This window comes from Neoarius graeffei, chromosome 14, assembly GCF_027579695.1.
Source record: "Neoarius graeffei isolate fNeoGra1 chromosome 14, fNeoGra1.pri, whole genome shotgun sequence".
Classification (NCBI taxonomy): domain Eukaryota; kingdom Metazoa; phylum Chordata; class Actinopteri; order Siluriformes; family Ariidae; genus Neoarius; species Neoarius graeffei.
The window spans coordinates 45,016,115-45,088,203 of record NC_083582.1 but is presented as its reverse complement, the minus strand read 5'-3'; the positions used below and the strand labels follow the sequence as shown (position 1 = coordinate 45,088,203).

Here is a 72,089-nt window from a genome sequence, read left to right as displayed (position 1 = left end):
AAGTGTGGTGTTTGCATTTGAAACATGTTGCTGTTAATATGAAGACCAAAGAGCTATCTCTGCCAGTGAAGCAAGCTATTAGTAAGCTGGAAATAAAATCAGAGAGAATGCAAAAACATTAGGAGTGACCAAACCAACTACAATATTTGGTACATTCTTAAAAAGACATGCACTGGTGAACTCAGCAACACCAAAAGGCCAAGAAGTCCATGGAAAACAAATGGGAAAGATAACAGAAAAAATATTTTCCTGATTGAAAAAACAAACCTGTTCACAACTGTTGGCCAGATGAAGAACATCTTCCAAGGGGTAGGCACATCTATGTCAAAGTCAACATTCAAGAGAAACCTTCACCAGAGTAAATACAGAGGGTTTGCTACAAGATGTAAACCATTGGTAAGTCTCAAAAACAGGAAGATCACATGTGCCAAAAACATCTTGGGGGGGGGGGGCGAGCCTGTACAATTCTGGACAGATGAGACAAACTTGCCTAACCAGCTTTTTGTGGTGATCAGGAGTTGTCAGTAGTTGTTTGGTTAAGGACGTTAATCATAGTTAGTGTGTGAAAGGATCTAAATAAAGGTGTACTTGTACAAACTTGTACCAGAATGATGAGAAAATGAGTCTGGATGAGTCTCAAGAAGGGAAGGAACTGCACATAATCAAGCATACCACATCACCTCATCTTATGGTGTGGGCATGTATAGCTACCAATGAAACTCATTCCCTGTATTTACTGATGCAAAGACATCTGATAATGAATGGCACTTCTAATGATGAGATGAATTCAGAAGTCTTCAGGGTCATATTATCTGCTCACATTCAGCCAAATGCTTCAAAACTCATTGGGCAGCGCCTCACAGTACAGATGGACAAGGACCTGAAGCATAATGAAGGAAAAGCAACCCAAAACTTTTTATGAGGCAAAGAAGTATGCTGAAATGTAGAACATAGAACTAAGGCCCTGTCCACACGGCAACGGATTCAGGTGAATCCGATAAAATTTATCGTTTCGGCCTGGCGTCCACACGGCACCGGCGTTTTGGGTGCCCCAAAACGATATTTTTTGAGAACGGTTTCCAGAGTGGAAAAATCTGGCAACGGCACCGTTGCGAAGTCGTCTGGATGAGTAGAACGGATTTGTTTACGATGACATCACAACCACATGACTAGAACAAGCAGCACTCTCGCGTGCATCATTCGTAACAACAACAGAAGAAGGAGTTTATGCGCATGCATCCTACTTCTTCTATTGTTCTGGTGTCTCCGATGGGACCGTCTTACAGCGCACGTATGTAGAGGTGTGGCATGTGTATTGCATCGTTTTCAGCAAGCGTTGCGTTGCCATATGTACCTGATATTTTACTGATCCGTTGCCCATGTGGACGCGATTTTTTTTTACCCGCTAAAAAAAAAATCTCGTTGCCGTTGTCGTGTGGATGTAGGCTAAGATGGCAGCGCGTACACACGCAGCGGCTCCTCTCTGTCCCAACAGAATGGTGTTTTCGTGTTTTTTGTGTTTTAAAACAGTGTGTATCTGTTTGTCTTTGTCGCGTCCATGAGTCTCAAGGCGCACATACTCCCGTGAGTTTCTGCTCGACATCCGCAGAACTATATTCACAGATATAAATCCAGCAGACGCGGAAGTGCTATGTGGCTACAGTTTGCTCCGGAGGCCTGCTCAAGCACCGACCCCCACTCCTGCATCCAGCCCACAGTGGAAGCGCCACAGGCGGAACATGTGGAAGCAGAAAAGAGGCAAACGCGGCGGTATCCGGGCTAGGCTAGCGGCTAGCCCTCACCAGCCGGCTATCCCTACCATCACTCTGGCCAACTTATGCTCGCTGGACAACAAGCTGGATTATGTCCGCCTACTCCGCTCATCTTTTAAGTCTGTGAGTGAGTGCTGTGTCCTTGTGTTTGTGGAAACATGGCTTAACGACAGTGTCCCAGACTGTGCCATTCAGCTAGCTCGGCTAACATGCTACCGGTCAGACAGAGCGCTAGTCGAGGGGGGGAAGACTCGCGGCGGAGGACTCTGTGTTTACATCAGTGATGCCTGGTGCCATGATGCTGTTGTGGTCTGCAAACACTGCTCACCTCTGGTGGAGTTTATGATTATTAAGTGCTGACCATTCTGTCTGCCGAGGGAATTCACAGCCATATTGCTGGTAGCAATATACATCCCTCCCGGCTCCAATAACAACAGGAGTGAAGCACTGAATGAACTCTATCAGCACATCAGTGAGCAGCAGACAGCCCACCCAGATGCTTTCCTCATCCTGGCTGGGGATTTCAATCATGCAAACCCCAAAAGCGTGTTTCCAAAACTCTATGGACATATCAACTTTCCTACACGTGGAAACAATACTCTGGACAATGTTTACACCATGCATAAAGACGCCTACAAACCCCTACTCCTCCCCCACCTTGGGGCCTCAGATCACTCCACTGTTATGCTAATGCCAGCATACAGGCTGCTGGTTAAAGTCACCAAACCAGCTACAAAACAGATACATGTGTGGCCAGAGGGGTCCTCAGAGGCACTCCAGGACTGTTTTTCCACCACTGACTGGAACATGTTCAGACAGGCGGCCACCTACAACAACACCACAGATCTCCAGGAGTACACGGAGACCGTCACTGCTTACATGAGGAAGTGCATGGATGATGTTACGGTCACCAGAACCATCTCCATTCAGGCCAATCAGAAGCCATGGCTGACAGGGGAAGTCTATAGGCTCCTGTGGGCTCGGAACGCCACCTTCAGAGCTGGGGACGAGGTGGGCCTGAGGACAGCTAAAGCCAATCTGTCACGAGGCATCAGGGTGGCCAAGAGACAGTATTCCAGGCACATTGCTGACCATTTCAATGACAGCAGAGACACCAGGAACCTGTGGCGGGGGATTCAGACCATCACAGACTACAAGCCCTTGCCACAGACCTGTGACAACTCCACGTCTCTGCTGAATCAGTTGAACGACTTCTTCGCTCGCTTTGAGGCAGACAACAGCACCACGGCACAGAAGACCCCACCACCTCCCAGTGACCAGATGTTGACATTGTCCCCAGACAGCATGAGGAGAGCTCTCAGGACGACAAATGCATGAAAAGCCCCGGGTCCTGATAACATTCCTGGTCGTGTCCTGAGAGACTGTGCCGAGGAGCTCACAGATGTCTTTACAGACATCTTCAACATCTCGTTGAGCCAGGCTGTTGTCCCCACGTGCCTCAAAACCACCACCATCATCCCGGTCCCGAAGAAGCCATCTCCCTCCTGCTTCAATGACCACCGCCCTGTCGCATTCACTCCCATCCTCATGAAGTGCTTCGAGCGGCTAGTCATGAGGCATATCAAGTCTGCCCTCCCCCCCGCCCTGGATCCTTTCCAGTTTGCATATCAGTCCAACCGTTCGACCGATGACGCCATCTCCACTGCCCTCCACTCAGCCCTCACCCACCTGGAGACAAAAGACTCGTATGTCAGAATGCTGTTCATAGACTTTAGCTCAGCATTCAACACAATCATTCCTCAGCAGCTCATTCACAAACTGGACCAGCTGGGACTCAACACCTCCCTGTGCAACTGGCTGCTGGACTTCCTGACAGGGAGACCACAGACTGTACGGGTCGACAGCAACTCCTCCAGCACCATCACACTGAACACGGGGGCCCCCCAAGGATGTGTGCTAAGCCCCCTCCTCTTCACTCTGCTGACCCACGACTGCACACCAACATCCAGCTCAAATCTCTTCATTAAATTTGCGGATGACACGACTGTGGTGGGTCTCATCAACAATGGCGATGAGACAATCTACAGGAGTGAGGTGAGCTGCTTGGCCATGTGGTGCAAGGACAACAATCTACGTCTGAACGTGGAGAAGATGAAGGAGATTGTTGTGGACTTCAGGAGAGAGCACACCCGGCATGCTCCACTATCTATTGACGGTGCTGCAGTGGAGAGGGTGAGCAGCACCAAGTTTCTGGGTGTGCACATCTCTGAAGACCTCTCCTGGAGCAACAACACCCCATCACTGGCCAAAAAAGCCCAACAGCATCTGTACTTCCTCCGCAAACTGAGGAGAGCAAGAGCCTCGGCCCCCATCATGCACACATTCTACAGAGGCACCATCGAGAACATCCTGACCAGCTGCATCACCGTGTGGTACGGCGCCTGCACCGTGTCCTGCTGCAAGTCTCTGCAGCGCATCGTGAGAGCAGCTGAGAGGATCATTGGTGTCTCTCTCCCTTCTCTAATGGATATTTATAGCTCCCGCCTCACCCGCAAAGCCATCAGGATTGCAGGTGACCCCACCCACCCATCTCACAGCCTCTTCAGCTTGCTGCCATCAGGGAGGAGACTGCGGAGTCTCCGGGCCAAAACCAGCAGGCTCAAGAACAGTTTCTTCCACCAGGCAGTCAGGAGGCTCAACTCCCTCCCTGTTCTGCCCCTCCTCCCCCCTCTGCCCCCTGCCACAGATTCTGCTCGCACACCCCCCTTCAGCATCTGACATGTCATCCTCACAGTTCCCCCCCCCCAACACACACACACATATATACATCGCATCGTTCATTAACGCATTGAACTCAGGGACCGCACATCTCACTTTACCTTGCTCATTTGCACTATTCCGCACTACCTCATCTTACAGCTGCTAGTTTGTTTATACTGCTTATTTCATGTTTCATGTTTACCTGCTATACCTCAAGTGCCCTTGACTGTTTGGTTATTTGAACTAAATTATGTGTGTGTGTGTGTGTGTGTGTGTGTGTGTGTGTGTGTGTGTGTGTGTGTGTGTGTGTTTAGTCTACGTCTAGTTCATATCTAGAGTGTTTATACTGTTTATATTGTCTGTTTGAGTGTTTAGTCTATGTCTTGTTCTTATCTAATGTTTATACTGTTTATTTATACTGTTTATATTGTTTGAGTGTTTAGTCTATGTCTAGTTCCTATCTAGAGTGTTTATACTGTTTATATTGTTTATTTCAGTTATTCTATTTTTATTTATTGCATTGCCTGTTTGCACCATGGGTCAGAGAGGACTGATATTTCATCTGTGCTGTATGTCGAGCATGTATAGCATATTTGACAATAAAGTTGACTTGACTTGACTTGATGCTCTTCAGTCACCTGACCTGAATTCAGCTGAGCATGCCTTTCACTTGATGAAGGCAAGACTGAAGGCAAAATGCCCCAACAATAAGCAGGAACTAAAGACAGCTGAAGTAAAGGCCTGCCAGAGCTTCACCAAGGAAGAAAGCCAGGGTCTAGTGACGTTCATGGGCTCCACACTTCAAGTAGTCATTGACATCCAAGTATTAAACATGACTGTTTAATTTATGATTATCAAGTCCCTTCCCACACCATGTGGTGCAGATCTCCATTTCCGTAGCCCTCGGCCTCTCGCCTATTACATAGCTAGGGTTACAGTGAGGGGCTAGTCCTCTGGTAACTGCAAGAGTTTAACTCCCCACTCACATCTGTATTGCAGTGTGCCTTACCAGACGGCAGTAGGCACCATTTTTATAATGGTCTTTGGTATGACCCGACCGTGAGTAGAACTCACGATCTCCCAATCGAGAGGCGGACATGCTAACCACTATGCCAACTCACGGTTTAATTTATGATTACAAGTTTGTCCAATTACTTTTGGTCCCTTAAGGGGAGGGGTGTGTGTGTACATATTAAAAATACTGCAATTCCTACACCGTTCATCCGAAAATACCCTCAAAGTTCTATTCATTATTTAAGTTCAACTCCAATATACTGTGTTGTACAGTTAAAATAACAATAACAGTAACAATAATGGCACGGTGGTGTAGTGGTTAGCACTGTCACCTCACAGCAAGAAGGTTCTGGGTTCAGACCCAGTGGTTGATGGGGGCCTTTCTGTGTGGAGTTTGCATGTTCTCCCCATGTCTGCGTGGGTTTCCTCCAGGTGCTCTGGTTTCCCCCACAGTCCAAAGACATGCGGTTAGGTTAACATGGGGCAGCCATGGCCTAAAGATTGACCTGAAGTGCCCTTGCGCAAGACACCTAACCCCCAACTGCTCCCCGGGTACTGTAGCATAGCTGCCCACTGCTCTGGGTATGTGTGTGTGCTCATTGCTCACTTGTGTGTTCAGAGGAGGAATTTCACTGTGTGCTTAAGTCTGTGCTTGAATGTAGGTGTGATAAATAAAGACTTCTTGCTTCTGACCGAGGTCATTTATTCTTGCTAACCTGTGAAAACCTACCAAAAATATCAAGTAGCATTTTATTGCAATCATTTCACAAACTAACTATGATGACTGTACTTAACTAACAACTACAGAGAAATTCCGATAACTACAATAATCTTGTTATGCACATCTGAGTAATATCCTCAGTTTGTGTGTGTGCGCGTGTGTGTGTGTATAGTATGTGTAAAACCTGTGGCTTACAGAGAGGAAATGAAACCTTCTGCAACAAAGCTGATGGAAGAAAAAATGTTCCTGACTGAGGTCATTTAGAGGACACTGCTTGGTATTTCATCATATCTCATAGTGACAGCAGAATACTGATGAAATATCTATTACTGGATATGTGTGAAGGACGGATATGGTGCCATGAGCTGTTCAAATGTCTTGCTCACCCTATATCATAGCATCAGTGGCCTTTCCTAAGCCTTCTAATCTGTCCTTAATATAGAACGAGATGGACTCTGAGGTGATCTGGACATACAGCATGTACATGCGCAGTGTAGTCAATGGTATCATAATATATAATTCCCCAGTGAGAGTTGTTAAAGTGCAGATTGATAGCCCAGCCAGCAAACTGTAAGGAATTAAATTTACATTTACAACTTATCAACATTTACACTTTAAGGTTACTTTACTTTATATCATGGAAGTTCTTCGTAACTCTTTTTACCAGAGGCAAAAAAAAAAAAAAACCCAAAGGGATTTGTCCCTGTTTTGCATGTGCCTGTGTTCAGCATTGAATTTATTTGTGATGTCATACTCCACAGTATTGGTTAATGGCTCATATGAAAGTAGACACTCAGAACTTTAAGAATTTGCAGTTTTTCAAAAGTATTCTTTAACCTAACCTAATAAGGTTTAAATCTTATAATTTTATCATGGCAGTTGTATACTGTGTATTACTATCAAAAAAAAAAAAAGCTTTAGTTGTGCTGTCCGTTTTATTTCTGTAATGTTACTGTGGAGAGGTATGAATTGTTTGCCCAGCAAGGGGCTCACACGCCTCCCATTTCCAATCCCCCTGCTCACCAGCAGCTAAACACAGAGTCATGATAATTTACACACAGAAATCCAACAGTGTGTTGACTAATTGGGGTTATAAAATTATCACTTGCTGTGATTAAATAATTAATTTTTTTATACTGACTGACAATGTCCGACAAGTGTACTGAAAAAAAGGGTTAAGCAATCTCTAAATCTCATTAAATAATTAACGAAAAATACAACTTAACAGAGAAAGACATTTCAAGCCTATTAAAACCACATATACAGTACCAGTCAAAAGTTTGGACACACCGACTCATTCAGAGGTTTCTCTGTATTTTGACTATTTTCTACATTGTAGAACAATACTGAAGACATCAAAACTATAAAATAACATATGGAACAGATATGGAATGATGTGTTAAACAAAAAAGTGTTTAAAACAAACAAAATATGTTTCGTATTTTAGATTCTTCAAAGTATCCAGTGTTTACCTTGATGACACTTTGCACACTATTGGCATTATCTTAACCAGCTTCATGAGGTAGTCACCTGGAATGCTTTTCAATTAACAGTTGTGCCTCATCAAAATTTAATTAGTGCAATTTCTTGCCTTCTTAATGTGTTTGAGATCAAACAATAAATAATAAAAATACAGTAAACAGCCCTATTCCACAACTGTAGTAATCCATATTATGTCAAGAACCACTCAACTAAGTAAAGAGAAATGACATCCATCATTAAGACATGATGTGTCTTTTAATTAATAAATATAAAGAAAAAACACTGAATTAGAAGGTGTGTCCACATTTTTGACTGGTTCTGCATGCTGTTCAGTACATTATACAAGATCTGCTCTGAAGGGATCATCACCTTATCGTGGTGGAGCAGTTTGTGCGTCCCTATGACCCCTAGAGCTATGTCAGCTGGAGTCTTGAACTCCTGGTTGGGCCACCCATGCCGAACAGGTCGAAGGGTAGGGTCCTGACAAAGAGTGATCTCCTGGTCCTCCAGGTTGGGGGTTAAGCGTAGGGCTGACAACTCTACCCCATAAAAAGCATTTGTTACAGAAACTAGAAACACTTACGTTAGTCCAACCCAAACTGGAAATGCTGCTAATAAAGCTGTGATGATGTCCATGGGGCGGCACGGTGGTGTAGTGGTTAACGCTGTCGCCTCACAGCAAGAAGGTCCTGGGTTCGAGCCCCGGGGCCGGCGAGGGCCTTTCTGTGTGGAGTTTGCATGTTCTCCCCGTGTCTGCGTGGGTTTCCTCCGGGTGCTCCGGTTTCCCCCACAGTCCAAAGACATGCAGGTTAGGTTAACTGGTGACTCTAAATTGACCGCAGGTGTGAATGTGAGTGTGAATGGTTGTCTGTGTCTATGTGTCAGCCCTGTGATGACCTGGCGACTTGTCCAGGGTGTACCCCGCCTTTCGCCCGTAGTCAGCTGGGATAGGCTCCAGCTTGCCTGCGACCCTGTAGAACAGGATAAAGCGGCTACAGATAATGAGATGAGATGAGATGATGTCCATGAGCCAAAGCCGAAAGGAACCCCATAGACCGATAGGCTCTATAATAGCACCCAAAAAGCAGACCATTATTGGATGCTGGAATGTTAGATCAATGGCAGAGATAACAAAGACAACACAAGTAGGCCAAGAAATGAGAGGAAATTGAATCAAAATATTAGGAATAAGCGAGACCAGATGGAAGTGGATGGGAGAAGTGAGACTGCAGAGTGGTGAAACAATGATATACGTAGGCGACAATGAGGTACACCAGGGAGGAGTTGCGATAATGATGAATGAAATGGCAAAGAGAACAATGTTAGAATGGTCACCAATTAGCAGAAGAATACTTAAAGCATGGTTTTATTCAAGACAAAAAAACCTGACAATAATACAGGCTTATTCTCTGACCTATGACGCAGTAGATGATGACAAAGACAAATTCGACAATCAAGCACAGGACACACAGCAGGCTGCAACAAGCATGACATGATAGTGGTGATGGGAGATCTGAATGCAAAGGTGGGAGTCAACAATACAAACAGGGAAGAAGTGACGGGGAAACATGGAGCTGGAATCATGAATGACAGTGGAGAGTGATTATGTAATTTCTGTAGTGTAAATGGGCTAGTTATAAGTGGAACACTATTTCCCCACAAGGAGATATACAAGTTGACCTGGAGATCTTCAGACGGGAGGATGATAAATCAGAACAATCACATCCTTGTAAACAGAAGCATGAGAACATCAGTATTAGACACAAGAGTTATGAGGAGAGCGGATGTATATAGTAACCACTACTTCATAAGAATTAGAATAAGATTGAAACTGACAAGGATAAAAAGAGAGCAGAAAGGAAGAATGAAATTTGACGTACACAAATTGCAAATTGAAGACATCTCATCTCATCTCATCTCATCTCATTATCTCTAGCCACTTTATCCTGTTCTACAGGGTCGCAGGCAAGCTGGATTCCATCCCAGCTGACTACAGGCGAAAGGCGAGGTACACTCTGGACAAGTCGCCAGGTCATCACAGGGCTGACACATAGACACAGACAACCATTCACACTCACACCTATGGTCAATTTAGCATCACCAGTTAACCTAACCTGCATGTCTTTGGACTGGGGGGGAAACTGGAGCACCCGGAGGAAACCCATGCAGACACAGGGAGAACATGCAAACTCCGCACAGAAAGGCCCTCGCCGGCCATGGGGCTTGAACCCGGACCTTCTTGCTGTGAGGCGACAGCGCTAACCACTACACCACCGTGCCACCCATTTTTTATTATTATTATTATTATTATTATTATCATCTCATCCGGCCAACAAGGGATGAGTTTATGCTATCACGTGTTGTCTGTTGTCCATCCGTCGTCATCCACGTTTCACGAAAATCGCATCCTCTCTCTCAATTCTTCACCGATTTTTATTCTTTTTGGCAGGAAGGTAGGTCTGCCTGGTGTGCATATAGCTTCTACCCAGATTTGCATAATTGCAATTAATAATGAAGATATGGAGTAATTAAGGCCTAATGAGCAGTTTCCACACAAATTGCTTCTTCTCCCTCAATTCTTCACTGATTTTGATGCTTCTGGCATGAAGGTAGGGGTACCTATGGTGCATATAACTTCTACCCAGATTTGCTTAATTACAATTATTAATGAAGTTATGGACTAATTAAGCCTTAATAAGCAGTTCAACAAAAATCGCTTCTTCTCGGTCAATTCCTTGCCGTTTTGGATTCTTTCTGGCAAATAGGTCAGCATTCCTAGGGTGTATATCGTTTCTATATATACAACCCCAATTCCAAAAAAGTTGGGACAAAGTACAAATTGTAAATAAAAATAAAATGCAATGACGTGGAAGTTTCAAAATTCCATATTTTATTCAGAATAGAACATAGATGACATATCAAATGTTTAAACTGAGAAAATGTATCATTTAAAGAGAAAAATTAGGTGATTTTAAATTTCATGACAACAACACATCTCAAAAAAGTTGGGACAAGGCCATGTTTACCACTGTGAGACATCCCCTTTTCTCTTTACAACAGTCTGTAAACGTCTGGGGACTGAGGAGACAAGTTGCTCAAGTTTAGGGATAGGAATGTTAACCCATTCTTGTCTAATGTAGGATTCTAGTTGCTCAACTGTCTTAGGTCTTTTTTGTTGTATCTTCCGTTTTATGATGCACCAAATGTTTTCTATGGGTGAAAGATCTGGACTGCAGGCTGGCCAGTTCAGTACCCAGACCCTTCTTCTACGCAGCCATAATGCTGTAATTGATGCAGTATGTGGTTTGGCATTGTCATGTTGGAAAATGCAAGGTTTTCCCTGAAAGAGACGTCATCTGGATGGGAGCATATGTTGCTCTAGAACCTTTCAGCATTGATGGTGTTTTCCAGATGTGTAAGCTGCCCATGCCATACGCACTAATGCAACCCCATACCATCAGAGATGCAGGCTTCTGAACTGAGCACTGATAACAACTTGGGTCGTCCTTCTCCTCTTTAGTCCGAATGACACGGCGTCCCTGATTTCCATAAAGAACTTCAAATTTTGATTCGTCTGACCACAGAACAGTTTTCCACTTTGCCACAGTCCATTTTAAATGAGCCTTGGCCCAGAGAAGACGTCTGCGCTTCTGGATCATGTTTAGATACGGCTTCTTCTTTGAACTATAGAGTTTTAGCTGGCAACAGCGGATGGCACGGTGAATTGTGTTCACAGATAATGTTCTCTGGAAATATTCCTGAGCCCATTTTGTGATTTCCAATACAGACGCATGCCTGTATGTGATGCAGTGCCGTCTAAGGGCCCAAAGATCACGGGTACCCAGTATGGTTTTCCGGCCTTGACCCTTACACACAGAGATTCTTCCAGATTCTCTGAATCTTTTGATGATATTATGCACTGTTGATGATGATATGCTCAAACTCTTTGCAATTTTACACTGTCAAACTCCTTTCTGATATTGCTCCACTATTTGTCAGTGCAGAATTAGGGGGATTGGTGATCCTCTTCCCATCTTTACTTCTGAGAGCTGCTGCCACTCCAAGATGCTCTTTTTATACCCAGTCATGTTAATGACCTATTGCCAATTGACCTAATGAGTTGCAATTTGGTCCTCCAGCTGTTCCTTTTTTGTACCTTTAACTTTTCCAGCCTCTTATTGCCCCTGTCCCAACTTTTTTGAGATGTGTTGCTGTCAATAAATTTCAAATGAGCCAATATTTGGCATGAAATTTCAAAATGTCTCACTTTCCACATTTGATATGTTGTCTATGTTCTATTGTGAATACAATATCAGTTTTTGAGATTTGTAAATTATTGCATCCCATTTTTATTTACAATTTGTACTTTGTCCCAACTTTTTTGGAATCGGGGTTGTAGCTTGTATATAGTGTATATAGCTTGCAACATTTATTGCACAAAGTGGCCCACTTTAGATCATTCCTTCTGGACTAGATAGGGTCAGAGTGAGCTACGCCGTCATTGATGGTTTCGTTATTAGTGATGCAATGCTATGCATTGCAAACTATTGACTCCCATATAGGGAGTCAATAGTTTGCAGTGCAAAGCACAGCAAACTTGTTCTTCTGTTTTTCATCTTCCGTACAAATTTCGATTTTTAATAGTATTCTACGATATCACGCAAAATTTCCCATTCATTTTCTATGGAATTAATTGAAAAAATCGCACATTTTCAATGTTTTTCAAACATCCGCTGCTCTGGCATGCTTTCACCTAGAGACATGATTCAAACTTTAAAATGGAGACAAACTTCTCCTGTGTGGATCTGGCATTCAACTTTTTTGCTAGGTTGTATACTTTTTGATCAGTCACAAATCAAACACCATGATCAATTCTGGAGAAATTCAGACTTTATAATGAGTGTCTATGGCGTTACACTTCAGTGGAGGTGATTAACTTAGAGTGGCGAGAGCTTGAAAAAATCACTCAAAATTTCTCATTTAAACTGTGTTTTCAGCCACATACTTCACTCTACACACATAATTTTCTCAAAAGTTGGAGTCACACTTGTCTTGATTCACACAATGTGTCTACCTAAATGATAGGATTTACAGTTTTTGAATGAGAAGCCTGAAAGTAACAAGAGGACAGGCGAGCTGCCCAATTGACTCCCATTATAATCCTGACAGTGATTTTACTACAAAATCAGAAATGTCACTTGTTTTCAACTCGCTCTATTGTCCACATTTCTTACACTAGGGACAAAAACATTACATCAGTGTGTTCATGAGAGCCTTGTAGCGCTCAATGTGAAAGAATTTTATGAATAGCTCCTTTTGTTTTCGAGTAAATCGTCATTGTTCGAGGCCTGTTCCTGAGCAAAAATCAGCAAAAAACTGACAAGCTTTTGTGTGACTCAGTGCACCTGTTCAGGACCGTCACCATGCCAACTGGGAGCAGTGAGGGAGCAGAGAGGGGAGGGGCTGCTGTCTCAAACACACACATAATCACAGCATTGTAGCATCATAGCAAGTCACACATTCACAGCTAGCTAACATGAGTGACCAAACTGAGTGACCAAACTTCAAGAGACTTCATATGATGCCTCAGGGCAAGTCCCCACACATATCCGTCCCCTCATCTGAGACCTGCACTCGTCTTTTTCTTGGTTTTCACACATCCTATTTTCCGTCCATGGGCTTCCATTGATTTTTGGCCCCATTCAAATGAATGGAGTGTTAGTACGCAAGCTGTTAGCATGCTAGCATGCTCGCTAGCTGTTAGCATGTTAGCATGCTCACTAGCTGTTAGCATGTTAGCATGCTAGCTAGCTGTTAGCATGCTCGCTAGCTGTTAGCATGTTAGCTAGCTGTTAGCATGTTAGCTAATTATTAGCATGTTAACATGCTAGCTAATTATTAGCATGTTAGCTTGTTAGCATGCTAGCTAGCTGTTAGCATGTTAGCATGCTAGCTAGCTGTTGGCATGTTAGCATGCTAGCTAGCTGTTAGCATGTTAGGCTGCCAGCTAGTTATTAGCATGTTAGCATGCCAGCTAGCTGTTAGCATGTTAGCTAGCTGTTAGCATGCTAGCTGTTAGCATGTTAGCATGCTAGCTAGCTGTTAGCATGTTAGCATGCTAGCTAGCATGTTAGCATGCTAGCTAGCTGTTAGCATGTTAGCATGCTAGCTAGCTGTTAGCATGTTAGCTAGCTGTTAGCATCACAGCCTCATAGCAAGTCACACATTCACACAGTACAGTACAACTCCTGCGATAGCGACTGCTACGCCCACTGCATCACTCTCACGATTTCCCACAGGGGAATTGTTGTCTCTAGTTATTATTATTATTATTAAGATGTAGCCATCTAATGACAATAAAATTCAGTGCTAATTTTCATCTGATGTTAGCCAGAATATTCACTTTTTTTCAGGGCTTAAGACTTCCTAATATGCTAATGTTTACCCACTGTGAGTACAGCAGACCTGTACTGTGCCTGTTTTGTACAACTCATGGAACATATGCAGGACATGTACAGTTAATAATGACACAAATCTGTGTAATCTTTTGTGTCAGAATCATGCTGATTGCCCGAGTTCATCTATGTTGCATCCTGGACGATGGTTATCTATAAAACTCAGCTTTTTTCAGCAAATAAAGTATCCCCAGTGATATTTATGTGCTTAATTTATCTGTGAACAAAATGCTAGATCAAATCTTATAATACTGAGTTTACAAAATGTATAACTAGAGCACTATTATGTGCTGAAGCTAGTATATTAAATTCTTAAGTCAAAAGCCATACATTTGTCTTTTATTATTAATTTTACAATTAGCTGTAATCAAGATAATTTTGCAAACATTAAAATGAGGATTTATAATCATACACACAGTACATACTGTATACCGTACTCAGTAGCATAAAGTGCTTCATTTTGTTTCCCCCAGTTTTCACAATGCTTACTAATCTGAGATAAGGTCTGACAAACATCTATTATATGATTATATAAGCTTCTACATCTGAAAGGTTGCTAAGTCAGTGAGTTGCTTCCACACACCCAGCTAACTGACTCACAGACCACTAGCAGGATAAAGTCACTGGGTTCTGCCAGGTAGAAAGAATCAGGCCATTCAGCAGGGAATTCTGGACTGTTGAACGACCCCTGTGCACTGCTGAGTCCACAACAACCTCAAACAGTTAAAAGGCAATGGATATCTAAAGCAGGGAGCCAGCAATAACAGCTTCATGTCAAAAATGTTGTTTTAATATAACTTGTGTTATGCTCATTGTGATCTGAAGTAACTCCAGTACACTGACTATTTTTGATTTCGACGATAAGGTTAAAACTGCTCTGGCTAGTGTATGATTAATATTTCACCATAGGCAATGAGTGACCTAGACCTTTATAGAGCTGTCTAAGCTCCCCCTAAATATAGATCCTGAGGGAATATGGAATGACCTGTCTGCTATGGAAGCACACATCATGGTAAAGGGTATAACTCACAAACACACTTCATAATTATCCAGCGAGAGCTGTCGGGACACTTTGTGATTGATGTCTGGTTATTTTCATTTCTTTGTGAAATGCATAGCTACTTTGGAGGGTTCCTACACATTTTAACCAAAATAAAAATACATACATCAATAAACATTACGTTTTCCACAATCTTGCAAATAGAAGATGTTTTTATAGTAGAGGCACTGGGTTCATTCTTCTACCATTCTGCATTTTTGTCCTACAAATCAATGGGCTTATATTTTAAATATTGAAACCAGACAGCTGCTTTAAAGTGTGAGGATAATATTGGAGCAAATGAAAATTTCCATGGCTTTTTTTTTTTTTAAATTGAGTGGATATTTTTCACTTTGCTTTTCAGCTCACCATATTTATAAAAAGTGATTATTTGAGTTACTGTAGCTTTCTTTCTTTCTGACCTCTCTCAATGACAAGGACAAGGCATTTCTGTTTGTGAAACTGGTACTCACTGGATTCTTTTTGTTTTCCACACTATGCTTTATAAACTCTAGAGACTGTTTTGTGTGAAAGTCTCAGGAGATCAGCAATTTCTGAAATACTCAAATCAACTCTTCTGGCACCAACATCTACTGTATGCCATAGTCAAATCCCTTGAGATCACATTTACCCCATTTTTTGTTTGATGTTAACATGAACTGAAGCTCTTGGACTCTATCTGCAAAAAAGTTGGGACACTGTGTAAACTGCAATTAAAAACAGAATGCGATAATTTGCAAATCATGGAAGCCCTATATTTCATTGAAAATTGTACAAAGACAACATATCAAAAGTTGAAATTGAGAAATGTTATTGGTTTTTTTTTTTTTGAAAAATATATGCTCATTTTGAACTTGATGTCAGCAACACCTTTCAAAAAAGTTGGGACAGGGGCATGTTTACCACTGTGTTGCATCACCTCTACTTTTAACAACACTCTGTAAACGTTTGGGAACTAAGGAGATAATTGCTGTAGTTTTGGAAGAGAAATGTTGTCCCATTCTTGCCTAATATACAGTTTCGGTTGTTCAACAGTTCGGGGTATCCTTTGTCATAATTTGCACTTGATAATGCGCCAAATGTTTTAAATGGGAGACAGGTCTGGACTGCAGGCAGGCCAGTTTAGCACCTGGACTCTTTTACAACAGAGCTATGCAGTTTTAATATGTGCAGAAAGCGGTTTGGCATTGTCTTGCTGAAAGAAGGAAGACCTTCCCTGAAAAAGATTTTGTCTGGATGGCAGCATATTGTTCTGAAACGTGTATATATCATTCAGCATTAATGATGCTTTCCCAGATGTACAAGCTACCCATGTCATGTGCACTAATGCACCCTCATACCATCACAGATGCTGGCTTTTGAACTGTGCACTGATAACAAGCCGGATGGTTCCTCTCCTCTTTAGTCTGGAGGACATGGTGTCCATGATTTCTAAAAATAATTTCTACTTTTGATTCGTCAGACCTCAGGACAATTTTCCACTTCGCCTCAGTCCATCATAAAAGAGTCTGGGCCCAGAGAAGGTGCCAGTGTTTCTGGATATTGTTTATATCCGGTTTTAACTTGCATTTGCAGTTACAGTAATGAACTGTTTTCACAGATGATGGTTTTCTGAAGTGTTCCTGAGCCCATACAGTGATTTCCACTACAGACACGTGTCTGCTTTTAATGCAGTGTTACCTGAGAGCCTGAAGGTCACCAGCATCCAATGTCAGTTTTCAGCCTTGTCTCTTGCATACAGAGATTTCTCCAGATTCTCTGAATCCTTTAATGATATTATGTACCATAGATAATGTGATCCTCAAATTCTTTGCAATTTTACATTGAGGAACGCTATTCTTAAATTGTTGCACTGTTTGCTGATGCAGTCTTTCACAGAGCGGTGAACCCCTCCCCATCTTTACTTCTGAGAGACTCCACCTCTCTGGGATGCTCTTTTTATACCCAATCATATTACTGACCTGTTGCCAATTAACCTAATTAGTTTTTTTAGCATTACACAACTTTTTCAGTCTTTTGTTGCCTCTGTCCCAACTTTTCTGAAACATGTTCCTGACATGAAATTCCATATGAGTGTATATTTTTCAAAAAATAGTAAAATTTCTCAGTTTCAACATTTGATATGTTGTCTTTGTACTGTTTACAATTAAATATAGGGTTTCCATGATTTGCAAATCTTCACATTCTGTTTTTACCTCACCCAGGACGGAGTCCACCAGGGGGCGAGGTATTGTTTTCAGTGGGATTTCTTCGTTTGTTTGTTTTTTTAAAATAATATTATGGGAAAACGGCTGGATCAATCTTCATGAAACTTTCAGGATAGATGGCCATTGGTCTCATATAGAACCTCCAACATTTTGAGGGTCATCCAGTCAAGGTTAAAGTGCATATTCTGGACCAATTTCATGTTTTTTTTTATATGAAAGTATGTCCCTTTACACACTCATCCAGAAGGATAATTTTGCACAAGGCCATCTGTCTACAGCAGAAAAAAAACAAAAAAACAAAATGCATCTGGAAAAATCCCAAGGGAGTCTGGAGCCAGATTCATGACGTTATCTGTGGAAGTGTGAGCAGGCTGCACGAGCTTTGCACGGTTTCAGTGCACAGCCTGTGTCGACCAAGCGCTCCCATTTCTCTCTCATTGTCCGGTCTTTTGGATAACGATGAGTACTAATCCCATCAAGATTGGTGTTGCTACACCCTCCTACAATACATCTGTTAACCATTTTAATAATTACGTGATAACATTGAAGAAATTTTCAGAAAACCACCAGGTCGTATTCTCATAAACAAACCAACGCTGATGTAGGATTCAGAGGGAGGCGTCCCGCAGATGACGTCACGAAAATCAATGTTTCCCGGGAAATCCAAATGCCAAGTTTTTTCAGAGGCGGACCAATTCGCCTCAAATGGCTTGATTTCAACTGAATTTTTCTGGTATTGCACAAGGTAAAAAAAATTGCAGAGAATGCAGAATGTTACAGATATTTGGCCAAAGTATAATATAAAATAAGAGAATTACATTGATCTTGCTCCTGAATTTACCTGCGATATGCACTTTAAGGTCAAGGTCACCAAAAAGGTCAAAGTCATTTTTTCACGATATCTTCCTTCATATTCATCGTAAGTGCTACCAGACGAGGTTTGTTTTGTCTGGCAGCACTTGTTATTTATGTTTTACACAGTGTCCCAACTTTTTTGGAATTGGGGTTGCATATAGTTTGATACATCGTATATATTTTGTCATACACATGCAGTGCCTTGCGTAAGTGTACTAGCAGGGTGCTCTGAAGCTGGGCATTAAAAAAAAGCTTCCATTCATAGAACAAACTCACAAAATATTCACACTCATTGGAGTATGTAGCTGAAGTATGTTCTTGAACATGATGAATAGAAGTACATATACTGTGACTAGCTGCCCTGATGATTGAGAACTGGATGTTTTCCCATAAAATAAACCTTGACCCATTGTTGAGGCCTACATAGAGCAGCTGTTGAACAAGCTTATACCCTGAACACCCCCTCAAAGTCCTTCACCATGCTGTTTCAGCACAGCTGAAATCCATCCATCTCTCCAGACTGGCTCAGCTCCAGCTGTACACAGCCCTCTACACGTGTCTGAAGTGACAGCATGCCACCGGGCCCGGCGCGATGGGCGGGCCTTTGGGGGCCGGGCCCGCCCTAGTGTGGGCCCGCCCGCCTGCCCTGTCATAGGCTAGGGCCAACAGCTTAACACAATATTTTAAATAAATAAATAAATAAATAAATTGCAGGCTACTACAATTAAACGCTTTTCTTTTTTTTTTTTAAAGGGCATAATATTAAAGAAAAAGTCCTTAATTTAAAATGTGTATACATGACACACTGTTTTCTTAATGTTTTGGCCTACGCCCATCTCGTCAGCCATGCACTGTCATGCACTTGGCATCTGATTTGCAAACTAAGCACTGGAGGTAAGAAACTGGTTTTGACGTTTCAGTTAACCTACAAAACACATCTGTATTAAAGATTAATGTTGTCATGCTTCACAAAACTAGATTTGAGACATAAAACTTTTAATGCGCATGGTTTCACTTAGAAGGGATTCAGTGACTGCAGTTAGGCTTTGTGCAGGGAGGATAAGTGTGATGTAATCTTCTGTTGTGCACTCTTAATTGTAAATATCAATCTTAATTTGCTGTCAACATTGATCACAATCATCCGTTTGCGCATTCAGTGTTGGGTATTCGGAACAAGTTTACAACATGACTTGTGTGCAAACGGAATACTGCCAATATTCCGTATGAAACGGAATATTCCCTGCAAATGCGCTCAGTGACGGACAATATATAGCAGCAGAACAGGGTGTCTGAAGAGCTCAAAATACACCATTTTAGAGTGTTTTTTTCAAAAATTTCTTCCGGGGGAAGAAATTTTGTCTTCCCGGACCCCCCTAGTAAAATTGGGTTCGCCAATGCGTGCCCACCCCCAGCCAGTGCAATGCCCGGCTACTAGACTGCTTCTGCCACCGGGTCTGCATGCCATCTTCCCATTATTCATGCTTAATATGAAACTTTCTATCTGCAGATGGTTCAAATACAATGGTGCTTGAAAGTTTGTGAACCATTTAGAATTTTCTATATTTCTGCATAAATATGACCTAAAACATCATCAGATTTTCACATAAGTCCTAAAAGTAGATAAAGAGAACCCAGTTAAACAAATGAGACAAAAATATTATACTTGGTCATTTATTTATTGAGGACAATGATCCAATATTACATATCTGTGAGTGTCAAAAGTATGTGAACCTTTGCTTTCAGTATCTGGTGTGACCCCCTTGTGCAGCAATAACTGCAACTAAACATTTCTGGTAACTGTTGATCAGTCCTGCACACCGGCTTGGAGGAATTTTAGCCCGTTCCTCCGTACAGAACAGCTTCAACTCTGGGATGTTGGTGGGTTTCCTCACATGAACTGCTCACTTCAGGTCCTTCCACAACATTTCAATTGGATTAAGGTCAGGACTTTGACTTGGCCATTCCAAAACATTAACTTTATTCTTCTTTAGCCATTCTTTGGTAGAATGACTTGTGTGCTTAGGGTCGTTGTCTTGCTGCATGATCCACCTTCTCTTGAGATTCAGTTCATGGACAGATGTCCTGACATTTTCTTTTACAATTTACTGGTATGATTCAGAATTCATTGTTCCATCAATGATGGCAAGCCGTCCTGGCCCAGATGCAGCAAAACAGGCCCAAACCATGATACTATCACCATGTTTCACAGATGGGATAAGGTTCTTATGCTGGAATGCAGTGTTTTCCTTTCTCCAAACATAATGCTTCTCATTTAAACCAAAAAGTTCTATTTTGGTCTCATCTGTCCACAAAACATTTTTCCAATAGCCTTCTGGCTTGTCCATGTGATCTTTAGCAAACTGCAGATGAGCAGCAATGTTATTTTTGGAGAGCAGTGGCTTTCTCCTTGCAACCCTGCCATGCACACCATTGTTGTTCAGTGTTCTCCTGATGGTGGACTTATGAATATTAACATTAGCCAATGTGAGAGAGGCCTTCAGTTGCTTAGAAGTTACCCTGGGGTCCTTTGTGACCTTGCCGACTATTACACGCCTTGCTCTTGGAGTGATCTTTATTGGTCGACCACTCCTGGGGAGGGTAACAGTGGTCTTGAATTTCCTCCATAAATTTTGTACACAATCTGTCTGACTGTGGATTGGTGGAGTCCAAACTCTTTAGAGATGGTTTTGTCACCTTTTCCAGCCTGATGAGCATCAACAACGCTTTTTCTGAGGTCCTCAGAAATCTCCTTTGTTCGTGCCATGATACACTTCCATAAACATGTGTTGTGAAGATCAGACTTTGATAGATCCCTGTTCTTTAAATAAAACAGGGTGCCCACTCACACCTGATTGTCATCCCACTGACTGAAAATACCTGACTCTAATTTCACCTTCAAATTAACTGCTAATCCTAGAGGTTCACATACTTTTGCCACTCACAGATATGTAATATTGGATCATTGTCCTCAATAAATAAATGGCCAAGTATAATATTTTGTCTCATTTGTTTAACTGGGTTCTCTTTATTTACTTGTAGGACTTGTGTGAAAATCTGATGATATTTTAGGTCATATTTATGCAGAAATATAGAAAATTCTAAAGGGTTCACAAACTTTCAAGCACCACTGTATAACCAATTAATGTGGCCACAAAGAAATGTCACTGGTGACTGTTATTTCTTCTGGACTTTGGTTCACTCTAAGGTGAAGACAGGGTGTTACAAGAGGGTTACATTGTTTCACATTGCTGTGAAGGTCATTGTGATTACAGTGAAGCCCAGTACTGCTGATCTATCCCTCTGAATGAGTCATGTCCCAAAAAAGGCTCCAAGCTTCATTTAAATATAGCTGTAGTCAGGATGGCCTGTACATTGCTCTTCATGTTTAGAGACAAGTATAAAATCTTCCATTGAGGCCTCTACAGAGATGCTTTGAATAGTAGTAAGAACAGGAGCAAACAAACTGGTTAACACAGCATGTGATAGAGATGTGCACAATTTCACACAGGCAAGCCATGAACTCAATAGTAGAGAACTGAAGAAATCTTACATATATGTTTTTACCATTTCAGACCTGACATTAGGACCCGACGTTGACCTGACAATGGAAATGCTCCACAACCCTAACAGACAATAACACAGGCTGTAATTTTTATACAGTGACTTCCATCCATCTATCCATTATCTGTAACCATTTATCCTGTGCAGGGTCACGGGCAAACTGGAGTCTCTCCCAGCTGACTATAGGCGAGAGGCAGGGTACACCCTGGACAAGTCGCCAGGTCATCGCAGGGCTGACACATAGAGAAAAACAACCATTCAGTCAATTTAGAGCCACCAATTAGCCTATCCTGCATGTCTTTGGACTGGGGGGGGGGGACCAGAGCACTAGGAGGAAACCCACCCATACATGGGGAGAACATGAAAACTCCACAGAGAAAGGCCCCTGTTGGCCACTGGGCTCGAACCCAGAACCTTCTTGCTGTGTGGTGACAGTGCTAACCACTACATCACCGTGCTGCCTTATACAGTGACTTGCCCCTCATATTTATGAGTTTATTCACATATTCTAAATGACACTTCCCAAATTCAAATCATGCCCATATAAGAGCATAATGAACTGTTGGGATATATGTACCTCCATAATAAGGTTGCCATCCAATAGTCTATTTGTTTCCTTGGCAGTGTGAACAGAGAACACAAATGCCACGTGCAGGCATTTAATGTTAGCAGTCTGTGTGTGTATTATTCTTATATGCACAATTATAAAAAGGCAGGTCCCTAGAACAAATAGTACACAACCTTTTGAATCAAGCTTCTCTGACCTTCGAATTCCAGCGCACCGTGTACTTGAGGTGAGTGCTGGTAACAAAAGCTCTGAAGATGCTCAACTAGTCCAAATAAACAAGAAACTAGGCTAAAAAGTGCAAGAATAATTCAGACAACAATGTTGCTGTATAACTTTAATCATTAAGAATGAGCAAAGTTAAAATAAATACATGGCAAATACATTTGTATTCAGTCATACAACAGAATAAACAATAAAGTGAACACTTGCAAGATTCGAGCTGAGAGTTAATCTAATGTCTGTGGTGGCCAAAACCAGATGAGAGATTTCAATCGAGTGAGTGGGACATAATTTTATCAGTAAAACCACTATTTTCATCAGGTGTATGACTGAGGAGTTAAAAAACAAAACAAAACAGTGGGACAGTTGCAAAATAAATTAATCTCAATGGTCTCCTGTTGACGTTATCCGATGTGCCCGCATTCCATTCAAGAACAGCCAGTAATAACTACCAGAAAAGACTTCTATTACAGACACACACTATCGTGTTTCATAGCTGGTCACTGAGACAGGCATAAAAACTTAAATTTACACAGCTCCTTTCCTTTCACAAAGAACATGAAAGGGTCGTTGACACTTTCAGAATTATATACAGAACAAGACCATCTCTGAGCATGAAAACAATCATCAGATTCAGTTACCGAATATTTAACAGCTATAACAGTCCAACACTGGACCTGAACTGGAGGAAATGCTGGAATCAATTACACTCTAACATAGCCTTGGTTAATACCAGGGAGTCAGTGAGACATGGCACTGTCACTTTAAACACTCAGACCAGAAGTATTCTCAGTGGCAGAATGTTTGCCAAGCTATTTTATGGCCCAAGCTTCTATTTGGCTTCTTTTCAGCCCTCCTCCCTGCATAACCGCAGAATATTACATCAGATCCCTGCTAGTCAAACAGAATCAAACTTGTAAAGTTGCCAAGTTTAAGTCTGAAATGGTAATTTCATTTAAATAGTTTGCCACCTTGAATAATGTAGCTATCCTGCTGATTTAGTTGGATATATCATGAATATATCACATCACATGCTGATATTTTGTCAAAGCTACAAAACAAAAAATATTCTATTAAAACAGACAGTTTGGTCCTTGATATACAGAACACAATGCAAAATTTGAACACTTCTAGGCATACAGTACAGTTTAACTGGATTCTTTCTTGAATCCTGGTTCATGACAGAATTTAACTCTTACCATTTACACACACACACACACACACACACACACACACACACACACACACAGTGCCTTGCAAAAGTATTCATACCCCTTGAACTTTTTCACATTTTTCCACCTTACAACCACGAACTTAAGTGTTTTATTGAGATTTTATGTGATAGACCAACACAGAGTAGCACATAATTGTGAAGTGAAACGAAAATGATGAATGGTCTTCAAAATTTTAAACAAATAAAAATCTGAAAAATGTGGCGTGCATTAGTATTCAGCCCCCTGTACTCGGATACCTCTAAATACAATCCAGTGCAATCAACTGCCTTCAGAAGTCATCTAATTAGTTAATAGAGTCCTACTGTGTGTAATTTACTCTCAGCATAAATGCACTTATTCTGTGAAGGCCTCAGTGGTTTGTTAGAGAACACTGAAGAAGAACAAACAGCATCATGAAGACCAAAGAACTCACCAGACAGGTCAGGGATAAAGTTCTGGAGAAGTTTAAAGCAGGGTTAGGTTATAAAAAAAAAATATCCCAAGCTCTGAACATCTCAAGAAGCACTGTTCAAGCCATCATTCAAAAATGGAAAAAAGTATGGCACAACTGCAAACCTACCAAGACATGGCCGTCCACCTAAACTGACAGAGCAAGCAAGGAGAGCACTGGTCAGAGAAGCAGCCAAGAGGCCCATGATCACTCTGGAGGAGCTGCAGAAACCCACAGCTCAGGTGGGAGAATCTGTGCACAGGACAACTATAAGTCATACACTCCACAAATCTGGCCTTTTTGGAAGAGTGGCAAGAAGAAAGCCATTGTTGAAAGACAAGCATAAGAAGCCATGTAGGGGACACAGCAAACATGTGGAAGAAGGTACTTTGGTCAGATGAGACCAAAGTTGAACTTTTTGGCCTAAATGCAAAGCGCTATGTGTGGCAGAAAACTAACACTGCTCATCACCCTGCACACACCATCCCCACTGTGAAACATGGTGGTGGCAGCATCATGCAATGGGGATGCTTTTCTTCAGCAGGGACAGGGAAGCTGGTCAGAGTTGATGGGAAGATGGATGGAGCTAAATACAGGGCAATCCTGGAAGAAAACCTGTTGGAGGCTGCAAAAGACTTGAGACTAGAAAGGAGATTCACCATCCAGCAAGATAATGACCCTAAACATACAGCCAGAGCTACAATGGAATGGTTTAGATCAAAGAATATTCATGTGTTAGAATGGCCCAGTCAAAGTCCAGACCTAAATCCCATTGAGCATCTGTGGCAAGACTTGAAAATTGCTGTTCACAGACGCTCTCCATCCAATCTGGCTGAGCTTGAGCTATTTTGCAAAGAAGAATGGGCAAAAATTTCAGTGTCTAGATGTGCAAAGCTGGTAGAGACATACCACAAAAGACTTGCAGCTGTAATTGCAGCAAAAGGTGGCTCTACAAAGTATTGACGCAGGGGGCTGAATACTAATGCACATCACATTTTTCTGATTTTTATTTGTTTAAAATTTTGAAGACCATTTATAATTTTCATTTCACTTCACAATTATGTGCTACTCTGTGTTGGTCTATCACATAAAATCTCAATAAAAAACTTTTAAGTTTGTGGTTGTAAGGTGGAAAAATGTGAAAAAGTTCAAGGGGTATGAATACTTTTGCAAGGCACTGTATATAGCACAACACAATCACAGCCATATCAAATGGCCAAATACTATTGAATCTTCATATGTAGCTTTAAGGACAGTTACAGTGCGTAAATCATTTACTACTGGGGCCAAATATGCAACCACTAAACAAAAAACAACAGGAATAAAAGTATGATGTTGAGTATTCCTTTTCCTTTAGGCCGTCAAACTACTCCAAGCCAAAACCTTCAGCATTGGAAATGGCAATGGTTAGCTTTAGCCGTAGTTCTTTCTTGCTCTTGTAGGGTGGCAGGCAGATCTGGTTGAAGCATGTGTGCGAAACGGGTAACCTGAAGAAAGTCAATGACACTTATCTTACTCTCCCATCTTGTGAGAACCTTTCATTGACATGTACCTAAATCTAGACCTAACCTTTCAAGGGACATATTTAAAAAAAACAAACAAACAAACAAAAAAAAAAACCCTTCACTTTTTCAGTGCTTGTGCACATACATTTAGGTATCTGGAGCCTGCCAAGTCACAAACTCTGAAATTAGACACCCAGTCAGTTTCTTTTGGGCAGTCTATTTCAGAAAACATGTGCTTTAACAAGCTCTTCAGATTTGGCTCCCTTTTCTATTGCTGGGTTTCAGTCATGTGACTTTTCTTAGCGGTTTTACCGGAAGCGAAATAGCTGGTGGTCTAAACATCTGCCGTAGTGCAAACAACTAGCAATAACTTATCAGAGTATGCTCGTAATCTAGAAGCCACTGCTCGCTTTAGATATATTCAGAAGATTGCTATGTGCAATGGAATCGACCCCTACAGTCTGGGAAATAAGGATTTGTCATACGATCTTGAAAACTACCCTTCAGTCGAGTTCCCCGACATCTCGAACTATCTGGTGTCACAGACGTCCTTCTACACTGCAAAACAGATGAAAGCGTGGAAGAGTATGGAGGCTTACAACTTGTTTGTATGTGGCTGGGTAAAGGACCTCGCTATCAAGTTGCTGCCGAATGAATCCTGTATTGATTTTGTCCGTGTAAGTATGGTTTTTTTAAGCTTTTCGTTCACATCTACAACGAAGCGCTGCAAGTTGAAGTGTAAACAAACAACAGATTGCTTGATTCTCACTTGTGTTGGCTCTTCTCTCAGGTAAATCATTCACCAAGATCATCAGAAACCCCTTTAAAGACCTGGATCTTGGTTAAACAAGACAGAGAAGTGATCACGGCACATTGTAACTGTCTGTAAGAATTTTGTCGTGACCTTCATGCATATGGACTTTGTGAGGAGTAAACAAAGAAACAGCTGGGGACTTTAGCACTTCGTGACTAAAAAAAAAAAAGTACCATAAAATAACGACACATAGCAAGAAAAGTACTTGGAAAACACAAACGACATAGCTGAAAGGAATATACAAACCTTTCACCAAGTGATCACTGCAAACTTGAGCATGCTTCGACTCGGCTCTCTTTGATTTCAGTGAGAGGTTCAAAAGCCACCGTTCTCGACGTCTTTTTGTGAAATCCTGTGTTTGTTCGCCCTTTTTTATTAGTTCACAGGGAACCCTGAAAAAACTTTTATCAGTTTCACAGTTTAATCGATTCAAACAACCTAAAACACCACAAGCGTAAGGCATTTTTCATGTGAGCAATGCACCTTCTTTGTACAAACACTGTCCACTGAGCTTTGGTAGCCCACCAGCTAAAGTTTTGAATAACTAATGAGGCGGATGTGACGTCACGTGAAACCCAGCAATGTCAAAAGGAGCTCATTAGAATTATGCCATCCCCCAACTGAGTATCTCCACTCATGGCTTGAGAAGTGTCTTTGCAAATAAATATTTGCAAAAGGAAAGTGCTACCTGATTGGCCAGTGGAAGAGGGGGTGGGGTTGGTGAGTAATGGCTTATTATCATTTAAAAGGAATAGGCACTCAAACCAGCTGTTTTAAACAGTGCTGTTTAGACAGGGTGAGAAGGGAGCTGTGGTGCTTTATCCTTAGGGTATTTTGACCAAAGCATGTCAGACATTTTATTAAAACCTCAGGGAACTGAGTCAACTTGTGGAAAAAGGCTATAATATGTTAACATTAACCTCAGTAACCAAAATGTTTTTAACTCTTTTAGTTTTGCCATTCTGTCAGATTATTATATACAGTGATGCAGCTCTTCATGCTTACCAGTCTGTGGAAACATCAATCTTAGAGATCTTGAAGTTGAGGTCTGCCATCCCTCCCACAGGAACACGGTCACTTCCTGTTGTGAAGTGAAGAAGCCTCTTTTGCAGATCCAGAGGGAAAGCTAGAACCACATCCCAAAATGCACTGCATTGACAAAAAAACAAAACAAAGATTTACAACACTATTAAAGCTGTATGATTCCATGCAAAAATAAAAAAATAGAAATCACTGAAAATCTATACACACAAAGCATTTTTCCCCACACATGCATATGAAAAAGATTAATTCTATAAATGTTCTCTATAAGAAGCAAAAACATGTTTTGCATAAAAATATAACTTGAATAGTTTGTAAAGGATGGTTATTTTATTTGCAGCTAGATAATAAGTACAGTGATGCTTGAAGGTCAGCGTTACCGTATAGTAAGGTCTGTCTTGCTGTAGCCCTCATACTGCGCCACCCTCTGCAGAGAGCTCATGTCCAGATTGGGACTCCCACATACCAAGATCTCAACTTCTTCTGGCCTCAGCAACTACAGTAAAAGGAATTGCAATAATGTTCATGGCACTGAAGCAGACAAGCACTGAATGCAATAATGTAATTACATCATCTGATTTTTTCTTCTCTTCTGCTTTTGCCTTGTGCCATTTCATACTGCCCGAGGTGTATGTGACTACGAAGTCTTTTGGTACTTGACTAGCCGTAACATCTTGTCAAAATTTTTAAAGATACTGCCACATCCTGGAGGTTTGCACATCTGTATCCCACTCCTTTAACTCTAGCAAAAGTCAAGGATGGTTATTATGAAAGTGACCTGCCAAAAAAGTGCAATCTGATCTGACAAGTCCACACCTCCTCTCCTAACACCAGAGAGTGAGTTATTACCATCCTTCTGTCTCAGATGTAAGAATTTTGAGATCTGGGATTTTATGTAGTCAGCCTTTCTTTCCCAGCATGACACTGTGCACTGCCTCTAACACAACCTCCACAACTGATAATACTACAGAGGAACACTGACTCAGTCAGAAAGATCCAAGAAGGGCCAGGATATTTCTTAACTTACTCTGAACTGCACAGTTAGTTATTTCTCTCTCTCTCTCTCTCTCTCTCTCTCTCTCTCTCTCTCTCTCTCTTTCCCTCATCAGCTGTATGCTCAGAAGAGCAAGCCTGGAGCAGACACTCCCTACCATATTAGGAAGTGCAATTTTCAATCTGAGTACTGCCAAGATAAACACATGCAATTTTAGCTTTCCAAGGCTCATACAAGCAAAGAGCACCCTTCAGCTACAGGTTATTTTCACATCAGTTAACATCATACTAGGCCATGTCCATTTTAACAAACAAGAAACAACTATGCATCAAGAGCTGCACGAGTCAAAACGCTATTGAAAATCTGCATGAAAAAGGCTGTTTTGTAAAGCCTCTGATTGAAATGCAAGGCAGGGTTTTGGGGTTGTCGTTTTCTTTGCATAGCCATGTATTAATTCGACAGAGTTCACTGGCATATTCTTTCCCTGTTGGCCTGGATACAGCTTAGAAGCAGAGCACATAACACTCCAATTCTTTGGAGTATGGCCAAGGGAGGGGGTGGGGAGACTGACTGAGCTTTGCCTTCACACACACACACACACACACACACACACACACACGACAGCATTCACATTCACTCCCATTTACTGTCTCGAAATCAGCTGGTGGAACTTTCTGTATTAACCAGCAGCCGGCTTTGCACTTGCCAGCGGAAGCACTTTACTAACATAAGGCCTCAACGCGCCCTCACTTCTGACTATATTCTTTTGAAAATGCAGCTTGGCCTAGGGTAGGAGTGCCAAAAATATCATGATACTTGAAGGCATATGATACATAATATACATCATGGTGATGCATGGCTCCATCACGGTCATGCATAGCTTTAAGCCTGAGTTACTGTCTGTATGGAGTTTCAAATCTTCTGCCTGTGTCCACATGGGTTTCTGCCAGGTTCTCCAGTTTCCTTCCAGCTCCCAAAACCATGCTGATTGGCTACTCTAAACAGGTGTGAATAAGTGTGTGCATGGTGTCCTGCGAGCGACAGGGGTGCTATGCAGTGTGTATTCCTGTTTCACGCTCAGTGGTTCTGGAACAGGCATTGGCTCCACCGCAGCCCTGACCAGGAAAAAGTGCTTACTGAGGATGAATGAAAGATGTTCATCATGATATTCAAACATTGGAATTATAAAGTTGTATCTGACTTTCTAGCAAAATATAAATAAAATAAAATGAAAAAAAAAGTGATTTACATATCACTAAAGTTGTTTGAGTTTTATCCCAAAATATTGAATTTAAAAAAATTAAGTTGAAAATCATCTAGTTTTACCCCAAGGTCAAAACTTTACTCAGTAAAAATTACAGGATTGTCAGCTGGAGTTTTTTTCTCCTTTGATTTCACCCATTTTCTCCCAGGCTCTAGCCAGCTCTCTCCTATCACACGACAGCCACCAACAGGGTAGGGTGTGGGCAAACACGTGCTTGCTCCAAGACACGTGTAGCTAGCCAGGGTGTATTTTTAACTGCAGCTCAATACTGCATCACAGGCCAGCAAACTACACTCAGAGAAACACACCATGTATCTTCTTCCTTATACATGTGCTGACAGACACCTGTAATTGGAGAGAGACAATGCCATCCCTCCCAGCCAGATATGATGGAAAATTTTGCTCTCTAGACTCCCAGAGTTTTTTAATTTCACAGTTTTAATAAGTACTTTGCTGAACTGCTAACAAAGTGACTGGAAAAGTGAAACAATATTTTGAGAAATCCTAATTTCAGAGAGGCTTTATTAATAAAATGTATTTACTGAGCAAATAAGAGAAACAACTCGGTACTCTAAGTAACAGTTATGTAGTTATAGAAATACACAAACACTGAAATAAAGTTCAACTCACCATCAAAGCATTAGAAGCACATACACTGTGAAAGCCATGGTAGAAGGCGGCAAACTGTCTGTAGATGAACTTATTCAGCAGGAAATCGATGTACAGCTGGACGTACTCTGCACAGGGATGAATGAATAAATGATACAGCATAGGCGATCAGAAAATTGCTGACAATATTGGGTGAAGTTTGTTTGAGCTTTAGTGGAGACTGGACTCACCTTTTCGGTTTTGGTTAGTCACAGGGATTTTATCTCCACCTGGTTTCAGGTTATAGGACTTGACAACTCCAAGTTCTTCTTGGAAAACCTGAAAAGACAAACACAAGCACTGATATCTGCTCATTTGACCATATTTAAACCTTATCAACACTACAGTACAATCTGGGGCACCCTGAATATCTTAAACAGCCATACAGTCCATAACTATTCTCAGTGACCTGCGCCTGCACAGAGGCATGTCTGTGTGTGAACCAGACACCTGAAAGGTCGTATAGAAGTCCTCTTCAACATTTCCTTCATAGCTGAGCAGCTCTGAGAAGCCATGTGCAAGATCCTAAAACAGAAAGGCTACATATCAATTTACAATACAGAGGCACCACACACACACACACACACACACACACACACACACACACACACACACACACACACACAGCATGACATTAGAAATGGTTCTACTTTCAGTATAAAACATTTACATCAGTTAATCTGTGGATTTCATATTAAAACAATACAGGAAACAATACGGGTTCATTTTGCATTAATTATTTAGAAAATTGATATATTTAAATGAAATAAACAGTTAATGGTTAGGTTTTTCTCTGTTTTACAATATAAAATTAGTGAATCGGGTTGTTATCCAGAACCGCATGAAGCATTTCATACAAAACAGAGTAATTTTAATTCACATCTCTGTGTGACGAACAAAATTAATTAAGCACTGAATGGAGAAAATGAAAGGCATGATGCAATGTTTGTTGTCAGCTGTGGCAATATCTATATTCTCACTTTCTCTTGTTAAATAACCTTCAGTTCTTTTAGTGGCATCCAGCTACACACACTTGAAGAAAAAAAAAGTTTAGCAGGAGAGAGCAAACAACACCCAGAGGCACTCTGTTATATAAGTATGCATGAGGCCAAAGGCTTTCAAATGGAACATCTGGCTCACTTAAGCCTGACTCAGCAAAAAAAAAACCACTGGACATGAAGAAGAAATATCAACTGTGTAAAAATTTCCATCTAAAAAGTGACGAGTAAATACGTAGCATTCTTCAAACATAATAGGGGATTGGTGCAGTTAGAGCAAGGCAGAAATACAGTTAATCTTAGGGCTCCCTCTAGTGGACTTCAATGGAAGTGATTACATTTCATCAGAATTTAAGAACATTATTAAACTGAAGGGTTTTTTTTAATATTAGAGTTTTCATGTAATTTATAAGAGCTCGTGCATGACAGCGTTCAGGTTTATCAGGCGCAGTAAACGTTCAGTCAGTATCAGTGTTGTCATAATGGCTGTAGAAACAATGCACCATCTGGAGGCAACACATTATCAACAGAGAGGAAACACCCTCCTTCTGCCTAGTGACAGTAGCACACAGAGCGAGCCACAACAATACCACAGATGCCATTTTAAAATTACACAAGGCCATTTTACGAGTCAAATCCAATAACTCTGTGTACTACCCCACACATATATACACTCTGTGCGTATTAAACGCTTTTATATGACAGTAATATATAAAATTATTTTGCATGATTTTACTGCACTGTAGGAGAACTGCTTCAAGCTGGCAGGCAATTTTGGACCCAAGCACAAGACAACCAGAAATTAAAAGTGAAAAAAAAAAAAAAAAAACACAACTGTACTCATATTCCTGATCACAATTCATTAATAGTCAATTTGAGGAAAAAAAATCTTCCTCCAATTTATTATGTCTGAACTTGTTTCATTCCAAAATAGATCACCTTAGAGAATTAAAATGATTTGTTTCACATAGCCCTTAACCTTGTCTTATAATCCCATGACATATTGGTGGATCCAGACTTGCATTCCTTATGCGTATAATAACACAATCTGTCATATTAATTTCAATGTAGTTACTGAGTAATATACTTGAAGTTGAGTAACTGAATAGAAATCTAGGATCTTAAGGCATTAAAAGAATATTTCAACCAAAAATTTAATTTCCTTATCCCAAAAACAGAATTATTCAAGTCAGGTTTGGTGTCTGAGGTTTACATGTATAGTTTTGCAGTGGAGCTACAAGGCTAAAATAGTTAACAAGTATTGTGTAAACTGCATATCTACAAACCCCATTTCCAGATATGTTTGTGTATTTTCCAAAATGCAATAAAAACAAAAATCCATGATTTGTTAATTCACATGAACTTAACCAACAGAAGTACAAAGAAAAGATTTTCAGTAGTTTTACTGACCAACTTAAGTGTATTTTGTAAATATAAACAAAGTTAGAATTTGATGCCTGCAACACACTCACAGTTGGGACAGAGGCAAAATAAGACTGAAACGTTTATAGGATATTCAAGTAACACTATTTTGGAAAATTCCACAATAAGCAGGTTAATTGGTAACAGGTAAGGGGATCATGACTAGGTATAAAAGGAGCAGCACCAAAGGCTCAGTCTTTGCAAGCAAGGATGGGTCGTGGCTCAGTCCTTTGTGCCAAAATTTGTGAGAGAATTCTTAGTCAATTCAAAAAGAACATTTCTCAACACAAGATTTTAGGTCTTTCAAAATCTACAGTACCTAATATTGTGAAAAGATTCAGGGAATTCGGAAACATCTCAGTGTATAATGGGTAAGGTCAGAAACCACTGTTGAATCTGTGAGACCTTTGAGCCCTCAGGCGGCACTGCCTGAGAAACCGTCATGCTAATGTGACAAATATAGCCACATGGACTGAGGAGCACTTCAGAAAACCGCTGTCACTTAACACAGTCCACCACTGCATCCAGAAATACAACCTGAAACTGTATTATGCAAGGAGGAAGCCATTCATCAGTTCTATGCAGAAACACTGCTGATTACTCTGCACCCAAGCTCAACTCAGATGAACTGAAAGACAGTGGAACCGTGTGCTGTGGTCAGATGAGTTCACATTTCAGCTTGTTTTCAGGAAAACTGAACGTCAAGTTCTCTGTGCCAAAGATGAACATGACCATCCAGTTTGTTATCAGAGAAAGGTGCAAAAGCCAGCATCTGTGATGGTATGGGGCCATCAGTGCCCATAGCATGGGTGAGTTGCACATGTGTGAAGGTACCATTGATGTGGAGGCATATATCGCGATTTTAAAGACACACATGTTGCCATCAAGGCCACATCTCTTCCTGGGAAGTCCATGCTTATTTGAGGACAATGACAGGCCTCATTCTGCACAGGCTATAACTGCGTGGCTTCGTAAAACACAGAGTCCGTGTGCTTGACTGGCCTGCTACGAGTCCAGATCTGTCTCCTATTGAGAATGTATGGCACACCATGAAGAGGAGAATCAGACACCGGCGACCACAGACTGTTGAGCAGCTGAAGTCTTGTATCAATCAAGAACGGACAAAAATTCCAATTGCAAAACTGCAACAATTAGTACCCTCAGATCCCATATGATTAAAGTGTTATTAAAAGGAAAGGTGATGTAATAATGCCTCTGTCCCAACTTTTTTTGAGTGTATTCCAGGCATCAAATTCTAACTTCATTTATATTTCCAAAATACATGATATATAATAGGTCAGTAAAACTATTGAAAACCTTTTCTTTGTAGTTTTGTCAGTTAAATAAAGGTTCACGTGAACTAACAATCATATATTTTTATTGCATTCTGAAAAATATCCCAGCTTTTCTGGAAATGGGGTTTGTAATTTATCACACAACTACCTCAACCCTTGTCTTGGAGGAAGCATGTTAGTCCTCCTGAGACTGCTAGCTATCTTGTGATGGGGCAGAAATAGCTAGTGGTGGGAATTGGCAAAAACTCAATTTCTGCAGAAGAAAGGACAAGAAGTCAGTTTAATATCTGAAAAGAGCACAGCAGGAAACCTGTAAAATCACATACAGTTCTTATTTTGTAACACTATGCAAGCATGAAGTGCAGATTTTGAAGACTGATTTGTATGTTAGAATAGATGATTGAACAGTTATTTCAGAAGTGAAGAAGAGCAGTAAGAAGTTAACAAAAACACTGAATGTCACAGCTTGTGTACATACAGGCATGATTTGCTGCAAGTCGTCCAGGGTGAGGGATGCCATGCCAACAGGGGCATCAAGGTCACATGGCACAATGGGAGGAGTCAGCAGCTTCTTGTAGACGCAGGGTGGGAATCTGATGTCCAGGGTGATGCTGTTGTACACGGCTAGGCCCATGAGCTGAACGCAAGGGGTTAAGAGTGAACAGCTGAGGAACCGAGCTGAGTCTATACGCACAAGCTTATACACATATCCAGTCTTGTAAGCCTTTCTTTAGAGTGGGCAAATCGCTCCTGTTCCCATTAAATTTATAACAAGTGTACATAGTTTTAGATATCTTCTAGTGCACTGGCCTTATGATATAGCCTGGTCAGATGTCTGGAAAGAACGTCCAACAGGTGTATTATACATTTAGAAGAGAATGTGAAGAGGCTGCTCCTTAAGTGCTTACAGCTGCAGCTGACGGCACTCCTCCATGTGCTCGCCATATGCACAGAGAGAGAGAGAGAGAGAGAGAGAGAGAGAGAGAGAGAGAGAGAGAGAGAGCAGTGGAAAAAGAGAAAAGAGAGGGAGGGGGAAGAAAAAGGCTGCCTTTTAGCAGACGGAGGGAAAATTTTTCGTAATGGCTCAAGCATCGAGACAACACAAAAGCCAGCCCCGGGGTCGTTCCAAACGAGACAAAACCAAAGAAACCTTTCATTCATTATCCTTGGCTAATATGACACAGCATTTACTGGGTGTACTTAAACTTACAAATTTCTACAGTGGGCAAGCTCAGAGGAAATTTCCTCACACACACACACACACACACACACACACACACACACACACACACACACACCCTGAGCCAGACGGAACAATTATACCAAGCTACCATCTCCTTTCCTACCTTATATTGAGCAAGGTGTGGACAGCGCTGCCATTTCATTCCAGTCCACACACATTAGTGTACAAGGCTGTGATCAGTTGATAAGTCAGAAAAGCATTACATATTGTGCCTCCTCAGCAGTGATTCAAACTGACGACTAATGCTGAAAATAAGTATTTGTCCCACCCTATGCTGAAAGGGAAACTTTTTACAAGTTCCACGAATAAAAGGTGGATGCTTCCTCTAAGTGGAAGCAGGCTGTATGTTTATGGGTTATTTAAGTGTCCCAGCACCCAGACACAGCTACCTATGCAGCAAATGAAAGGATACAGCTCCAACCAGTCTGTACTCTGAGCAGTTGTCACACTTCCAGTTGCTGAACCAGTGACACTGAGATTCCTTCACATATGTGAACATGCCTGTGAAAACATAGACAGCAGCAGTGTCTTCAAAAATCCTCAAAGCTGAAAACAGAAACCTAGTTTAAAAAAAAAAAATCCAAATCCAAAAAGCAAGGAACAAATACTTTTCACTTTTCCTGCAGTAAAAACTCTTCATATTAGTGTGACATAAATATCACAGGTAGGTAATCACTTTAAATCACAGTGGAGATGATTTGCAGCATGTACATTTCCATTGTATTTACACCAACATCAAATCTGGACATAGCCATTTCTCGTTATACATTACATTACATTCATACATCATGTTTTTTTTTTTTAATAAAATTGACCCTCTTTCCCCTCTCTTCTGAATTAGAAATATTCTAGAGCAGGCGTTCTCAAAATTTGCAGCCAGGGACTGTTTAACTGTAAAATCAATTTCATTCGATTCATTATTCAAAAGTGTACAGTAATATTCTGACTATTTATTGCAGCCATAGAGCTTTTTATTCCTGAACTTTCCACTGACACAACACATTAAGTAGGTGCAAGTAGACATTATTTTCCGGCTTTTTGTTTTGGGGCTACTGAGGTTTGCATTGAAGCCTTTCAATTCAAGGGAGCAGTCAAACAAGCTATAACAACCCAATGATAAATACAACAACTCTGATAATAATGGGTTATAATTTCCAGCACTGTACCAAGACAAAAAAATAATAATAAATTATAAATCACACACACACACACACACACACACACACACACACACACACACACACACCCCTACCGTATACTTCACTGACCCCATTTTGGAAACCACTGCTGTACAGACTACTTAAAGCTTCCTACCATTAAATAAAATTGATTCATAAAAACACCAGTTAAGTCATGCCTGTTTAAACGTCATTTTGTTTTCATTCAGTAAAACAATTGCTGTTCAGGTCATTAAGTTGAGTCATGTGTCATGTACACTTCTGGAGAACACATTCCCTAGCAAGTACAGAATGAGTAAATGCTATAGGAAATCCCCTTTGGTTTTATAGCTGTACAGAGTAGAGTGAGTAATATCAGTGCATCAGTGAGAGTGAACTAACATCTAATCACAGGTCAGCATATGCACCCTGTTTGTCTGGAGCATCTCACCATAGTCAGTGTGAAAAATCTGTCGAATCAGGAGAAGAAACCATTCCTTTGTGAGTCCTCCCATGTCCAAGCCTGCTTCCCCAACAAATGTCACTTTAAGCTTTTTCTTCAAGTCTGCTCTCTTTCTTGAAAGCTATTAAAACACACACACACACACACACACACACACACACACACACACACACACACACACACACACACACACACACACACACACACTTATGGTGGGGCCATTTTTCCAAATTAAGCCCTAGCCAGACTTAGAACTTTCCAGACCAGACTATACTTTCTCTTGGCCAAAAGTACCCTCTCTCAGTCTCGGAAAATAAAAATGTTGAATACGGTGCTACTTTGAGCAAAAATATATAATGCATACAAAACCACTACATTATTCTTACAGTTCTGTAAATATTTCTTGACGGTTCAGAGTTAGTGGTAAAAACTGAAGTAGACAGGCGCTGTCCATGTTTTGTGAGCGAGCGCTATTACCTCATCCAGTGAGTCACTGACCAGCTGCAGCCGTCTTACTTTAATGTTGAGAAAAAGCAGACTCATATCCACCCTCTGTCTGCGAGAGACCTTGTCCACCAGGGTTTGCTGCAGCCGAAATAGAAAGCCATGCATTTAATCATTCGACATTCCCATGCTGGAAACCTGTTTACATACTGATGCTCACTGGCACAATCTGTCTAAGTGATTTATCTTTAAGCTTTTGAGAAATGTTGGTGATATTTCTGTCTGTGTTAACTTCCTGAATGCTTTAGTGAAGCTGCTATTTTGTCCTAATGATGAGGACATAGTGTACGTTTCCTTGCTGCGTACACTCCTGCAAGACTGTCTTTAATCTGACAGCCACGAGTCTGTTTAGCCTACGCTCTGGTCACATATGTTTGGGAGGGAGCTTGTGAGGATTCCACCCAAAAAAAGAACATCTCTGCCCCACCCTGCACAAGACTATCACAAAACTTTCCTTATAGTAAAATGAATCCTGCTTGACTTTGAAAGGAAGCTTTTCACATAGTAGATGAACTCGTGTAATTAATGGATGAAGACTGCCTTCGTTACTTTTTCAGAGCAGAGGGAAAAACTTTCAATTAAAAAAAAAAATCGCTGGACTTCACTGGGAAACCTCCAATACAGACAGCTTAGATAAATAGTCTTAAGTATGGACGGCCATAGAGCAAGCATCAAGTCCCATGAGACCCTTAGGACCAAACAGTCTAAATCCTTTGTTTCCACAGTAACGTTCTCTGCATGTTCTGGCAGCTCGGCTGTGAAGAGGACTGCAGAGGAAATGATGGTGATGTGCAAACTCTTACCCTGGCCATACTGATCATCTGTTGCTCAGAGTCTCTTTGGATAATGGCCTTCTTCACCACCGTAGACAGGATAAACGGATACTGGCAGAACGTGAACCTGTGTGAATTGTAATGCATCAGATTCAAAGTAGTGACGTTCCTCTCCAATATAATTTGGGCAAAAACAATCAATAAATAATGCATGGCTTTGTATCATGCTGTTAGAGCAATTACAAAAGTTATATCGCTCCAGTAGATGCAAACAGTGCTCCAGAAGGTAATGAAAGAATGAAAACTTAACTTTTTTTTAGCTATTAAACTAAAGACTACAAAAAACAGCTCTAATGGAAAGAGTTTCAGCGCGTGTGTGCTTAAAGGAAAGCGGAGAGAATGGCATTTGGCCGGAATTATATTTTTGTGCCACACCTGTTGGAATTTCCATGAGCTTGCCACGTCTGGTAGTCCTCCATGAAGTCAATGTGGTCCAGTGTGAGATTGTAAAACTCAGAGAAGGGGATGATGGGAGAAGGAGAAATGCTGTTTGCAGCATCTGAATACAGAGAAATAAGACACGGGACTGGTTTGTTTTTGTCCCAGCAAAAATGTGTAACAATTTCCTCAGTCTGGCACTGGGTTTCGTACTCACTGAGCAGGGAGAGAACCTTGGTGGCTGATGGGATCCACCATGAGCACTTGGACATGGGCGGTAGCTCCTCTGGTTTGGCAGGGAACAGCCGTGTGGTGATGAAGAGCTGTAGGCGTTCCACCAGCTGCTTAAAACGCTTCTGAGATAGCCTGAGAAATGACACGCTGTCCTGCTCAAACGCTCACAATGCAGCTTTCTAACTCTGAGCTTCTTGCTTCTTGCTATAGTGATTCAAAACTCTTTAAATCAAACACTTGAAAATCTTGTTCTCTCACCTACAAATCTATACATTTTAAAATTAAAGTCCCTCATCTGAAGGTTTTACCAGGAATTAATTTTTTTTATTTTGTTAATACTTGTTTAGCCTTTCGTACCTATTTATTTTGTGAATGGATTCCTTAAGCAGCCTAGACTGCAAAAGGCAGTGACACAAGGAAACAATTCAGACTCACTTCTTAAACCAGTGCATCAGGAAATGGTGATCTGCTTCAGGCAGCGTGGCTATTTGCCGCAGTAAGTGAGCATAGATGACATATGTGGCTGTGCTTGTGTACTGAGGGTTCTGCAACAAAGAAGAGCCTTTTCAGAGCACTTCAAAAAGGAAATATAACTTTTCACTCGGGAGCAGCAGAAGAAGGTCTGGCTCTTTAATAAAGAGTGGCGTTTCAGCAGAAACCAATGATCCCCTCTCCAGCATGACCTCATCGGTTCCTCCAGCATGGTCAAAGACAAATCATACCACAGGCTGACTCACATTAGCGGCAGACAGATCAGCTTAATAATTGTTCTTGTCTTTCAATTTCACAGTCTTCAAGAGATATGTCGGCCAGGACATTATATCATAGCCTGAGGCTGACTAAAAGCTAATTTTTTTGGGACAAGAGATAAATAGTGGACTCCAGTCTCCATAAATAAACAAATATTTTTCTTCAAACCGAAGCAAAAATGAATTTTTTTTTTTACTTTCTCTCCATGCCTTTCCCCTGTGCACCCCCCTCTCTCTCTGATATTATCCAGTGGCTATGGCCTTATTTGGTCAACCCAGAACCAGTCTATGCTGGTCATGTGTGAAGTAAACACTTAGTTCACAATATATATGCAGCCTAGCTCAGTCTGACTGTAGCTACGGCTGGAGTCAATGGGCCATGTGGTGAGAGATGAGATCAAGTGTTTCCTGTCATGCCTCACACTTCGACATGGCCACCAACACAACACAAGGCCAAGTTTGAGCCAGATTAGGTTGACTGTGTTTCACATACAATACATGCCTATACATGTGTGCAGATAACGGTCTTGATTTAGGGCAGCAAATTACAGCTATTACTGAAAAGTACCACATGCGTCTGGATTATATAATGAAGGTAGTTTTCTATTAATAGTTCACTTTTACACAATGACAAGCTCAGTATGGGAAACTCCACTGGACTATTTCTTTATTGGGAACTTAAACACTTGTAATTTACAGTTTATAATGTATAAATAAGCATGACATTAGCAAGTATTTATCACCTGCACAAGTATGAAATAAGCCCTCAGGTCATCCTTGGTCCGTGGTCTAAAAAGACAAAGTAGCAGCTCAAGTCTTCACCATAACAACACAACACTCAGTAGGTTTTAAAGGTTCAGGGAGTGAAAACAAAAACAACACTCACCCTTTCCATTCCCTTAATAAGCTATTAATGATTCCCTTCAGGACTGATTTCTGGGTATCAGGGGGCTGTGAATAAGGAAGTCTGAAATTACACATCTGCATTCTTGAGGAAACAAACAACTAAATAATGATTTTTTTTTTAAACAGCACACACACAATAGCTCTTTGTGTAGTATAAAACCAAGAACGTGAGTGTTTTCTTGTAAGAGCTTCTGTTTACTTGGGTTTGGTACACACCGTGTGAAGCAAAGCATCATAAACAGCATTGACAAATTTGGTGTTTATTCCTGAGTCTTCAATAGTGTTGAATGGAGCATTTGCTTCTCTCTGGCGAAAAAAAGGAAAAATCTATCACTAAAAATGACAAATAGTTTTTACTTTAAATCTAATATGGAAAAAACGCAACAAGACTAACAACTAAGAAACTACAGAGCCCCTAAAGGGACACAGAACAAACTACCTGAGTGAAGCCCGAAAGCCATAAATATGGTGAAGTGTTTCTGACAGGAAATTGGCTGTACAGAGGGATATATTTGCTTTCTCAAGAACACGAACTGTACCAGAAGATATACAGATACTTTCTTGTCCACAACGGAAACTTTCTCGTATGCACCAGATTATTATTTTTTTTTAATACACATGTCCCTTTAGAGCCTCTGTATTAAACAAACAAAAAAACCCACTAATGCTGTAGGGGTGTACCAGTTTTTCTTAATTACTATAACTTTTATAAGATCCTATGTTATGACTGATATTATGAGTGATCAAATGTACGGTAAGAAAGCCACCTGTAATAAGATCAACACTCTGTATAAAATCCATATGCAGGCGTTCTCTGTTCTTCCTCTCTGAATGAGCTCATTTATTCATATGGAGCCCTAACAGTAACGTTTGTTTTTTCCCTCTCTCCTGTTTTTACTCTTACTGTTTCACATGCGTCAGAATTTTAGCAGCTCTCAGTAAAAACACTGGCACAATTCAAAGGGAACATACTGGATTTGACTGGTTTAACACTTTCCATTCTGTTAAGCCAATACAGTTCTTCTGTGTAAGCTATTCGTTTATACTGCACAATTAATATAGGCCTACATACATTCATATTTATTTAGTACAAATAACATGCACGTGAAGAACTTTTTAGCAGTTGTGAAACAAATTTAATTAGACATTAATCTTGCAAAATTCATAAACAAACAACTAGGGGAATAGAAGCTGAACAAGAACAAGCAAACCTTAAAAGCAGCATTGAGTTCCAAGAAGGACTCGAACGTGGTCATGTAGAAATCATGGACATGCTTCCAATCACCTGAGATAGTTGCCTTTTCAACGTCTTCTCTGGATTTAAACAAACACTGTTAAATGTGGTCTAGTGCAAACAAGTTATAAGAAGAATAAGAAAAGCCATAATGAAAAAGTGTAATAGACAGTGAGTCCATACTGAAACTCTTTGGCAGTTTTAGTCCGGATGGGAATGATGGGATCTGAGACAAAGCGGGCTTTAACTTCTGGAGGCAAAACATCTATAGAGATTCGCTGCTTCTGTCTCACGTCTGGATAGATTGGGGGAAGCTCTCTCACTGTAGACAAAAAACAAAACAAAACATGCAGGTGTACATATTTATCAAATGATATAAACACACACACACAGTATATGATGATCCTAGACACCGACAAAATCTCTCAACTTCAGCGCATAAATGGAAATGCTATGGCTTTGACACAAAATAGGTTCACATATCCCTTGATCTCCTGGTACTAATGAAGTGTTTTCCCAGTGCACTAAACAATATGGCTAATTAAGCAGAAGCTCATCACGCTCCCCTTGAGGATACTCCAAAACTAGACACGCCACTTTGTTTAGACCCAAAGGACATCACCTCATACCAATCAGCCATAGTGACGTGACTCCTGTAAAAATGGTTGATGGGATTCTGGATTAGGCAGATAATTTACATTCATCCGACAAGAGATGAACTGGTGAATACCACTTTTTTTTGCTAATTCCATTTAAAATGACAGGAATTTGTTCATATTACAGAAATTATTGTGCTATTGAATTTTCGATATTAGAGTCTGACTGTTCATAAAAAACATGGCCAATTTTTCAAAATATAAACCATGACCTTGATAATATTTTTTTTTATCTGTGAGTGAATTCTAAAGATATTCTATACACAAATCCAGAATTATTGGCACCTTGTAAGAGAATGGGGAAAAGTGTTTGTACACAAACAACTTGAGAAACTTTTGACTTTGAACAAAAATAATTCTCATAAGAACACATTCAAAAAAAATTTTCAACTGTACTTTATTTAATAGCTACAAAAGATATTAATTTATATTTATGACATTAAAAAATAAAGGAGAAAAAAAATCAGAATCTGTAACAGAGAATAATGTGGAAAAAATATATATTCTGTGAGCACAGAATCAGGCTCTGTAGGAATTCTACAGTCTGTCATGTGTTTTTCTTCAATCTGATGTTTGATGTGAACAATACCTGAAGGACTTAACCTGTATGCGCAGGATTATAGAGTACAGCATCGTACTGTTGACACATGCCTGACTGATTAGATAACTACATGAATGTGCAGGTCTAAAAGGTGTTCCAACAGGGAGTTTACGCGGCAAAATTTCTGATATTTACAAAATGCAAACAAAATGCCATCCGTGGAAAAAAAATAATTATTTCTTTAAAAAAAAATAAAAAATCTGTCAATCTCCTATAATCTGTCCGATAAAGTTCTTGTTCCCTGGTGTATAAATAAGTGAGATTGCACACATGTGAATCCCTCACAACCAGATCTTACCCCCCAAATGGTTTGGGGACTGCAAATGAAAAAACAAGCACACACTATACTCAGTATGAAATATGATGGATCATTTATGGTTTGGGGCTATAGTGGGATATCTTTACCCGAAATCTGGTTGCCTACATCAGGAGATTTGGCTGTACATACATCAAGATAAATTTATTCTGATTTCAACCATTTCTTTTTCCGGATGCAGTTGAAGACAAAAAGTCTTAGAGTCAACCCTGCCAGTGTATTTTTCTGCTGTGCCTGTACAAACCAAGGCAATCTTTACCACATTTCATGCAGCAGTTTGTCTCAGTGATGACAGGCGCTGAAAGGTAAGCAGTAAACGGGATCAAATTGGAGTTTGATTAAACTTTAATTACAGCTGTGAGGCACAAAATCCAAAGCATGACACTCACTCACTCTCACTCTCTCTCGGAAAACAGTGGATTAGCCAGTGATTTTATCTCACATCATCTGTCTGCAGTTAACCGACTGTGTGGCAGCACACTAAGGACTCAGTTAACTTGGCTAGTTTCTATACTCTGCAAGTTAAACATTGGCAGACTCTTCTAAAATGAAGTGTCACATTTTGTCGACATGTGGTTCATTTGAATTTTCAAATATAATTTGAATACGCTCTCAAAACATGATACTAACAGGTAATGACCTAACACACATTTACAAATCAGAAATGATTAAGGAGATAGTCCACAAAGAGCTTAAAATGTTCTGTATGAATGGTATGGACCAAGCTTCCCATTACAAGCGTCTTCAAACTTATTAGATATCACAAGAAGAGCCTCAATGCTGTTAATTTTTAATGATCGGGATACCAACAGAGGCAGCACGGTGGTGTAGTGGTTAGCACTGTCACTTCATAGCAAGAAGGTTCTGGGTTTGAGCCCAGTGGCCAACGGGGGCCTTTCTGTGCAGAGTTTGCATGTTCTCCCCGTGTCCGCGTGGGTTTCCTCCGGGTGCTCCGGTTTCCCCCACAGTCCAAAGACATGCAGGTTAGGTTAACTGGTGACTCTAAATTGACCGTAGGTGTGAATGTGAGTGTGAATGGTTGTTTGTCTCTGTGTATCAGCCCTGTGATGACCTGGCGACTTGTCCAGGGTGTACCCCGCCTCTCGCCCATAGTCAGCTGGGATAGATTCCAGCTTGCCTGTTACCCTGTAGGACAGGATAAGCGGCTACAGATAATGGATGGATATTTGTAAATATAGTTACTAAATAAAATAATAAAAGCATCCTCATATAATAAATTTTTCTCTTGTTGCATTTTATATCTTTAATTTTGTTCATTTTTTAAAGACTGCAAATAAATCTGGATTTTGCAGATGACTCTATGGCTGACGACAACATACCAGACAGTTAAGCAACTGAAGATGAGAGGGAGTGTGTTACTGAGAATTGATTTGGCTGCCAAAAGTGGTGTGTTGCTATGCAACCTCGTAAAATACAAACACTGATAGAATTTTGTATTTAGCGTATAAGTTACTTATATACAAATAACATACTTTCTATCGGTTCAATCTGGCGGTAAAGCGGCAAGTTATCACTGCATTACAAGGTCTTCTCAAATGCATCCATTTTTCTATTTCTGTATTATATGAGATACAGATATGTAATGAAGAATATGGTTAAACTGTTGCTGTGAAGAGCTACTAAGGGTTCAGACTGTAAGCATGATGAAGGTACAATAGGTGAAATATGTTTTTTTGTTTTTCCCCAGAATATACAGTATAACGCAGGTACAACACTTTTCAACAGATCAAATAGCGTGGTCTGGTATAGAGGGCTACCGCATGACGTCACCGCGCCGCGAGATTTTGTTAGGCGCCATATTGGAAGACAAAGTACATGCACTCACAATATAAAACAAAGTACGAGCGAGAGTAAAGTGACACGATGGATGATAATTCTGGTTATGTGAGTACATTACCAGCTGCAGAAAGGGCACGGTATGTGGAGAAACTGGCTGTGATTGATGGGTTTGACCCATATGAGAAGACTCGGGGCAAGGGAGAATGGAAACATAAGGAGGACCTGACACCAATTCTGCCATCTGCTTGCTACCCAGACATTGTAAACTATTTGTTGTTTACACCCAGTGCCTACACTGCTGATGACTTGAAGGCCTACAAAGGGCTACAGGCTTACAATTATGTTGTTAGTGGCTTGGTTTGTGATATTACAGCTGTTATTAAGAATAACCTATACATAGTTATGGCCAAGGTAATCTTGTTGATATTTATCTTTTAATAATATATATTTTCAGTTGAAAAATTAATACTTTTTGTTACTATTAAGGTATCCATAATTTAGGTTAATTTATCCAAATTATACATATGTATTTATGATATATGCCTACACAACAACTATGCTTTATTTATATAATAGGAGGGAGAGCAAGCCCCAAACCATCCTAAATTATTATTATTATTATTATTATTATTATTATTATTATTATTATTAAATTGTAGAAGTCTGGGAGGCTTGCTCCTCATCCAGTTATCAACTTGGGGCCAATTTAGCATGTTTTAAATCTGAATTTCTTGCGTTTGCTTACCTCAAAGTGTCCACAGATCATGCACAGACTTCCATTATATCCACAGTTTTTTGCCAAGTCTGACACAGGTTTCTTTCAAGTCTACTGTTGGGCCAATAAATCATAAATAAAACAGCTCAGATTTGTTTGTTTAAGTCGTTTGCCACTGCATTTTATTCTCGTGGGTTCACATACCGCTGCCGTTATTTCCCCCTAATCACGAGTTTGTTGGTCTTCCAAAATGGCGCAGGGTCTGTTTACTTCCGGTTCCGGGTGACGTCAGTGAAATCCCTCTATATAAATCCCTAACACTTTAAGCTCACAAAAAGATGCCATTATAGAAAATTGTTTCTGGGGGGAACCCCCCCCCCCCCCCCCAAAAAAAAACATACTGAATATAGTGCACATTTTCATCACTATGACTCAAATAACTGCCCTCTTCACTCAGGAGAAACTACCAACTACCAGCCAGCACTAAGTGCTGTGATTAAGAGACAGCAGAAATTACAGCTATTAGAAGTGCTCTCAGTTGCTCTGCCGGACAGGATAGACCCTCAGAGACACACTGATGTCTCCGTTCATCAAAAGATAATATGCAGACTACTCAAGCAGAAATGACCAGCAATGATTCAACCAAAAAGCTCTTCTTTTTGAAGAACTATACATTTAGACCACCTCAGAGTCCAGCCTCTACATCAGCTACGCAGTCTGATTAGCCCTCTGTGTCATGAACTGATCCTCAAGTCTCCTAAAACATCTTTGATCTCAAGGAGGGGAAAAAAAAAAAACACATCTGTGTGCAGTATTGAACTGTTCATTAATTCATAGCAGCTAAAGAGAACTCTTTGAAATGCAATTAGTATTTTGTCCTGTGTCTAAGCATTATCTTTAAACCACGTTTGCATATCATTTAATACCACGCTGACCTTTGGATGAGTGTTTCCGTGACGTGCATAAAACACAGACTATCAAAGCACTGAATCTGTGGCCACTTCAACCTTTTCAATGTAGTGCTGAGGAGCTTAAAAGCCCAAGCTTATTCTATCCCAAATCTTGTGTCCAATACAGTGACGTAGCCTGGAAATCACTTCAGGGGGATGATGAGATATATGAAATAAGATCATGTGATCTGTACAACTTTAAGGTGGTTATATACAGAATCATAATGATGATTTCTTAATCTGTTATTATTGCCCATTTACTACGCAAAACAATGTTATTTGGCACAGAGACACATGGGAAGTGCTGTAGGGCAAAGATGCCTTCAAAAATAATGAAATTAAATGTTTCTACAGTTAAAAATTACTATAAAGAGAATTAAACAGTAATAAATGAAACAAAATTAATATTTAGTAAGATGACTGCTTTAAAAAAAATAGTAGTCTCAGGTACAGTGAGTGCAGTTTTATAAGGAAATGAGCTGTAGGTTTTACTGAACATCTGACAGAACCAGCCACAGCTCTTCTGGACACTTTGACTGTCACACTTGTTTCTGAATGTTCATGCAAAACACAGCCTTCATAATGTTTTTTTGTCTGAAAAGTGTCTCTTACATCATATGCTGTTTTCTTTACTGACTCAATAATGTTGAAGTTATAAAATAAAAATCCATAGCAAGGTCTGTACTAAAAAATAAAACTGACTCTTGCACACTTCATACACACACACACGTGAAAATGACACTTCATGTCGTTTCTCTTTTTTTTAAAAGCAGTCATCTTACTAAATATTAACTTTGTTTCATATATATATATATATATATATATATATATATATATATATATATATATATATATATATAAAAAGCAGCTACAGATAATGGATGGATGTGTTTTATATAAACACACACACACAGTCAAAGGTTTGGACACACCTAATTCAATGTTTGGACACTTCATGTCTTAAAGTAATGATGGATATCGTTTCTCGTTACTTAGTTGAGCAGTTTCTTGACAATATAGATTACTACAGTTGTGGAATAGGACTATTTACTGTATTTTTATTATTTACTATTTACTGTTTGATCTCAAACACATTAAGACGGCAATAAATTGCACTAATTAACTTTTAATGAGGTACACTTGTTAATTGAAAAGTATTCCAGGTGACTGCCTCATGAAGCTGGTTAAGATAATGCCAATAGTGTACAAAGCATCATCAAGTAAACGCTGGCTACTCTGAAGAATCTAAAATATAAAATGTATTTACTTTTTTTAAAACACTTTTTTGTTTACCATGTTCCATATATTATTTGGTAGTTTTGATATCTTCAGTATTGTTCTACAATGTAGAAAAAAAATAGAAAACTTTTGACTGGTACTGTGGAGATGTATGAAAGTGTATGTACACACACACACACACACACACACTTCTAAAGCAGCATCAAGTGATGTGTGGGCTGACCTTGTCGGACGGCAGGTAAGAGGAGCTGTGTGGACAGGCTGTGACTGCCTGACTCTCTCTTGTGGTTCAGAGTGGAGATGAAACTCCCATAGGAGGAGAAAGGTAGCTTAGGTCCACGATCCAAACTCTGTCAAGGGAACGAAGGAGGCATAAATCCCATTTGAATTGTGACCAAACATCTGTGTCACAAATTAGTATGTAATCTCCCATAAACATTACAATTAGGTCGAAAGCACCAATTTACGTTCAGCACAGAAGGAGCTCAAAGTCTGAAAATGGTGTGTTGCTGTGTGCAGGATGTGAAAATTAGTGGTTTAATCCGTTTCAACAGCCTGTAATCTCATTTCAGCATCACCATTCCATGCTTCAAGTAAATGGAGCAAAGAACAGCGCAAGATATGGAAAAGGAAAACCAAAGCCAATAGAAAAAAAAAGAAATGAAACGCTCTTCCTCTTATTTGATCTTATCAGAAGCACATATCTGGATGCTTTCTTAAAGAACAGAAGAAATCAAGTGTTGGCCAGATGGTTGCACCAATGTGCTGAAATCACTAACATGAGTTTGACACATCAGAGTGAATGGGTGATGCTTCGGGTTAGATATTTGGGGTTGATGTATTGCGGAAACACACACACACACAGTACCAGTCAAACGTTTGGAAACACCTTCAAATTTGATGTTTTTATTTTTTTCCTACATTGTAGAACAATACTGAACTCATCAAAACTATGAAATAACATATGGAACATATGGAATTATATGGTAAACAAAAAAAGTGTTAAAAAACAACATGTTTCATCTTTTAGATTCTTCAAAGTTGTCACTATTTACCTTGCTAACAGCTTTGCACACTATTGGCATTAACTGAACCAGCTTCAACCTGGAATGCTTCTCAATTAACAGGTGTGTCTTGTCAAAAATGGAATTTCTTGCCTTCTTAATGCATTTGACACCATCAGCCAGTAAAGAGTAAATAATAAAAATGCAGTAAATAGCCCTGTTCGACAACTGTAGTAATCCATATTATGTCAAGAACCACTCAACTAAGTAAAGAGAAATAACATGAAGTGTCTTTTAGTTAATTAAAATAAAGAAAAAACATCGAATTTTAAGGCGTTTCCAAACTTTTGACTGGTGTATATATATATTTTTTTAAATGTGCAGGAAAAAAACATCATGCGTGTGTGTGTGAATCTGAATTCAAAGTAACCTGATTGTTTAAACAGTTGATTCCAGTGTTGTTTTTGCTCTTTTTCTCTGTCCATTAAGATGTAAATGTTCTGTCAAAGTCCCAAATCCACCATTTTCCCAGTGTGGGGAATTTCCACCAGCTTTGGGTTTCCCTCAGTTCAACTGCTCAGATAACAACTAACTCCTCATCATGACAGACTTAAACTGTTCTGGTTTTTTTTTTTTTTTTTTTTAGCTGAAAACAGAACTTTAAGTGCAAGTTGTGAATTTCTAGTGAGAAACAGAAGAAGAGAGACTTACAGGGTTTATGATGGGAGGAAGTCTGTCTCTGTCTCTATCTTCTAGCGGATAATTATTTTCACTCATATTTAGATGCATGTCCTCCAAACAGGATCACATGGCTTGTTTTGTTTAGAAAAAAAAAATTAACTTTTAAAGCGACGGTGTAGCCGTGTTGCTCGGAGCTGGAGTGTAAACACAGCGGCGCTGCTGCAGTTCCTGGCGCTCTCACTCGGGACGCGCTGTTCCTGACGGCAGGCAGGTGACTTCAGAAGTTGTCACGATAACCGAAAAAAAAAAAAAGATGCTTTTCTGCTCTTCAAAGTCGAGTATCAAACTCCAGGTCCTTATATATACAAAATAAGACAATGACAAACTAAATGTCTGCGAAGCTGCGTGAGTTCACACGGCTGTGTGAGCTGAGTTAAGTTAGTGAAGCTGAGCCGAGGCGCACCGCTGCTGCTGCTGCGCTCCAGCTGCTGCTGCACTCCGCCGCCATGTTGGTGAGGATGAAGCTCGTGAGGAGCAACTTGGTAACGGTCGCTAACGCTACGTCACACTGAGGGCGGGGCTGTGAGTGCTGAGTCAGATTTATAATAGATTGCGTACTCGGCTCAGGGTTCAATATGAAATCACACACGCTACCATCATTTTAGAAGTGAGGGGGACAAATTGTTCAGAGGTCTATTGAGTGATTTATCATCCTCTCGCATTCAATTGCACCTCTCCTTAGCAGCTAAAGAACCACATAACCACAAACAGCACAGCACCAGGGAACCGACTTTAGTTCTTTAAAATGATATACTATCAAAATCTAAAGTCAAAATCTGTAAATCTATAAAGTAAAATTTATAAATAGAATTAAGGATAGTAGTAGTGGCATAGCTAGTTATATTCTCTTCTCACCTGTGACCCTGCATAATCATCCCTGTTGGCCTCTGGTCCACTGTCTCCTCTCTCACCCTGCTCTTCCTATTGTGGCAATAAAGATTAAAAAATATGTGGAAAGCAACATTTTGAAATAGAATTAGGAATACAGTAATAATAATCAGCAAATTAATGTACTTTAAACTTTAACTACCACAAAAATTAATTAAATCTTTACAAAAATAACAGTCAAAGGAACACAAATACATTTATATTCTTATTTTCTACCCAGAAGTGAGTAATCTTAGAGTAGCCAAAATAGTAACATTACTCAAGTAAGAGTATTGTTACTTAATATTACTCAAGTAAAAGTAAAACGTGTTTTGCAACAAAACAACTCTTAAGAGTACAATTTATCCAAAAAGTTACTCAAGTAAATGTAACGGAGTAAATGTAACTAGTTACTACGGCCTCTAAGTTAGCTAGCTAGCTTAACTAACTAAACTGATATCTATTTGTCATCTTTTTGCTAAACATTATCTACATTCAACAGCATTACTCAACTTACACGGTTTGTTTGAAAAAAAAAATGTCTAAAGTCTTTAGCCTCTTGGCTGGTTTGCTGAACATACAGAAGCACTGCCCAGATCTGAATCACACCAAAGATACTCATACAATATTTTCTAAAGCGTCTCTGATCACACACGACAGCGGTGTTTATTGTTTGCCGCCTGAGCTCCGCCTGCTCATGATGCATTTAGAGGCGGCTCAGAAAAACGCGTTTCCACATGTTAAAAATGAATTGAGTGGTTGTAATGGCTGTAAAAAAAAAAGTGCGGAGGACAGAAGGCACAAATACGGGAAGTGCGGGGGACATGTCCCCCGCATACCCCGCGTCTGCTACACCCATGCACACTACCCTGCCAAAACAAAATCGCCCTCTAATATTTTTTGACCCCCTTTAGCGTTGATTACAGCATGTTTTCACCATGGCATTGTTTCGATAAACTTATGCATAATGTCCCAACATTTATTTCAGTCCAGAGTTGTCTAATTTTTTTTCACTGAGATCTTGTGTTGGCAATGGAAGAGTTGAACCACTGTGTAAAGTCTTCTCCAACACATCTCAAAGATTCTCAACGGGGTTAAGGTCAGGACTTTGTGGTAGTGGTTAATTCATGTGCGAAAATGATTCCTCATGCTTCCTGAGCCACTCTTTCACAATCTGAGCTCTAATTTTATGTCCATGTCATTAGGGAAGAAAAAAATCCATTGATATTATAATAACCTGGTCATTCAGAACATTCAGGTTGTCAGCTGACTTCATTTTATTGCCCTATAACGTTGTTGAGCATCGACCTGACAAGCTGAAGCAATCCCAGATCATAACACTGCCTCCAGAGGCTTGTACAGTGCATGATGGGTGCATCATTTCATGTGCTTCCTTTCTTACCCTGACACACCCATCTTGCTCTGGAATAGAGTAAATCTGGACTTATCAAACTACACAACATTTATTTCAGTCCAGAGTTGTATAATTTTTTTCACTGAGATCTTGTGTTGACAATGGAAGAGTTGAACCACTGCGTAAAGTCTTCTCCAACACACCCCAAAGATTCTCAATGGGGTTAAGGTCAGGATTCTGTGGTGGTTAATTCATGTGCAAAAATGATTCCTCATGCTTCCTGAACCACTCTTTCACAATCTGAGCTCTAATTTTATGCCTGTGTCATGAGGGAAGAAAAAAAAATCCATTGATGTTATAATAACCTGGTCATTCAGAACATTCAGGTCGTCAGCTGACTTCATTTTATTGCCCTATAACGTTTTTGAGCCTCAACCTGACCAGCTGAAGCATCCCCAGATCATAACACTGCCTCCAGAGGCTTGTACAGAGGCCACTGTGCATGATGGGTGCATCATTTCATGTGCTTCCCTTCTTACTCTGACACACCCATCTTGCTCTGGAATTGAGTAAATCTGGACTTATCAAACTACTACCATTGCTCCAGAGTCCAATCTTTATGCTTTCTCGCAAATTGAAGCCTTTTTTCCTGATCACTAACAACTGCTTTTCTTATGGCTGCCCAGCTGTTTAGTACCAATCCTGTGAGTTCTCTCACTATTATTATCCTGTGAATACTTTCACTATTAAACATAGCCATGAGTTCTCATCTCATCTCATCTCATCTCATCTCATCTCATCTCATCTCATCTCATTATCTCTAGCCGCTTTATCCTGTTCTACAGGGTCGCAGGCAAGCTGGAGCCTATCCCAGTTGACTACAGGCGAAAGGTGGGGCACACCCTGGACAAGTCGCCAGGTCATCACAGGGCTGACACATAGACACAGACAACCGTTCACACTCACATTCACACCTACGGTCAATTTAGAGTCGCCAGTTAGCCTAACCTGCATGTCTTTGGGGGAAACCGGAGCACCCAGAGGAAGCCCACACGGACATGGGGAGAACATGCAAACTCCGCACAGAAAGGCCCTCGCCGGCCACGGGGCTCGAACCCGGACCTTCTTGCTGTGAGGCGACAGCGCTAACCACTACACCACCGTGCTGCCCGCCATGAGTTCTATTGTTGATTTTTTTTATGATTCGACTTCACCAAGCATTTAAGTGATCTCTGATCATGGTCAGTCAGGATCTTTTTCCAACCATGTTTTTTCCATGAAGTTGATGGTTCACCACTATTCTTCCAGGTTGGACAGTTCTTAACCCAATTCCAGTCATTTCCGCAATCTCCTTAGTTGTTTTCTTTGCTTGATGCAGGCCAATCATTTGACCCTTTTGAAACATAGTAACATCTTTTCCATGAGCACAGGATACGTCTTCCAATATGTTTGTTTAAAATGCTAGTCTTACAAAAATGACATCACCCCTGGAAATTATACCTTATAAAGCTAGACATGTTAAATAGTTTACTGTCTAAATTATATTTTAATAAGAGACGAGGAACATGTTCTATTTAGCCGGTAAAGTTTGCCTCTTTGAGTCCACCATTACATGAATGCATTCCTGGTAAGTTATTGTTAATTCAAAGGAACTGAAATCATATGTGCAGCACTTGAAAATTTGCAGCATTTCTGGCTTCATCTGCTTTGCAAAGTGTAGCATGTTTTTAATGATTTTTTTTGTATTCCTAAACAAAACTAAAACTAAAGCATGCCTTCTAAGAGGTGTGTCATTCAAGGCTGTTCAAGTGTAGCCAATAAAAAAAAGTAGAGTTTTGATCCATTATAGCCCAAAGTTGGCAGGACACTTACAGAATGAATGAGTTCGATTTGTGTGGACAGGACGGTTTGATGTCTGCTCCAAACATTTTGAAATAGATAAATTTGTAAGGCAGCACTGTCGCCTCACAGCAAGAAGGTCCTGGATTCGAGCCCAGCGGCCGGCAAGGGCCTTTCTTGTGGAGTTTGCTTGTTCTCCCCGTGTCTGCGTGGGTTTCCTCTGGGTGCTCCAGTTTCCCCCACAGTAAGACATGCAGGTTAGGTTAATTGGTGGCTCTAAATTGACCATAGGTGTGAATGTGAGTGTGAATGGTTGTTTGTCTCTGTGTCAGCCCTGCGATAACCTGGCAACTTGTCCAGGGTGTACCCCGCCTCTTGCCCATAGTCAGCTGGGATAGGCTCCAGCTTGCCTGCAGCCCTGTAGAACAGGATAAGCGGCTACAGATAATGGATGGATGAATGGAAATTTCTGAGGCAAATTCACATAGAAGGACTTGAACGACACCTGGTATGCGGAGCAGTTCCTACGATCTGGAAACAAAAGTCAGAAGCATCATCCCAAAGAGCCCACTGCACAGCAAGTGTCAAACTTGTGTTAGGCACTTTCAATTTCAGCACTTGAGCCAGCAGAAGCGGGTGCCGCGTTGTGCCATGCCTTGTGTGCAGTGAGCGCACAGCAGCCAGGAATTTGTTAGGGTTATGCCTCAGTCCCACAACACTGATAACTTTACTATATCTATACCGGAATTTAGTTCCAGTCTGGAGCAGTCACACCACAACTATAATCCCGACTATCGCTTATTGGTTTTCACGGGAAAACGTAGTGGTTGTATGCTGTTTGTGTGCACACCCAGTGCACTCAGCAGCACACAGTGGCTGACAGTGACAGCGAGGAAGAGCTGCTTTTGATGCTCATTTTGCACAGAAGGCAAAGCCGAAAAAAGAAGAAAAGGAGAATCTGGGTGCATGAGATGCTGCAGCACATACGTGTAGATGACTGCTAATCTCAGACTCCTGGCACTCCCGCATGTAACAGACCCACTTGGACAGTCAGTAGCATGACACACACAGCTATACACTGTACGTACATAAGACACATGCCTGTGTGTTTTGCTTTGAGAGTGCTAATAAATGAACCTTTAACACAAACAGATAGCCTAAAGTGTGGCTGACATTTTATCTTGTTTACAGTGGGTGTTCCCATTGCAAAAGAGAAACCAGTCGAAACCGAAAGAGTGAAAATGATTATCACACCATTACCAAGTAAATATTCTTTTGTGAATGTGTAAGTGGGCACTCAGCATTCTGACTCAGGTGTGAAAAAGGTGACAAGTTTTATGTTTCATCTAATTTAGGTAATTAAAAAATATAATATTATTTGGCAGTGGGCACATAGGAAAGTATATCAGGCATGAAATCTCACGCTGAAAAATCTTTTTACAGCGTGCAATTACTGTTGTTGATTTTTAATAAACTCACCATATCTCTGCAACCGTGAAAAAGAAGCTACTCATTGCATCAGTTAGGGGTAAAGGAATTGTTGCCAGCTGAAACACATTAATTACTGCAGTAATTATCCGATTACATGCTCTTGTGTATTTGTTTATTTAAAATCAAATGGCAACTTTTTTTTGGGGGGCCAGGCAGTGTAGTGTGTTAGGTATAATAATGAGAACATATCTCAGACTAATGACATTGGACTGTATCTCATAATATATCTCATAATGACTTGCAATTTCATAATAATGAGAACATTTTCTCAACATTATGACTTAATATCTCATTATTATGAGAACTTAAGTCCCATCCATCCATCCATCCATTATCCATAACCGCTTATCCTGTGCAGAGTCGTGGGCAAGCTGGAGCCCATCCCAGCTGACTATGGGCGAGAGGCAGGGTACACCCTGGACAAGTCACCAGATCATCACAGGGCTGACACATAGAGACAAACAACCATTCATACTCACATTCACACCTACGGTCAATTGAGAGCCACCAATTAGCTTAACCTGCATGTCTTTGGACTGTGGGGGAAACCGGAGCACCCGGAGGAAACCCACACAGACAACATGCAAACTCCACACAGAAAGGCCCTCGTCGGCCATTGGGCTCGAACCCAGGATCTTCTTGCTGTGAGGCAACAGTGCTAACCACTACACCACCGTGCCACCAGAGCTTAAGTCATAATTATGAAATACTAAGTCATTATTATGAGATTGAAAATCATAATGAGATAGAATCTCATTACTATGAGATAGAAAGTCATAATTATGAGAAACATTCTTCTTATTAAAGGTAGACTGCCTTTCAGATTTTTCAAGTGTAGATCATAAAAAAAATTCTCCCTGACACCCAATTATTTTTGTTTAGTGGCCCGAAAGCTATTGAATTTGAATCACAGGCTTTCAATTTTACTATTTTTTAAATAGAACAATTAATGAATTTAGGGCCACGTGGCTTTAAATTCTCCGCTATTTTTTCCTGCTTCACCATGACCCAAATACTACATCATGCATCACGTGGTGGGCTCTCCCTGTTTGCGTAAGGCATTGTGGGATACAAATTTGAAACAAGAGAGGAAAATGGAGGACGCGAATGAAACATCAAAGACAGACTACAGTAACAGAAAGCGAGAAGAAAAGACATTATGTTGCGAAGGAAAGGAAACGCAGGACCAAACTAATAAATATCGGCGGTCAGCGAGCACTTCAGTGTGATCAGCTGTTCGTTTAGCAACAGAACGATGTAACTGTCAGTGCACGGTCAAGGTAAAACTGTAGATGGCAATAATGCAACACTGTGGATGCCAGCTGCTGTAAAACCCAAAAGAAGAAAAGAAGAAGGTAAATCTGTGCATGCACACATGGACTTCCTCTGTCTGCTTGACTACGCAAAGCGAGCGATTTCATGCACATTATTTGTTAGGGAATCCCCTCAAATTAAATAACTTCCCAGCCATAGAATGGTCTGGGTTATTTTTTTTTTTTTAGATATTGCAGAAATAAACATATATCACAATGACCAAATTTCAGAGGGAACTAAATTTCACCAATTTCACCTCGCGTCGTATTGCGTCCACATTTCGTAAGCCTACTGAGCGTTATTATTCTGATTGTATTCCTGTGTATGACCCTTTTTTGCCTTCCGGTTTTCTCCCATTTTGCCTAGCCCTTGTGTTTGTTTGCTCGTTTCTCTTGCTTCCAGGTTTCTTGATCCTCGCCTGTTTTCCGACCACGATTTGTCTAGCCCTCGTTACTGTTTTGGACCTCTCGGCATTGACCTGGCCTGGCTGTTGTACATTGTCTTTTTCCATTGTGCTCATTAAAGCTTTGAGTTCATTCATAATAACGAGCATCTAGTTTGTTACAGCCGCGTTACAGAATACTGTGCCATCATGCAGACGGCGGATTACACGGAGCTACAGGTAGCGCTTAGCAGCCAAGGACAGATGTTTGGACAACATCTCCAGCATTTTGACTCCGTGACTCAGTCCATCCAGAACCTTACGCAGCAGCAAGGTGAGCAGCAAAAACAGTCAATGCAAATTGTTGAAAGCATGAAAGAAATCACCACCCAACTCCAACAACTCAGCTTCTCCGGCGCTTCTATGGTTATTAACCAAGCTGCTCCCTCCACGGTTGATACCAGTCCATTTGTTGTCAGTAAACCAGATAAATTTGATGGCTCACCTAATCATTGTAAAGGGTTTTTGTTACAATGTTCAATATTTTTTGCGAATTCCCCTCTGAGCTCTGACAAGGCTTGTATTTCTTTTATGATTTCTCACCTTACGGGCAAGGCCTTAGATTGGGCTACCGCAGTTTGGCCCATAGTCCCGTCCGACATTTACGACAGTTTTGTTAAAGAATTTAAAGCAGTTTTCGATCACGCCAATGAGGGCCGCTCTCAAGGGGAATTACTCACCCGTTTACGTCAGGGTAATCATTCAGTTTCTGACTATGCTTTGGAATTTCACACTCTTGCGGCTGGGAGTGGTTGGAATGAGCTGGTTTTACTAGTGACATTTCGCAATACTAGCGGAAATGGCATGTAAGGACGACGGTCTTTCACTAGAGAAGCTGATTTTGTTAGCCATTCACCTAGACCAACTGAAGCACGGGAGAGGTCTTCGTAAATCCCCTACGGTTCCAGCTGCTGCACTGACTCCTTGCCACCTGTATCCACCTCTGACCTGGACTCATGAGGATCCAGAATCCCTAGAACCCATGCAGTGTGACTCATTCCATTTGTCTGCAGAGGAGAAGCAACAATGTCTCCATGATAGGCTGTGTCTCTATTGCGGAACTGCAGGTCACATTCTATGTGACTGTCAAGTCCACTGATGCAGTACTTTGGCACCGACCCTGGCTCCACACGCTAATGTGGTGAGTGCACCCACTAAGGGGTTGGTCTCCAAGTCCTTCCTCTTACCTGTGACAGTTAACTGCCCTCAGTCTGTCTTTGTGTTCTCAGCATTAATTGATTCTGGAGCTGAAGGGGACTTTATCCACGCCGAGCTGTTGGAGCAACTCCAGATTTTTGTGGAGCCACTGGAGGAGCTGCTGAGTTTGACTGCTGTCGATGGGGATCCCGAGGGAGAAGGACTTGTTAACCAGGTCACGAAACCCATTAATATGACTGTCAGTGCTTTACATTCTGAAGAGATTCGATTTTTTTTATTGAATTCTTGTGAGTATGCTATTATTTTAGGTTTGCCCTGGCTTAGAAAACATAACCCCGTCATATCCTGGTCCAATAAAGAAATACTCTCATGGTCCAGTTACTGCTACGACCATTGTCTAACACTTCCCACAGTTTTGGTATCATCAATGACTATAGAAAGCCCTCATGCCAATGTCGTAGTTTCCGTGCCCCCCGAATACAGTGACTTGTTAGAAGTATTTAACAAGAAAAGTGCTACCAAACTTCCCCCTCACAGAGAATATGACTGTTCCATTGAACTAATAGATGATACTATTCCACCTAAGTCTAGAATTTATCCACTCACTCAGGTGGAGGAGAGAGCTATGGAGGAGTATATTCAGGAGGCTTTAGAACAGGGTTTCATCTGTCCTTCTACCTCTCCCACATCTGCAGGGTTCTTTTTCATCAACAAGAAAGATGGGGGACTTAGGCCCTGCATTGACTATCGTGGGTTAAATCAGATCACTAAACCCTATTCTTACCTGCTGCCTTTAGTCCCCGTAGCGCTAGAACAACTTTGTGGAGCATTTATATTTACAAAACTTGACTTAAGAAGTGCATACAATTTAGTCCGTATAAAGGAAGGTGACAAATGGAAAACAGAATTTCTTACCACTAGGGGGCACTATGAGTATTTAGTAATGCCCTTCGGGTTGCGTAATGCCCCGTCCATATGTCACACATTTGTAAATGATGTCCTCAGGGATCTCATCTCATCTCATTATCTCTAGCCGCTTTATCCTGTTCTACAGGGTCGCAGGCAAGCTGGAGCCTATCCCAGCTGACTACGGGCGAAAGGCAGGGTACACCCTGGACAAGTCGCCAGGTCATCACAGGGCATCCTCAGGGATATGTTTGGCAAATATGTTATTGCCTACATCGACATTTTGATCTACTCCCATAATCTTGAAACTCATATTCGTCATGTCTGTTCCATCCTTACGTGTCTGCTTGAGAATCAGCTGTATGTTAAAGGAGAGAAATGTGAGTTTCATCTCCCTTCTACTTCCTTCCTAGGTTATGTCATCAGTCCAGAAGGTGTCGTTATGGATGATCAAAAAGTGAAAGCCATAACAAATTTGCCTGTCCCTACGTCCATAAAGGAGCTCCAACGATTTCTTGGGTTTGCTAATTTCTACCATCATTTCACTTGCAATTTCAGTAGTCTAGCAGCTCTCCTTACCACCTTATTGAAAGGACCAGCCAAGAGACTCTGGTGGAACCCCTGGGCGCAGGAGGCATTTGAATCCCTCAAGGTAGTCTTCACCTTTGCCCCCATTCTGAAACATCCAGACCCCACTCACTCTTTCGTGGTGGAGGTGGACGCCTCTGAGGTAGGCACCGGATCTGTGCTGTCCCAGCGTGTGGGTGACCCCTGCAAATTACATCCGATAGCCTTCTACTCCCATAAACTGACCCCTGCCGAATGTAATTACAGTATTGGAGATAGAAAATTGCTGGCCATGAAACTAGCTTTCGAAGAATGCCGCCATTGGCTAAAGGGAGCTATGCATCCCTTCCTCGTGTTAACGGATCATAAAAACCTTGAATATTTATTGTCAGCTAAATGGCTCAATCCCTGTCAGGCTCAGTGGTCTCTATTCTTTTCCCGATTTGATATTTCCATCTCTTATCATTCCAGTTCCCGTAATACTAAAGCAGATGCCCTGTCTTGTATATATCCCAGTCCTGAATCCTCCCCTGAGGTAGTTAATGTACTACCCCCGTCAGTTGTGGTCACCCCCATTAGATGGGAAATAGACGAAGAGATCGACCAAGAACTATCTGTCACTCCTGCCCCTGAATCTTGCCCCATATGAAGGAAATATGTACCCACTCAATGCAGGGACAAGTTAATTATGTGGGCCCACTCCTCTTTGTCTTCTGGCCATCCGGGAGAGACACATACACACCAGTTACTGTCTGGCAGATATTGGTGGGAAAATATGCTATCAGATATCCATAGGTTTGTCTCCTCATGCACCACCTGTTCAAAATGCAAAACACCCAAAACTCTCCCTGCTGGTAAACTCATGCCCTTGCCTGTCCCTTCTCGTCCATGGTCACATTTAGCGGTAGACTTTGTTACTGACTTGCCCCCCTCACAGAACTACACGGTCATTCTGACCATTGTTGATAGGTTCTCACGAGGAGTTAGATTTATTCCCTTCGTTAGCCTACCTACCGCCTTTCAGACGGCTGAAACTCTTTTTAACTATGTGTTCCATATATTTGGTATTCCAGAAGATATAGTGTCTGATCGAGGGCCTCAATTCACCTCGCATGTATGGTCAGCTTTCTTTGAGAGACTGGGAGTTAACGTCAGTCTCACCTCTGGTTACCATCCCCAGTCTAATGGTCAATGTGAAAGGGTAAACCAAGAACTGGGAAAGTTTTTGAGACTGTACTGTCACGAAAACCAAGCCGACTGGTCCAACTACTTGCCCTGGGCCAAAATGGTCCAAAACTCGTTAATTAGCTCTGCTACGAGTCTCACACCCTTTCAATGTATGCTGGGTTACCAACCCCCCCTTAATGCCATGGTCTGCCACGCCCTCTGACAACCCGGCTGTTGACAGTTGGACGCAACAGAGCGAGCAGGTCTGGGAACAGACCCACCAGCGGCTCAAGAACATCCTCCACCAACACAAGAGGCTGGCGGATCATCATAGAGGTGACACACCTACCTACCTCCTTGGGGACCGAGTGTGGCTGTTGACCCAAGACTTCAGGTTTCCTGAGGGAGGTAGAAAATTATTACTCAAATACCTAGGTCTGTTTAAAATTCTCCAGCGAATTAATGAAGTTACTTACAAACTAGATCTGCCTGTGCATTACCGTGTTTCTAACTCATTTCATGTATTTCTCTTGAAACCTGTTGTCTCAGGTCTGTTGGACAAGGCCACACCCGATGTCATGCCCCCACCTCCGGTGTACGTAAAAGGTACCCCGGTGTATGCTGTCCACCAGTTGCTGGACTCCAGAAGGAGAGGAGGGACTCTGCAGTATCTTGTGGACTGGGAGGGCGATGGGCCCAAGGAGCATAGCTGGGTTCTCGCACGAGATATCCTGGATCTGGGGTTGGTGGAGAAGTTCCATCAGTGTCATCCAGAGAAGCCTGCGCCTCAACCTAGGGGCCGTCCCAGGCGCCATGGGTCCAACCCTCCCAGCAGTCTGCGCAGCAGTGGTCCCAGAGGTCGTCCGTGGCGACGGCTCTCTGTCCAGCACCACGGCAGTTCTGATGGCTCACTCAGGAGTGTTCCCGGCAGTGTGGGTGGCGGTCATCGTGGTCACCCTCATCCCTCGGCCTCCTTGGACTCCTTGGATGGGGGGTACTGTCATGCTCCCAGGCTCACCTAACACTCAGGACTCCACTTCCCACAATCCCCCTCACACACCCATCACTACCACATGCACTCCATCTGCCAACCCAGAGCCACTTCCTAGGAGTGGCTCCCCCGAGTTCTAATTACCATCACCTGTACCTTTTTGTTTCCATTTGTATTTATACCCCTTTGTTTGTTTTGTTCCTCACACAGTATTGCCTCCACATTTCGTGAGTCTACTGAGCATTACTATTCTGATTGTATTCCTGTGTATGACCCTTTTTTGCCTTCTGGTTTTCTCCCATTTTGCCTAGCCCTTGTGCTTGTTTGCTCGTTTCTCTTCCCGGTTTCTTGATCCTTGCCCTGTTTACTGACCACGATTTGTCTCACCCTCATTACTGTTTTGGATCTCTTGGCATTGACCTGGCCTGGCTGTTATACATTGTCTTTTTCCATTGTGCTCATTAAAGCCTTGAGTTCATTCATAATCCGTGAGCATCTGGTTTGTACAGCCGCGTTACAGAGACTATAAGGTCTACGGTGTTTATTCATTCATCTTAGTAATTGCCTGGTCAGGGTCATGGTGCTTTCAATCAGGCCACTAGCTTTTTTATTTTTTGGGAAGTAGAACAAACTAAATTGCTCTGGAGTTATCATAGGCAGGTACAAACACAAATAACTGCACAAAAAGGAATTTTAAAAAAGTTTGTGGACACATGACCATCACACCTATATGTGGTCCTTCTCCAAGCTGTTGCCACAAAGTTTGAAACACACAGTTGTCTCGGATGCCTTTGGATGCTGTAGCATTAAGAATTCCTCATTACTGGACCTAATTGGCCCAAACCTGTTACAACATGACCATACCCCTGTGCACAAAGCGAGGTCCATGAAGACATGGTCTGCCAAGGTTGGAGTGGAAGAACTTGAGTATCCTGCACAGAGTCTTGACCGCAAACTCACTGAACACTTTTGGGATGAACTGGAATGCTGACTGCACACCAGGCCTCCTCTTCTGACATCAGTGCCTGACCTCACTTGTGGCTGAAAGGCAAATCCTCACAGTCATGCTCTATAATCTAGTGGAAAACCTTCCCAGAAGAGCCGTGGATATTGTAACAGCAAAGTGGGACTAAATCTGGAATGTTCAAAAAGTACATATGGGTGTGATTATCAGGTGTCCACAAACTTTTGGCCTTATAGTGTATCTCTAATTCAGATGAATTGTGTTCTCTAGTGATGTAGCTGAGGTTGAGGAACTAGTAGAGAATTCACCCACTATTCTGACAATGCAATTAATAATAATAAATAAATAAATAAATAAATAATAATAAACAAAATGAAAGAAAGAGAAAAAAATGTTCAGGCCACACCCACCTTGGGTTTAAATACAGAGTGTCACTGTTACACCCCCGTTATAATTTTTTACACCCCACAAATGTGGAAAATGTCCAGAAAATCAGTTTTAATCTTTCTACTGACTGTCCTTTTATCTCTACGTTTTGGTTAGAGTTTTGGATTTTCAGCCGCAACCCAGAAACTTCTTGCTGTGAAGCAAAAGTGCTAACCACTGCACCACAATGCGGTCCCAAAAAATGTATCATGCTTTTATGAATATCACAGATTTTTGTGATTATATAAATCTTTCTGGATTCTCTGTTGTCCTTGTTGCCTTTTTTGCTATTTGGAATGTGTCGTCTTTTTGTAAACTGATTTATGTTGCATAAAAATAAAAATTAAAAAAAGTATTGTGGTGGTAGAAAGTGAGAAAATCAAACCCACAGGGTCATATGTCACTGTGAATCAATGCAAAGTTATTCTGGCTGGCTTCCTTTATCCTATGGTGAAATGTCCTGATGTCCTGATGGGAATGGTCTTTTCAGGATGATAATCTCCCGATACACAGGACACGAGGGTTCAATAAATGGTCGAGGATGAAAATGAGTTGTTGAGGAATGAGGATGAAAATGAGGTTAAAGCTAGATGGCCTTTCGATTTCATAAAATCGGTGAAATTTAGTTCCCTCTGAAATTTGGTCATTGAGGTATATGTTTATTTCTGTAATATCTCACAAAATACCAGGCCATTCTGTGTCTGGTAACTTATTTAATTTGAAGGGATTCCCTAGCAAATAATGTACATTAAATCGCTCGCGCAGTCAAGCAGACAGAGGAAGTCTGTGTGCGCATGCGCGGGTTTACCTGCTGCTGCTTCTTCTTTTCATTCTTCTTTTGGGCTTTACAGCAGCTGGCATCCAGAGTGTTGCATTACTGACATCTACAGGTTTACCTTTGACCGTGCACTGACAGTTACATCATTCTGTTGCTAAATGAACAGCTGATCACACTGAGGTGCTCGCTGACTACTGATATTTATTAGTTTAGTCCTGCGTTTCCTTTCCTTTGCAACATAACATATTTTCTTCTCGCTTTCTGTTACTGTAGTCAGTCTTTCATGTTTCATTCGCACACTCACATCCTCCATTTTCCTCTCCTGTTTCAAATTTGTATCCCACAATGCCTTGCGCAAACAGGGAGAGCCCACCACATGATGCATGATGTAGTATCTTGAATTGGGTCATGGTGAAGCAGGAAAAAATAGCAGAGAATTTAGAGCCACGGGGCCCTAAATTCATTAATTGTTCTATTTTTTTAAAAAGCCTAATAAAATTGGTAGTCTGTGATTCGAATTCAGTAGCTTTTGGTCCACTTAACAAAAATAATTGGGTGTCAGGGAAAATTCTTTTTATGACCTACACTTGAAAAATCTGAAAGGCAGTCTACCTTTAATCATACAATATAGCCTTTGCAGTCACCAAATCCTAAACTAATTGAATACCTTAAGACAGCTCTTTCCACCACCAACACCACCGTCATCAAAACACCAACTGAAGCAATATATTTTGAAAGAATGTTGTTATCACTTCAGTACAGTTCTAGAGACATTTACAATATATACCATGGTGCACTGAAACTGTTCTGGTGACCATACCAAAACACTTTATGTTGTGGGGTTTTTTCCTTTAATTTGTCACAACATTACATTGATCAAAAATGTTATCTCTCCTCTGACCGAGGACAGAGGCTGAAAAGACTTAGCTTTTTTTTTTTTAATCCTCAACAGCTAGTTAAGAAAGCACTAAATGTGCACTTTGTCCCACAGGTTTAATCAGAAGCTGAAAAGACGTGTGTCAGTAAATCTGCTGAGAACACACAAACTACAAACATGGACACTCAGAACTACAATCTCCAAGAACCACAGTGCCCTCTGTCACCAGAGTATTAATTACAGCTGCCACGGGTCTCCCTAATTAGCTCTCCTCCTACTTAAGCCACTTTCACACCACTCTAATACGAAGTATTGTTCTGTTTCATCCAGTCCATACCAAGCCTTGCATTTTTCTGACTGGCTCTCAATTTTCTGACCTTTGCTTGCCTTATTTTGTTTACAACCTTTGTCTTGCCTATTCTACGTTGTTTGCAGATCGCCCGACCCTCGCTTGTTTCCTGACCTCACCTCCAGTCTCTTGTTTTGGCTTCGTCTACAGTCTCCTTCCCCGCTCTCCACTGCACATACATCTGTAAGTGCCTGCACTCTGACAGGATACTTTGCCATAATGGATATAGTGGAAGAGGTGAAGCAGACTGCTCTGAATGCTCAAGGATGCTTACTGGGAGAACATCAACAGATGCTAGCAGATCTCAACACCTGTATGAGGCAGCTACTGTAGCAACCGTGATGTCGCAGGCCCTCCTACCGCGCCCTGAGTCCATTCCTAGGCCCGTGCTACAGCTTCCATCACCGGAGAGATTTGCTCGAGATGCTATCGACTGTGAAGGTTTCTTACTTCAATGCTCCATGTATTTTGCTACCATGCCTAATCTTTCTGATAACCACAAGATCACTAAGTTCCCTTCCTTTCTCACAGGCAAAGTGCTATGCTGGGCAAGTGCAGTTTGGAACAGGGACTGTGAGCAGACAACTTCCTATGAGCAGTTCCTCTCCATGTTTAAGAGAGTTTTCGACCATGAACCTGAAGGGATTGAAATAGGAGAAAGTCTGCTTACCATCTCGCAAGGTTCCCGTAGCTTGACTGAATATGCCCTCGACTTCAGAACATTAGCAGTAGCTAGTGGATGGAACAAACCTGCCTTGAAAGCCGTTTTCCACCAAGGTCTGTACCCTGCTATTCTGAGTGAACTAGCCTGCCGAGATGAACAGATCACCCTGGATTCTCTTATTGATTTAGCCATTCAACTTGATCATCTGTTGGCACACCAACTCTCCATTCAGGAAAGCACTAAGCCGATTCCTACTTCTGAGGACAGTTCACCCATGGAAGTCTCATGCACCTGGCTATCATGCTCAGAGTGCAAAAGAAGGAGAAGGGAGGGTTTGTGCTTCTACTGTGGGAGCTCCAAACATCAGCTGAACAACTGTCCCATTCATCCTTCCCGTAAAGCTCCAGCAGAAGATTCTACACACACTGTGAGTCTGGTGAGAAAATTTAATTCCAAGTCCTTCAAGGTTCCTGTGTTATTAAAGCTTACAGACTCCACACACGTCCTTTGTGCTTTTGTTGATTTGGGGCAGAGGGGAACTTTATCAGCTGCACTATCGTGCAGAAATTCAACCTGCCCACAGCCCATCTACAAAGTGCACTCAGCATTAGGATCATTGATGGAGGACCCAGAGGAGATGGTTTTGTCACCACGCAGACCACATTGATTCATATCCAAGTGGGAGCACATCTCCCTTTGTCATCACCACTGTAAGTCATGATCTCATTCTTGGCTATCCATAGCTTCAACTTCATGATCCCTTGATATCATGGCAGAACAAGGAGATTCTTCAATGGTCTCCTACATGCTTTCAGAACTATATTTCTTGCCCCCAAGTCAACTTTTCCTCCACAACTGTGGCGAGTCCTCAACCAGACTCCTTGGATGGAGTTCCTGAGTGTTACATGGACCTGCAGGAGGTCTTTAGCAAGGGAAAGGCATGTGGACTACCACCACATCAACCCTATGACTGTGCTGTTGACCTACTGCCAGCATGTCACCCCCACGGGGGCGTATGTACCCCCTGTCTCAGAAAGAACATGCTGCAATGGAAGAGTACATTCAAGAAGCTTCTTTTTCATGGAGAAACGTGGCGGTGGACTTCGGCCATGCATTGATCACAAAGGTTTGAATCAGGTATCCGTCAAATATCCTTATCCCCTTCCTCTTGTGCCTGCAGCCCTGGAACAACTTAGATCAGCCAAGATCTTTTCAAAGTTGGATCTACGCAGCATGTACAATCTGATCAGGATCAAAAAGGGTGATGAATGGAAGATGGTCACTGGCCATTTTGAGTACTGGGTGATGCCATATGGTCTTTCTTTGGTGCCTAGCATATTCCAATGCCTAATCAATGATGTGCTACAGGACATGCTAGGTAGATATGCCATCAAGCACATAGATGACATCCTGATCTACTCCCCAGATGAAGAAAGTCACCAGAAGCATGTTAGAATGGTTCTTAAATGCCTGCTAGAGAATCATCTCAATGTCAAAGCTGAGAAGTGCGAGTTTCATCAAGTTCTTATCTTCTTCCTAGGATACATTATTAGCGCCAAGTGAGTTAGCATGGACGCCTCTAAGGTCTCCGCAGTTACGTCCTGGCCCATGCCTACCTCCATAAAGGAGCTTCGGTGTTTCTTGGGATTCACAAACTTTTATTATTGGTTCATTAGGGGCTTCAGTACAATAGCCACCCCTTTAATGACTTTGCTGAAAAAGGGACCAAAGTCCCTCCAGTGGAACCCCATGGCCAAGGAAGCATTTCAACATCTCAAGTGGGCCTTCACTTCTGCTCTGGTCCCCTTCTTATCCCACTAAACCTTTTACCTTAGAAGTGGATGCATCCGACACTGGAGTAGGGGCGATTCTGTCTCGGCGCTTTGGTGAGAAACAGAAACTCCATTCTACAGCATTCTTCTCTAAAAAACTCTCTTCTGCAGAGAGGAACTATGACATTGGCAAAGAGAACTGCTTGCCATTAAATTAGCCCTTGAAGAGTGGCGGCATTGGCTAGAAGGGGCTACTCACCTTTTTGTTATCCTCAGTGACCATAAGAATCTGGAATACCTCAAGAAAGCCAAGAGGCTAAACCCTTACCAGGCCAGGTGGGCACTATTCTTCACTTGGTTCAATTTCACCATTTCATTCCACCCCGGTTCCAAGAACACCAAAGCTGACACCTTATCTCAAAGTTTTGGTTCCATGCACTAAGATCCTGTCAGACATCCCATTCTTCCATCTCAATGTTTTGTACAGTCCATCACCTGGGACCTAGACAGAGAGATAAGGAATTCTCAACCGCAAGCTCTTCTCAATAACCTCTCACCTGGTCTACTCTACATGCTCAAGTGGTTTCGAGGTCAACTAATCACATGAGCCCACTCGTCACCCACCACAGGTCATCCCAGCAGTCAACACATGCATCAAATGCTGAAAAACAAGTATTGGTGGGAGAATATGCTTACTGAAATTAACCAGTCCATTGCATCTTGTTCTATTTGTGTGCAGGCTAAAGTTCCTAGAACCCCTCCCACCGGCAAGTTGTGCCCCCTCCCCACTCCTCAGAGACCCTGGTCCCATATAGCCATTGACTTCATCACTGACCTCCCTCCCTCAGAAGGAAACACAACCATTATGGTAACCATTGACCACCTTCAATCTAATGGTCAAGTTGAGAGAGCCAACCAGGAAACCGGCTGTTTCCTGAGAATTTTCTGCATGCACAACCAGGGGGACTGGGCATGTATTCTCCCATGGGCCTAGTATGCACAAAACTCACTCAGATACTCTGCAACACAGTTAACTTTGTTTTTCAGTGCATACTCGACTATCAACCACCCTTGTTCCCCTGGGTTGATGCACCAAGCCAGGTACAAGCTGTGGAGGATTGGTTCGCACACAGCCAAACAGTATGGGAGGAGGTTCACCAACGTTTGGAAACAGTCAGTGCTAAATATAAAGAATATACAGACAAACACAGAGGAGACAACACAGACTTTTCCCCAGGCAACAGAGTATGGGTGGCCACAAGAAATCTCAGAGAGCCCAACACCTGCAGAAAGCTCCAGCCACATTGCATTGGGCCATTCAAGGTACTGTGTCACATTAATGAAGTTTCTTGCCACCTAGAATTCCCCCCTCACAGCAGATTACCTCCCACTTTCCATGTCTCCAACTTGAAACCAGCCATCCTGGGCCCCCTTGCCAAAAACACACCAGTTCAAGAACACCCTGAACACCTTTTACAGGGTGAGCCCATCTACCAGGTAAATAAGATCCTCGACTCTAGACACAGAAGAGGGCAAGTTGAATACCTGGTAGATTGGGAAGGTTATGGACCCTAAGAACAAAGCTGGGTTCCCACCAAGGACATTCTAGACCCTCTCCTCAGGCAAGAGTTCCATGCCCTACACCCACACAAACCTGCACCATGAGGTAGGGGGCATCCTTGGAGGATTATAGCTCCCAGAGGGAGCTCCTCGGGGGGGGGGGGGGAGGGTTCTGTCAGTAAATCTGCTGAGAACACACAAACTACAATCATGGACACTCAGAACTACAATCTCCAAGAACCACAGCGCCCTCTGTCACCAGAGTATTAATTACAGCTGCCACGCGTCTCCCTAATTAGCTCTCCTCCTACTTAAGCCACTCTCTCACACCACTCCAATGCGAAGTATCGTTCTGTTTCATCTAGTCCATAGCAAGCCTTGCATTTTTCTGTCTCTCAATTTTCTGACCTTTGCTTGCCTTATTTCATTTACAACCTTTGTCTCGCCTATTCTTTGTTGTTTGCCGATCTCCCAACCCTCGCTTGTTTCCTGACCTCACCTCCAGTCTCTCATTTTGGCTTCAGTCTTCTTCCCCACTCTCCTCTGCACATACATCTGTAAGTGCCTGCAGTCTGACAATGTGCATCAGTCAGCAAAATCTCTGGAACATCTTCACCACATACTCTTTCTCCTCCATTCACTTCTGTCTCTATTATCACCCAACAAAACCTGTCTGCGTGGAGGAGGTGCTGTGAACAATTATTAAGCTCAGTGTCTGTGTCAGACACACTCACAGCCCAGTAACAAACCTCCTGATTCAGCATACATTATCAAAGCAGGTTTGTTATTCCTGACAGCCTCAGTCCACTTCTATTTCACTTTACATCTTTCTCTTTTGCTTTTCAGATCATTTGCTCTCATCAGCTCCATGATCATGGTCATATTTTAAGGCTTTGGGATAATTTATTCTTTTACATCAGGGTTTCCTCAATTATTGACATTCTTAATATTTAAGGCCTTTTATTTGGTCTGTGGTTCTGCAGAAGTTCTGCAGTGTAAAAGTCTGGTTTGTTATGTTTTGTTTCATTTTCATTCTTTGGATTTATTGTGTTGTGCTTTTATATAGGATTGTAGTTTGAGACTGAGGTTCATCTGATAATTTTATGTCATTTTATTTATGTGTTGTTTTAATAAATTCAATTTAAATTTCATTATATTGTATGCTCTGCTCTTATTGTACTCAGCTTGAATTAATTTGCCATCATTGTATACCAACATCTGTTGGTCTTAAATCTGCTACATAAATCAACTTCTGTAGTTCCTTTCAGATACACTCCAGGCATTATTATTATTATACACTCCAGAATAATTGTACCAGAATTATATAAAACAAACATTACACACAATGACTGATGATGTACTGTACATCTTGTTTAATAAAAGTGATTCTAGGAAGACATTATTGAGTATTTTCTTTGGGGTGGCACGGTGGTGTAGTGGTTAGCACTGTCACTTCATAGCAAGAAGGTTCTGGGTTTGAGCCCAGTGGCCAACAGGGGCCTTTCTGTGTGAAGTTTGCATGTTCTCCCTGTGTCTGCGTGGGTTTCCTCCGGGTGCTCCAGTTTTCCCCACAGTCCAAAGACATGCAGGTTAGGCTAATTGGTGGCTCTAAATTGACCATAGGTGTGAATGGTTGTCTGTGTGTCAGCCCTGCAATGACCTGGCGACTTGTCCAGGGTGTGCCCCGCTTCTCGCCCATGTCAGCTGAGATAGGCTCCAGCTTGCCCGTGATCCTGCACAGGATAAGTGGTTATGGATAATGGATTGATTTTCTCCTTTCTGGCAAAACATTAGTGGGTAAATTAGTACCAAGCCTAAAAAATAAAACAAACACAAATTATCATCCTTGAAATTATTTTATTGATTTCTTCCAGTATCATCCCACACAGCGAGGAGGGTGGAGAGAAAGTCAAAGCAAAACCCAAAGATTGCAGTTTTAGAATTGCATAGTTTTGATTTTTGGTGGGTGTTTCAATTTTCAAAATCAATTAACAGACGCACCTCCACACCTACAAGATGATTTGACATATTGCACTAAAGAGGCCCTTCCTCAGAGCAACCCACAAACGCTCTTAATCTTGTCCCTATTGCCATATCACATTGTGGTCAGGTGAGACAAGACCTAAACCTTTCTGCCTCTAGATCAATCATTCAGTAACATAATGGCCTCAGATATATGCACGTCCACATAAATTGTTGTAGGAATGCAAGATCAGTGTTTTGCTGTGGTCATTGCAATCCTTTGATTTGAACCCTGTTGAAAAAGCCTTGGTCTAAATTACAGACAGCATTCTGTATGCATAAATCTAAGAATATACAGGAGCTTAAAATGGATTGAAATGTTTTGAATCTGTCTGTGTCTATGTGTTAGTCCTGTGATGACCTGGCGACTTGTCCAGGGTGTACCCCGCCTTTCACCTGTAGTCAGCTGGGATAGGCTCCAGCTTGCCTGCGACCCTATAGAACAGGATAAAGCGGCTAGAGATAATGAGATGAGATGTTTTGAATCTAATCATTAAGTGTCAAAGATCCTACAAGTTACATACTGTAATAAGAAGAGACTCAGTGCTATTAATCTTACAGTATTGTTAGTATTATTGTACTATTAGCTCAGTGGAAT

The 72,089-nt window shown here is 41.3% G+C and overlaps 1 protein-coding gene across 2 annotated transcripts; it reads right to left on the bottom strand.

Moving 5' to 3' along the window:
• Window positions 1-25,454: 25,454 nt before the first annotated feature.
• On the bottom strand, window positions 25,455-50,424 carry hectd2 (HECT domain containing 2). 2 transcript variants are annotated; one of them, XM_060938955.1, is made up of 21 exons: window positions 49,954-50,424; window positions 48,462-48,588; window positions 42,145-42,283; window positions 41,939-42,041; window positions 40,944-41,033; window positions 40,708-40,772; window positions 40,565-40,610; window positions 39,508-39,617; window positions 39,056-39,204; window positions 38,836-38,959; window positions 38,431-38,527; window positions 37,601-37,708; window positions 37,112-37,244; window positions 35,916-36,004; window positions 34,739-34,897; window positions 30,996-31,070; window positions 30,737-30,824; window positions 30,528-30,634; window positions 28,020-28,135; window positions 27,604-27,747; window positions 25,455-25,766 (listed from the first exon to the last, which is right to left on the bottom strand). In XM_060938955.1, the coding sequence occupies exons 1-21, from the start codon at window positions 50,029-50,031 to the stop codon at window positions 25,646-25,648; spliced, it is 2,268 nt and encodes a 755-aa protein (XP_060794938.1). In that variant the 5' UTR covers window positions 50,032-50,424; the 3' UTR covers window positions 25,455-25,645. The 2 variants fall into 2 exon arrangements, with proteins under 2 accessions (XP_060794938.1, XP_060794939.1); XM_060938956.1 differs by lacking the exon at window positions 48,462-48,588 and having other exon boundaries at window positions 49,954-50,040.
• Window positions 50,425-72,089: the final 21,665 nt, after the last annotated feature.

What these genes read in the sequence shown, in the direction of transcription:
- hectd2 (XM_060938955.1), bottom strand. Translation starts at nt 50,031, where the DNA reads ATGCATCTAAATATGAGTGAAAATAATTATCCGCTAGAAGATAGAGAC. An exon ending in AGTACAGACTGGTTGGAGCT is followed by an intron (nt 34,898 to 35,915) that starts GTATCCTTTCAT and finishes CCTTGCGTTCAG; the next exon opens with CTCATGGGCCTAGCCGTGTA. An exon ending in GTGCTTCTAATGCTTTGATG is followed by an intron (nt 28,136 to 30,527) that starts GTGAGTTGAACT and finishes CTTTTACTGTAG; the next exon opens with TTGCTGAGGCCAGAAGAAGT.